The sequence below is a fragment of the Zingiber officinale genome, chromosome 11B, assembly GCF_018446385.1.
Source record: "Zingiber officinale cultivar Zhangliang chromosome 11B, Zo_v1.1, whole genome shotgun sequence".
Taxonomy (NCBI): domain Eukaryota; kingdom Viridiplantae; phylum Streptophyta; class Magnoliopsida; order Zingiberales; family Zingiberaceae; genus Zingiber; species Zingiber officinale.
In genome coordinates this window covers 63,679,542-63,751,630 of record NC_056007.1, presented here as the reverse complement: position 1 = coordinate 63,751,630, position 72,089 = coordinate 63,679,542, and the positions used below count along the sequence as shown (strand labels likewise).

The following is a 72,089-nucleotide window of genomic DNA, read 5'->3' as shown; positions in this document are numbered from 1 at the left end:
CCATCGGGTTGACGACTAACTCCACAGACCACCAGAAATCCTTTTCAGCGTGCTTTGTCCTCACTCGCACGCACCCTGGAAAACTTCCCAGGAGGTCACCCATCCTCAGATTTCTCCAAGCCAAGCACGCTTAACTTTGGAGTTCTTTGAGTTTGGGCTTCCGAAAAGGAAGGTGCACCTTGGTGATATGGATAGTACCATCTAACCTTTTAAGCCATACTTAACCAGAATCTCAGAACTGGGGTATTACAATCACCCCCACTTAAAGACACAACGTCCTCGTTGTGTAACCATGAATCACACCACAGACAAATCCCAGAATCTCCCTCGCTAGGTGGTGCCCTGGGTGCTCCTGCCACAGGCGCACTCACGGTTGCAAGGTCGCTTTGATACCATCTGTAACGCCCCGGCTCGGGCGGGCCCCACCCGAACCGAACCGGGAACGTTACCTAAATTGCCCATCGGGTTGACGACTAACTCCACAGACCACCAGAAATCCTTTTCAGCGTGCTTTGTCCTCACTCGCACGCACCCTGGAAAACTTCCCAGGAGGTCACCCATCCTCAGATTTCTCCAAGCCAAGCACGCTTAACTTTGGAGTTCTTTGAGTTTGGGCTTCCGAAAAGGAAGGTGCACCTTGGTGATATGGATAGTACCATCTAACCTTTTAAGCCATACTTAACCAGAATCTCAGAACTGGGGTATTACACTTTAAAGACACAACGTCCTCGTTGTGTAACCATGAATCACACCACAGACAAATCCCAGAATCTCCCTCGCTAGGTGGTGCCCTGGGTGCTCCTGCCACAGGCGCACTCACGGTTGCAAGGTCGCTTTGATACCATCTGTAACGCCCCGGCTCGGGCGGGCCCCACCCGAACCGAACCGGGAACGTTACCTAAATTGCCCATCGGGTTGACGACTAACTCCACAGACCACCAGAAATCCTTTTCAGCGTGCTTTGTCCTCACTCGCACGCACCCTGGAAAACTTCCCAGGAGGTCACCCATCCTCAGATTTCTCCAAGCCAAGCACGCTTAACTTTGGAGTTCTTTGAATTTGGGCTTCCGAAAAGGAAGGTGCACCTTTGTGATATGGATAGTACCATCTAACCTTTTAAGCCATACTTAACCAGAATCTCAGAACCGGGGTATTACAATCTCATTGTGCCGTATAGAATTTGAGGCCATTAACATAGTAACTAGATTACATTAGTATTTTATGGAGGGGTCTTGATATAAGATTCATTATCCTATTACCTTACACATTTAATATTCTACGGTTTTTCATCTATAAAAATAGTTATGATATAAATTAGGACCGGACTTAATACACATGAACTAAAAAATTTTAAAAAAAAATCTCTAACTTACATATATTTGAAACCATAATGCAAATTCAGTCTCTAACTTTTCAGCTACCTCACTTGCACTCATTGATAGATTTTGTAGATATAGTTGTTGTTAGTATAAGCCCGAAAAGAAGATAATTTTAAAATAATTGGGATATCAAGAAAACAAATTATCTGGGGGATAAATGTTTGATTAGATAAGTCAACTTACTTTATGTAGGATTTAACCTCATTATAGTTTAAGAGTATGCATGTTCTTGCAGCATGATATTCTTCTTGAGTTAATCATCTAGAAACATATGCACGTTGGTTAATCTTAGGAAAACGTATCGATTCCACTGTACAAAATTTTTTTGTACAAGTGTCGAACCTTTCCTTAAATAACCTATTGTGTTCTTTAGAAGTTAAATTAGGAATCGCAGACGGAACTTAACATCATTGATTCCAAATTTAACTTACCTGTTCTTAATGGTTTAGATTTGAATCACAAGCTGAACTTAACACTATTGATTCAAATCCACCTATGTTATTAATTCCATTAAATATTAATTTCCAAAATTGGCTTCCAGGACTGCATGGCGAGGCACATGACCTTCTTGGATATGGGAGCAACCACCACCGCCTAGACAAAGCCTTTTAAGGAAAGCTAATATTTAATTTCCTTAAATAACTCTAGGTTAACCAAAAGGAACAATCGAATCACAAATTCGAAAAAGAAGAAAACACAAACTCGAAAAACTAATTCGAAAAACTAGATCTAATTGCCTCTTGTATTTAGAACTCTTACAAAGAAAATAACTAGTATGATGCGAAAGAAAATTACTAGTTATACCTTCTCTTTGTAAGCTAATGACCTCGAGATCTTTTGTCGTATTCCTCGCCTCGCCTTGGACGTCGTGTGGGCGACGATCCTCTAAGATGAACACCACCCAAAAGCTTCTTCCTCTTCTTCTAAAATTCGGCCACCACCACCACCAAGGAGAAGAGAGCAAAAGGGAAAAGAGAAGGGAGAGGGCCGGCCACACCAAGAGAGTCTCCAAGCAAGAGAATAAGAGTTGTATCTCATGAAGCCCCCCACCCCTTCTTTTATATTAGTTGCCCAAGGCAAATAAGGGAAGAATTTTTACAAAAATTAAAATCTTCCTCTAGCTTTTCCTTTTCCCATTTAATTTTCCTTTTCTTTCCTCTTGATTGAATCAATCACCAAAATTAATTGATGATGATTTTATTTTTTTAAACATGGCCGGCCACCTTGCTTGGGCACCAAGCAAGGGTGGTCGACCCCTATAAGAGGAAAAGAATTTTTATTTTTTAATAAAATTTTATAAGAAAAATTCTTATAAACTTTTACAACCTCTCTTTCCTAAAGTAGGAGTTAAAAAAGGAAAGTTTTAAAAATTAAAACCATGTTTTAAAATTTAAAACTTCTGTTATAATTTTTTTTTTTTTTAACACGGTGATAGAAAATTTTAATTTTAAAACTTATTTTCCTTTTTTTTCTTAAACCATGAGGATGGTTAAAAAAGGAAAGTTTTAAAACTTTTAACACTCTCTATTAAAACATGTGGCCTAATTCAAATAAGAAAAATTTTAAAAATTAAAATATCTCTTTTAAAACTTATAGTTTTCTATAAAGAGAAGATTTTAAAAATTTAAAACAACTCTCCTATTTGAATTAATCTTGGCCGACCCCTACAAGCTTGGTCACCAAGCAATAGGGCCGACCCCCATAAAGAGGATGTGGCCGGCCCTTGCTTGGTCACAAAGCATTGGGTCGGCCCCCTTCTTGGACACCAAGATGGGTCTTTCTTTGGATGGACTTGAGGCTTTAATGAGGCTACGACAGGGACCTAGAGGAGAAATTGGTTTTGGCCTTCCGATGAGTTTGAGTATCCCGTGCTCACCCCGAACACACAACTCAAGTTCATCGATAATAACTCATTCCACTAGAGAGTTATTATCGCACTACCGCACCAATCCCAAATTACATTATGGGCTCCTTCTTATCATGAGTGTGTTAGTCTCCCTGTGTTTAAGATAACAAATGTCCACTAATTAAGTAAGTTACTGACAACTCACTTAATTAATATCTAGCTCCAAGAGTAGTACCACTCAACTTCATTGTCATGTCGGACTAAGTCTACCTGCAGGGTTTAACATGGCAATCCTTATGAGCTCCTCTTGGGGACATTTTAAACCTAGATAACTAGGACACAGATTCCTTCTATAATCAACAACACACACTATAAGTAATATCATTTCCCAACTTATCGGGTATATTGATTTATCGAGCTAAACCTCACCCTTTGATAAGTCAAAGAAATAAATATTAAATATATGTGCTTGTTATTATATTAGGATTAAGAGCACACACTTCCATAATAACTAAGGTTTAGTTCTTTTATTAAGTCAGTACAAAAAGAACTTACCTAAATGATCCTACTCAATACACTTTAGAGTGTATCAGTGTAATTTATTAATCAAGACAAACTAATACTTAATTACACTATGACTATTCCGATGGTTTGTTCCTTTCCATCTTAGTCGTGAATAACTGTTTACAATTTATAAAGAACTGCCAACATGATCTTCTGTGTGTGACACCACACACCATGTTGTCTACTATATAAATTAATTGAACAATTACATTTAACAAATAAATGTAGATATTGACCAATGTGATTCTTTTATTTCAAAAATATTTACAAAAGCTAGGCTATTAGTATACACTCCAACAATCTCCCACTTATACTAAAAGACTAAGCTGCTATATCTGTTGGCATACATCTAATTCTCATCCCCTCCACATGCCGATCAAAAGCTTTCACTGGAAGGGCCTTAGTGAAAGGATCTGCCAGGTTATCTGCTGATGCAATCTTGGCGACGACAACTTCTCCTCGCTTGACGATGTCTCGTATCAGGTGGTACTTGCGCTCTATATGTTTACTTGCCTTATGGGCTCGTGGTTCCTTCGAGTTTGCAACTGCACCGCTATTATCACAATAAATTGTGATGATCTTGGGTAAGCCAGGAATCACAACTAAGTCCATGAGAAAGTTCCTGAGCCATACAGCTTCTTTGGCTGCCTCAGAGGCTGCCACATACTCAACTTCCATGGTTGAGTCCGAGACGTATTTCTGCTTAACACTCCTCCATGCAATGGCTCCACCTCCTAGAGTAAACACATAGTCTGACGTAGACTTACTATTGTCCCTATCTGATTGAAAGTCCGAATCCGTATAACCCACAGGGAGCAAATCGTCTGCTTGGTAGACTAGCATATAATCTCTAGTCCTTCTCAGGTACTTCAATATATGCTTTACAGCAGTCCAATGTCCTTGTCCAGGGTTACTCTGATATCTGCTAACCATGCCCACGACAAAACAGATATCAGGTCTCGTACACAGCATTGCATGCATAAGGCTTCCTACAGCCAAAGCATAAGGAACTACCTTCATATCCTCCATCTCCTTTGATGTCTTCGGAGACATCTCTTTAGATAAGGCTGCTCCATGCCTAAAAGGTAAGAAACCTTTCTTGGAGTTTTGCATGCTAAAACGAGTAAGGATCGTATCTATATATGAAGCTTGAGATAGGCACAACATTCTTTTCTTGTGATCTCTTATGAGTTTGATCCCAAGAATGTGTGCACATTCTCCTAAGTCCTTCATATCAAATTGTTTGGACAATATACCCTTACGTCCGATAATACCTTGACATTGTTGTCAATTAACAAAATATCATCTACGTATAGTACAAGAAATACCACCACATTTCCGTTACACTTCTTGTATACACAAGACTCATCCGAACACTGAATAAATCCATATGACTAGATTACTTCATTAAACCGGATGTTCCAAGATCTTAAAGCTTGCTTCAGTCTATAAATGGACCGATTGAGCTTGCACACTAGATGCTCTTTGCCCTTTTCAATGAACCCTTTTGGTTACTTCATATGGATGTTTTCTTCAAGACTTCCATTAAGGAAAGCTGTCTTGACATCCATTTGCCAAATCTCATAATCCATATGAGCAGCAATGGATAAGAGTATCCGGATACACTTAAGCATGGCTACCGGCGAAAAAGTCTTTTCATAATCGATTCCCTCTTTCTGAGTGTACCCTTTCGCAACAAGTCTTGCTTTGAAGGTTTCTACCTTCCCATCTGTCCCTCTTTTCCTTTTGTAGATCCACTTGCATCCAACGGCTTTTACACCATCAGGTGGTTCTACAAGCTCTCGGACCTTATTAGAGTACATAAACTCTATTTTAGAATTCATTGTCTTTTGCCAAGATACTGCATCTATATCTTGGAGTGCTTCATCATATGTCCGGGGATCAGGTTCATGTTTACCCGAGATCAAGTCCGAAGACTCTCCCAAAAATATGAATCTCTCAGGTTACCTTACAACCCTCCCACTGCGACGAGGTACCGTCTGTGGTTGTGTATCATGTGTGACACGTGTTACAGTCTCTTGTGGTACTTCATCTTGTACTGTTGGTACTGAAGTAGATGTGTCATCTCTAAGTTCTTCTAGAACAATTTTGCTACTGAGCTTGTGATCCATTATATAGTCTTCTTCTAAAAATTGGGCATTGGTGCTAACAATGACCTTCTGGTCTTTAGGACTATAAAATAAATCACCTTTCGTTCCTCTGGGATAACCCACAAACACACGAACTTCTGTACGAGATTCTAACTTATCAGCATCTAGTTTCAGTACATGTGCTGGACTACCCCAAATCTGAATATGTCTTAGACTGGGCTTTCGCCCATTCCACAATTCTATGGGAGTAGAAGATACTGATTTAGAAGGTACTAAGTTCAGAATGTGCGCTGCCGTTTCCAGAGCATATTCCCAAAATGAATTTGGTAATTCTGAATAACTCATCATCGATCTAACCATCTCCATAAGAGTCCTATTCCTTCGTTCTGCCACACCATTCTGTTGGGATGTACCAGGTGTGGACAATTGGGATTGAATCCCGGCCTCTGATAAGTAATTCCTAAACTCTCCTAAGAGGTATTCGCCACCACAATTAGACCGTAGTGTCTTGATACTTTTACCTAAACGTTTCTCCACATCGGCCTTGTACTATTTGAACTTATCAAAACATTCAGACTTGCGGCGCATCAGATAAATGTATCCGTATCTTGAATAATCATTTATAAAAGAGACAAAATATTCAAAACCACCTCTAGCCTGGATAGACATAGGACCACACAAATCAGAATGAACCAATTCTAACGCTTCTTTGGCTCTATACCCCTTGCCTTAAAAGGCCTCTTGGTCATTTTACCTTCCAAGCAAGATTCACAAGTTGAAAAAATTTTCAACTCTAATGAACCCAAGAGTTCATCATCTATAAGACTTTGAATCCTACTTAAGTTAATATGACCAAGCCTTAGATGATAAAGATACGCTTGGTTCATCTCCGAAGGTTCTTTTCTCTTATTGGAATTAGAAGATGTGTTATTAATTTCCATTTGTTGCTTTGTGGGAGAAATTGGATTTAAAGTATATAAATTGCCAACCAATGCACCAGAACAGATAATAACCCTATTTCTCTTTATAACCACATTGTTATTAAAGGAAACAGAATATCCATCCAAATACAATTTAGAAACTGAAATTAAATTCTTTCTAAAACTGGGTACATAAAGATAATTTCTTAAAACTAATTTTATATTCCTATCAAAAGATAAGTAGATGTCTCCCACTGAAACAGCTGTCACCTTAGTAGCATTCCCCATGTAGACGGTAATCTCTCCTTCAAATAGTCGTCAGGTTTCCTGGAACCCCTGCAAAGAATTACAGACATGATCAGTGGCTCCCGTATCTATACACCAGGTGCTGGTAGATAACACCGCTAAACATGTTTCAACAACTAGAGCATGAGATATACCTTTATTGTTCTGATTCCTACGAGGACAGCCTGCCTTCTAATGCCCTGTCTGCTTACAGATGAAGCACTTGCCTTTCGACTTCTTCATTCCAGCTTTTTGTCCTGTACTCTGAGGTTTATTCACTTTCTTTGCTGAAAAGACATGTTTCTTCTTCTTTTTGCCTTTCGGCTTAGAAGTAGAACCATTTTCAGCATAGTGAATCTGAGAACTTTAACGAAATATACCTTCTGCTGCTTGTAGTTCTGTCAGAAGTTCCGCCAACATATACTCTCTTTTGTTCATGTTATAGTTCAGGCGGAACTGCTCAAAACTTCTGGATAGCGTTTGAAGAATTATATCGACCTGGGTTTCCCCATCGATTTCTCCTCCAAGAACTTGTATTTCGTTCAGATAGGCCATCATTTTGAGGATATGATCCCTTACGGGTGTCCCCTCATACATGGTGGATGTCATTAGCTTTCTCATTGCCTCTTGTCTATCAGTCCAACTTTGGTGCCCAAAGAGTTCTTTGAGATTGTTCATTATATCATAAGCTGTTGGTAAATCTTGATGCTGATCCTGCAATACATTTGACGTTGATGTCAAAATGTAACACCGCGTCATCTCATCAGCTTTTACCCATTTCTTGTGATACTTAATCTCCTATGGGGTAGAGTCACCGTCAGGTGCATCAGGACAAGCCTCAGTCAGTACAAACTTATAGCTTTCAGCAGTAAGGGCAATGTCCAGGTTTCTTTTCCAATCTATATAGTTGGGTCCAGTAAGTTTGTTCTCTTTCAGTATAATGGCCAGTGGGTTGAAAGTCATCCTAAGAATTACAAAAATAACTTTGGTCAGGACTCTAAATTTAGAATAATATTGATTCCTCAAACAATACTATTTTAAATTAACCAACACCTCAAAACACCGTGAATTTTGTATGCCAAGATAGTGTGGACGTATACAAATTCAACATTTGTAAAAGGAGAGTGTAACCCATTAATTTTATTATCTTGTCAACCTAACTTTTAACAAATAAAATTAATAGTTGGTTTCCTTCGGTCACACAAATAATAGCAGTGACTCCGATGGGGAGGATACTATTAAACGTGCCTAAGTGTATACCATTACTTGACACTAAGTCCATTAATAAGATTGCGCCCCTTCCGATGGGGAAGAACACACGCTCTTAATTAATTTCCTATAGTTATCCAAAATGGAAGTTTGATCTAGTGATCTGCAAACAAACTCATCCGATATGGAGGAAGGCACTCAGAGCCAACGCGCAAGTTTGTTTGCATCACTTACAAACCAGTAATGGAGACTGTGGAATTTATTAAAATAAATCCCTCTCCCACTTAGTTATTTAAAGTGAGGAATTTTAAACTATCCTAGCATATATCTCATGCATACACACACATCACAGTAAATAAAAGCAATAAATATGGAAATTATTTTTCCAACTATTATGGCCTTTTCCATCACTGTACTCCGTGTGCTCCAACCCTAGCTGCTGCCATCTTTAGCCACTGCCATCGGGTCGAGTCGTCGCATCCATCTTGCTTCTTATTTCGCTGCACCTCTGGTGCTCCATTAGTACCGCGCCTCGCAAGAATCCGATCCGCAACAAAAATAGAATTTTACATATATCGATCCTATATTCCATGAGGGAATGTACATGTAATCTAGATTGAAAATAAAATTATAAAATCCTAGGGCTAATACAGCTCCTGCTGTATTAGTTACATACAATCATGCACACACAAAATACTGCCCTTGACATGTCCAAGGGTCCAATCACACACAACATCAATAAGTCATAATAGTTGGAGCCTGCAACCAAAGAGTTAGCACATCCTACTATTATCCTTCCTAAATTATGTATGATATGTGCAAAACCTATTTGAATTCTAAACACACAGAGGCAAACCCTAGCTCTGATATCAATTGTTGGTTAATCATAGGAAAATGTACCGGTTCCACTGTACAAAATTTTTTTGTACAAGTGTCAAACCTTTCCTTAAATAACCTATTGTGTTCTTTAGAAGTTAAATTAGGAATCACAGACGGAATTAACATCATTAATTCCAAATTTAACTTATCTGTTCTTAATTGTTTAGATTTGAATCGCAAGCGGAACTTAACACTATTGATTCAAATCCACCTATGTTATTAATTCCATTAAATATTAATTTCCAAAATTGGCTTCCAGGACTGCATGGCGAGGCACGTGGCCTTCTTAGATATGGGAGCAACCACCACCGCCTAGACAAAGCCTTTTAAGGAAAGTTAATATTTAATTTCCTTAAATAACTCTAGGTTAACCAAAAGGAACAATCGAATCACAAATTCGAAAAAGAAGAAAACACAAACTCGAAAAACTAATTCGAAAAACTAGATCTAATTGCCTCTTGTATTTAGAACTCTTACAAAGAAAATAACTAGTATGATGCGAAAGAAAATTACTAGTTATACCTTCTCTTTGTAAGCTAATGACCTCGAGATCTTCTGCCGTATTCCTCGCCTCGCCTTGGACGTCGTGTGGGCGACGATCCTCCAAGATGAACACCACCCAAAAGCTTCTTCCTCTTCTTCTAAAATCCGGCCACCACCACCACCAAGGAGAAGAGAGCAAAAGGGAAAAGAGAAGGGAGAGGGCCGGCCACACCAAGAGAGTCTCCAAGCAAGAGAATAAGAGTTGTATCTCATGAAGCCCCCACCCCTTCTTTTATATTAGTTGCCCAAGGCAAATAAGGGAAGAATTTTTACAAAAATTAAAATCTTCCTCTAGCTTTTCCTTTTCCCTTTTAATTTTCCTTTTCTTTCCTCTTGATTGAATCAATCACCAAAATTAATTGATGATGATTTTATTTTTTTAAACATGACCGACCATCTTGCTTGGGCACCAAGCAAGGGTGGTCGGCCCCTATAAGAGGAAAAGAATTTTTATTTTTTAATAAAATTTTACAAGAAAATTTCTTATAAAATTTTATAAGCTCTCTTTCCTAAAGTAGGAGTTAAAAAAAGAAAGTTCTAAAAATTAAAACTATATTTTAAAATTTAAAACTTCTCTTATAAAATTTCCTTTTTTAACATGGTGATAGAAAATTTTAATTTTAAAACTTATCTTCCTTTTTTTCTTAAACCATGAGGATGGTTAAAAAAGGAAAGTTTTAAAACTTTTAAAACTTTCTATTAAAACATGTGGCCTAATTCAAATAAGGAAAATTTTAAAAATTAAAATATCTCTTTTAAAACTTATAGTTTTCTACAAAGAGAAGATTTTAAAAATTCAAAAAAACCCTCATATTTGAATTAATCTTGGTCGGCCCCTACAAGCTTGGTCACCAAGCAATAGGGTCGGCCCCTATAAATAGGATGTGGCTGCCCTTGCTTGGTCACAAAGCATTGGGTCGGCCCCCTTCTTGGACACCAAGATGGGCCTTTCTTTGGATGGACTTGAGGCTTTAATGAGGCTACGACAAGGACCTAGAGGAGAAATTTGTTTTGGCCTTCCGATGAGCTTGAGTATCTCGTGCTCGCCTCGAACACACAACTCAAGTTCATCGATAATAACTCATTCCACTAGAGAGTTTTTATCGCACTACCGCACCAATCCCAAATTACATTATGGGCTCCTTCTTATCATGAGTGTGTTAGGGGACGTTTGGTATGAGCATGGGAATGGAAATCAGAATGGGAATCATTATATTATGGAATGGGAATGGGTATGAGCATGGATATCACTCTTAAAAGTAATGTTTGGTTAGTTACATACTTTCTATCAGAATAAATCAATATTTCCTTTTTTACCCTTAAAGGAAAATAAGAGAAAAAAATTAGATGTAAAAGAAAGATGAATGTGAGAGAGAAATATGATGAAAGAGAATGATGAGAGAGAAAGTATGATAAAAGAGAAAGTGTGATGAAAAAGAATGAAGAAAGAGAAAGTATGATGAGAGAGAACGTGTGATGAAAAAGAATGAAGAAAGAGAAAGTGTGATGAGAGAAAATGAGAAAAGAGAGTGTAATAGAAGAGAGCATGATGAGAGAAGATGTGAGATAAAATATGATGTAAGAGAAATTATGATGAGAGAGGATGAAGAGAGAGAAAATGTAATGAGGAAAAATGAGGAGAGAGAGTCTGTGATGAGAGAGATTAAGGAGAGAGAAAGTATGATGAGAGAGAAAGTGTGATGAGAAAAAAAGAGAATAGTGAGTGTGATGGGAGATATTGAGAAGAGAGAAAATATGATGAGAGAGAAAGTGTGATGAGGAAAAAAAAAGGAGGGAGTGTGACAAGAGAGATTGAGGAGAGAGAAAGTGTGATGAGAGCGAAAGTGTGATGAGAAAAAAAAAAGAGAAAAGAGAGTGTGATGGGAGAGATTGAGGAGAGAGAAAGTATGATGAGAGAGAAAGTATGATAAGAGAGAAAGTATGATTAAAAAAAAGGAAGAGAGTGTGATGGAAGAGATTGAGGAGAGAGAGAGTATGATGAGAGAGAAAGTGTAATGATAAAAAAAGAGGAAAGAGAGTGTGATAGGAGAGAGAAAGTGTGTGATAAAATGATGAGAGAGAAAATATGATGAGAGAGAACAAGGAGAGAGAAGTGATATGCAAGAAAAAATAAATAAATAAATTTTGATATTTGATATTAAGGGAGAAAATTTTAGTTTTAGGTCAAGGGTATTTTTGGAATAAGGGAATGTTTTGATTGATGGAAATAGGGTAATGTCGCATTGAAGGGGAGGTACATGGGAATGAGTTATTACCCAATTTCAAGGATTCATTCCCTTATTTGTATTCCTATTCCTATAATCCAAACATTAACAATGGTAATCAATGATTCTTATTCCCATTCCCCACTCCTATTCCCCTAAACCAAACACCCCCTTAGTCTCCCTGTGTTTAAGATAACAAATATCCACTAATTAAGTAAGTTACTGACAACTCACTTAATTAATATCTAGCTCCAAGAGTAGTACCACTCACTTCATTGTCATGTCGGACTAAGTCCACCTGCAGGGTTTAATATGACAATCCTTATGAGCTCCTCTTGGGGACATTTTCAACCTAGATAACTAGGACACAGATTCCTTCTATAATCAACAACACACACTATAAGTAATATCATTTCCCAACTTATCGGGCATATTGATTTATCAAGCTAAATTCACCCTTTGATAAGTCAAAGAAATAAATATTAATATATGTGCTTGTTATTATATTAGGATTAAGAGCACACACTTCCATAATAACTAAGGTTTAGTTCTTTTATTAAGTCAGTACAAAAAGAACTTACCTAAATGGTCCTACTCAATACACTTTAGAGTGTATCAGTGTAATTTATTAATCAAGATAAACTAATACTTAATTACACTGCGACTATTCCGATGGTTTGTTCATTTCCATCTTAGTCGTGAGTAACTGTTTATAATTTATAAAGAACTGTCAACATGATCTTCTGTGTGTGACACCACACACCATGTTGTCTACTATATAAATTAATTGAATAATTACATTTAACAAATAAATGTAGATATTGACCAATGTGATTCTTTTATTTCAAAAATAAATATTTACAAAAGCTAGGCTTTTAGTATACACTCCAACAATGCACCAATTGACTGACCAAAAAATTTAAAAATAGAAAGCATTGATGGGTCTATTGGTTGAGCATCATCATAATTTTTAGAATACTTGCGATGTTTGGTTCTCACATTACTAGCAAAATAATAGAAACAGAAAGAAGATGCTTCTTTAACCAAATAAGCATTACATATTGACCCCTCAACTCTTACTTTGTCAAGAATATTATTATTTAATTTTCATAAAAATTGTTCGAATGGATACATCTATATATACTATACAGGACTAGCTATTTGTGCCTCGTATGATAGATGTACTGGTAGATGTTCCATTAAGTCAAAATACTATGTGGAAATATGCACTTCAACTTACATAGTATGAGAGAAATGTCTATTTCTAGCCAAAATATATCGACTATTATAATACACCTTGTATAAAATTTTTGAAAAATAAACTCAATTCCGTAAGTGCTTACCAAACATTTTTGGGAAGTAAAGCATGAAAAGCTATTAGAATAAGTCTTTGCATGAACACATGATAGTCATGACTCTTCATTCCAAACATCTTTAACTTGTTTATATTCATGTATTGAGCCATATTAATACCCATATGAAAATTTGTTTTCTTTCAGCCAACTACATAAAGCTTACTTATCATTTTTGTCCAATGTATAACAAGCCTTTGAAAATTTATTGGTTGTTGTATTTTGATACAACTCTGATATATTGACTAATTCTTTTAATTCCTCATGTGATTTTATAGTGTATTTAGTTCTTCCAGACATATTCATCACAGTGTTGAAGATATAATCAAAGAAATTTTTCTTAACATGCATTACATCTAAATTATGTTAAATGAGTAGATACTTCCAATATCGCAGCTTTCCAAAAATACTCCTTTTCTTCTAACCACACTTATACATTATAATAATGTATTTATTTATCTTATCAGAACTAGATTGAAATATTAGTAAAAATCCATAATTGTCTATTTATTCAATGATTTCTTTATTTGAAGCAAGGACTGTAGGGGGAAGTTTTCTGACTACATCATTCTTTAGGAAAATTTTTTAGTTCGCCTGAAATAGTAATCAATTGATAAAAATTTATGGTGATTATCAAACCAAGATACCTTCTCACTGCAAGGTAAAGAAAATGCATCAAACTCTATTATGCAGTGTGGGCATGCTAATTTACTAGTCATGTTCCATCCCGACAACATTGAGTAGGCTAGAAAATTACTGATCGTCCATAATAATACAACATGCAATCTAAAATTAGTTTTATTTATAACACCATAAGTCATCGACTTTACATTCCATAATCATACAACTTAGCAATCATAGGTTATAAGGAAATATCTATCTTATCTTTGGGATTGGTTAGACTAGGAATAAGTGTAGTAAGGAACATAAATTCATCTTTCATGCACATCCATTGTGGTAAATTGTACGGTGTTAATATAATTGGCCAAGATGAATATTGCTATCTTAACTGACCAAATGGCTTTCATCTACGGAAAATCTCAATCTCACATTACATGGTTCCATTGCATATGAGAAAAATACAGTATCAAGATGTTTCCATGTAGAGAAATCATAAGGATGACACATTATACCTCCTTCGTGCTTATGCTAATGATGTCACATCATGTGGCAAGCTATAGTGACAGATGCATACAAGTGTTGAAGTCTAGTAGTTAATGAAAAGCAATATATCACTTTCCAAGCAATATTCTTCTTCTTCTTCCCTGGTATGCAAGTATGATGCTTATAACGAGGGTGAGTATATATTTTGCATTCAATCAGTTCATTGTCTTCATTCCAAAACATCATACAGTTATTTACAACAATCAATCTTCTCTATAGGCAAACCTAAACCTCTAACCAATTTCTTTATATTGTAGAAGCCATCAATCATTATTGTTATCAGCAAGGAGCAACTTTGACATCAATTGACATATGTCAATGTAACATCTTTCTAAAAAAAATGATGTTTTAGTTTTATATTCAATAACCTTGTAGTAGCTGATAGTTGAGAATGACCATAAGGAATGTCTTCCCTCATTTCTCTTTCACTATCTTTTAACATTTCATATAGTTATTGATATTCAGGTGTTGGTATTTCATCTATATTGGAATAATCAACTACATTCATTGCATCGTTAACCATTGATTGCATTATAATATCATTAGTTGATGATTCCCTAATAATAGTTGTGTCAAATGATGAACTACCAGAAGGCCCAATTGGTTCATACAAATAAGGTTCTCCATGACAGTACCAGTTGTAATGATTATACAGACATCGTAACTCTGCATTTCTAGATTTGGAATGATTATACAGACACCATAACTCGGCATCATTCATACATTCTGGATGACTCTTAGCAAAGTTCACAAATCGTTCAACTTTAGCAATAAAATCATCTCTAATAAATCTATTTTCTAATCAATTATACATCTAAACTTTGTCCATGTATATTGTTACCTAATGAAAATATAGTTTCATACAATTTATTACAATATATATGAGTTGTTAAAACTATTAAATTGAGAATTAAAAATATATAATTTGTTTTTTTATATATTGAACTTGTAGTATGTATCAACCTAAATCATAAAATAACAAACTATATTATCTTTCATGTTTCAACCAAAGATAATGAGGGCTAAAATTATCTTAGATGTAAATATACCAATAATAAAATAGCAAAACGACTATATCATGTTATAGATCAAAATACTAATTTAACATACATCTAAATTCATTCATGTAAAATAGCATATATGTAAATTCTTCGGAAGACAGTATCAATGAAGAAGGAGCATCAAAGCACGAAGTAAGTGAGGTACGTGCTTTATCTTCTGAACGATCATACGAGTTTATTAAAATACTTTCTAAAAATCTATGCAAATTAGAAAAAGAAAATATAAAGTTAAAATTGACTTTAGCAAATGCATGTCGACTGGGAGATTTTGATAAATTAAAATTTAAAAATGATAGATTAAAAGAACAGATAAAATCTTTGAAAAATGACTATGCATGCCCAACTTCAAAAGATTTATGAAATTAAAAAAAAAAATTACGGATGACACAATTGGTATATCAAGAACCATAGGGATCAAATTAGAAATTTTTTTAGAAATTATGTTCTACCAAAATTTTGATTAATCCAATAGAAAATAATTTATATTGGATTCCAAATCATGCTTAGTATAATTTAAATTAATCTTATACATTCTTTAAAATTTAATATGTTTATCTTCCACATTGTTTAAACAAATTATTTAGATACCTACTATTCGTATTTCAATTTGAAAATTTTTACTATGCTATCTGATGATTTGATTTACAGACAACAAATTTTTGAATTTTTTATCATTAATTTAAAATATTTTGTAGACTTATTTTTGAAAAAAATAGTTTTTTATAATAAAACATGATGTTTTCTATCATAATACAAATTTTTGATATTTTGGAATTTTATTTGAATTATTACGAATTATTTCCTGAAAAGATAATTTTTAATACTAAAAATTTAAAAAAATAGAAATTTTGAAACTTTGATTTTTATAGCATTAACTATCTGTTTTATATATCCAAAAAAATTAACAGAATTTATAGAGTTTAAAATATATTTTTCAAATTTTATTTTCAATAATTAGGTTGTTCTGATGAGATAAATCAGTTCTGTTCAATAAATTAATTATTTTTACTATGAAAATTTTTCTACTAATATAGATTATTCTATTTAAGTTTGAAAAAAAAATTTAAGATTTTTTAAAACTGAAAAGTAATTTTTAAATTATGTTTGTCAAAGCATAGGATTAATTATTAAAAAAATATTTTAAAAAATTATTTCTGAAAAATATTAGCTTACTGGTAATTCTTGTGACATTCCCCTAGAAAATTATTTCAAATTTTTCTACCTATTTATTTTATTTTTTCTATTTTTTTATGTGATCAAAGGGAAAGAAATAGGTACAAGTTAAGGGGGAGTTAGGATATTTTTTAGAATTAAGAATTTTTATCCTTATACTTATTTTGCAAAATTCTTTAATTCATTGTATTGCAATTTTTTTAATTGCAATTTACTTATGTTATTGCATTTTATTTTTAACCTTAACTTTAACTTGAGTTAATATACATCAAAAAAGGAGAAGATTGTAAATATCCAGTGGTAGTTTTGATGTGATCAATCAAGTTAAGTTAGATTCTGTTATGTTTGAACCTTATGTCTAAGTATGCAGGAGCTTAGGAACGCAAGAAGTCGAGCGGAAGACGTACCTAGCAAGAAGGATGGCGCGGGAAAGGAGCTGATGTGCTCAGTCCATCTAAAGGATCAGGTGCTGCAGAAGAGTACACCGGTGAATGAGAATGACGTGTGTGACGTTTGAGGGATGAGAAGCTAGGAAGGAAGCTTGCTCAAGGAGAATGTCAAAGTTGGGTTCGAGTGAGCTCAACTCTGGTTAACCGGAGCATCACCCACACGAAGAAGACCAACTGGAGGTTGATCCGTCTTGTGGAAGGCAGCTTCCATGGCCTATGGAAGGTGCCTTCCATGAAGCAGAAGATAAAAATTTATCTTTGGTGGATAAACCTTAGCCTATTGAAGGTGCCTTAGACCCTCTTAAAGACGTCTTCGAGCTACGGATAGAGTTTTCTAAAGGCTATAAAAAGACCCCTAGAGCTAGAAAATTAACAACAACTCATGTATTCATTTCCTAGTTTATTTCTGGGCTTTCAAAGTGTATAAGAGGCTTCTCTGCCTTCAACGAAGGAGATTTTTCTAGTGTTTTCATCTGCCTTGGATTAACAACCACCTAAGTTGTAACTAAGTAAACCCTGGCCTTCTCACTTATTCCTTTTAAGTTGTTCAGTTTATTTCTGCTTTAATTTATTTTGTTCCTTCGCTAGTTTGTTTGACTTGTAATCCCAAAAAGAAACTCAATTCTTCAACGAGACTCATTTCAAACTCACTTTCCATGTGTTTGATAAAGTTATGAAGAAGTTCATTATTTGTTGAGCTAAAAATGATGTCATCAACATAGACTTGAGCAACAAAAATGTCCCCATCCTTAGACTTTAGAAATAATGTTGGGTCAATTGTTCCTCTTCTAAAGCCCTTGGAGATTAAAAAGGATGAAAGTCTCTCATACCAAGCCGGGGGTGCTTGTTTTAACCCATATAATGCTTTCTTAAGCTTATAAACATGATTTGGACAATCTATATTTTCAAATCTGGGTGGTTGCTCTACATAAACTTCTTCCTTAATGAACTCATTTAAGAAGGCCGATTTTACATCCATTTGGTGAAGTTTAAAACCCATGTAAGCGGCATATCCTAATATTATTCGGATGGACTCTAATCGAGCTATCGGGGTATAGGTTTCATCATAGTCAAGTCCTTCAACTTGATTGACGCCTCTAGCTACCAACCTAGCCTTATTTCTAGTGACTTTTCCTTGATCATCCAATTTGTTTCTAAACATCCATTTTGTTGTAACAATTGTACTATCATTAGGTCTTGGAACTAATTCCCATACATCACTTCTTTCAAATTGATTCAACTCTTCTTGCATTGCTAGAATCCAATCCGAATCAATTATAGCTTCATCAATTGATTTTGGTTCAAATTGTGATATTAGGGTAATTTGACTAGTATGATCTCTAAAGTAGAATCTAGTCCTTACCCATTGATCCACTTCTCCAACTATTTGATCAATAGGATGATCTTGATGGTGCCTTATGGTCCTCAAAGTTATGGGGTCATTGTCTTTGGAAGAATCATTATTTACAATGTTTCTTTTGTCATCCGAACCTTCTCTTCCTCCCCCCTGATCAATACCCCCTAACTGTAGATTTTGCATTTCTTGAGTAATGTTTTGATTATGTTCAATTATATCCTTGTCAATAGATGATTTTCTAGGGTAAGTACTAGTAGACTCATCAAACTCAACATTAGATGATTCTTCAACCGTTTGAGTCTTTTTGTTGTATACTCTATATCCTCTACTAGTGGATGAGTATCCAACTAAAATTCCTTCATTGGACTTGGCCTCAAATTTTCCTAAGTCATCTTTGGTATTAAGAATATAAATCTTACAACCAAAGACCTTAAAATAATGAATTGTAAGGATTGTGTCATTCCATAATTCAAATGGTGTTTTCCCTAAAAACTTATGAATTAAGACACGATTTTGGATATAACATGCGATATTAACCGCTTCGGCCCACAAATAGCTAGGTAAGGAATATGTATTAAGCATGGTCCTAGCCGCCTCTTGTAAGGCCCTATTTTTCCTTTCCACTACACCATTTTGTTGAGATGTTCTTGGACAAGAAAATTCATGTTTATATCCATTTTCTAAACAAAATTTAGAAAAGTTCAAATTTTCAAACTCTCCACCATGATCACTTCGAATTCTATCAATTTTTAGGCTCTTCTCGTTTTCTACCCTCTTGGTAAATCCTATGATTGTTTTCAAGGTCTCCCCTTTATGTTTCAAGAAATACACCCAAGTATATCTAGAGTAATCATCAACTATCACCAAACAATATTTGTTGTCTATCAAAGAAGGTGTTCTATGACAATCAAAAAGATCCAAATGCAATAACTCTAATGGTAATGAAGTACTAGTTAAAGTTTTACCTTTGTGTGATGACCTTGATTGCTTACCCTCTTGACATGCATCACACAACTTGTCCTTGATGTACTTGATCTTTGGTAGTCCCTTTACTAGCTCCATCTTGGCTACCTTGGCTATATTCCTCATGTTGATATGTCCAAGTCTTCTATGCCATAGTCATACTTCCTCTTCTTTTGATATCAAACACTTAATAGAAGGGTTAGAAGCATATGAAAAATCAACATAATAAAGATTTGCTTTTCTAAATCCTTTTAGCACAACATTTTTAAGATTTTTGTGCTTGACTAAACACTTATCGAGGTGAAATTCTACATTATACCTGGCATCACATAATTGACTAACACTAAGTAAATTAAACCCCATATTTTTAACCAATAAGACTTTATGAATGATAGTTGTGGGTGATACCTCAATTGTACATTTACCTATAATCTTGAGCTTCTCATTATTCCCAAATGATACCGTTCCCTTCTTTATATAATTTATTGTGGAGAACTTGCTCACATCACCGATCATGTGTCTTGAGCAACCGCTATCCACAATCAACATACTCGTATTATTCTTCTCTTCTACCTAAACAACATAAAACACACAACTCTTTGGTACTCATGCACTTGATTCGGAAATATCATTCAAATATTTCTTAGGCACCCAAGCTTGTCTTACCTTTCCTTTTGAATTCTTCTTAACATTGTTTCTAAGTGCATCATTTCTAGTACCATTGATTAAAGACATGTATGTAACTTCCTTTTCCTTAGGTCTATATCCTATTCCGACTTTGTTGTAAACGACTCTTTGGTCTCTAATGATCATATCTAAGTATTTGGATCCATTTGTGAACTTCTCTAGACATGCTCTTAACTCAATCACTTCAATCTTCAATTTTTCATTTTCTTCCTTGAGCATGCTTGACTCACTAGATGAACATGTATCATTTTTAATAGACTTAAGCTTTCCCTTCAAGGTCTTCACCTTAGATTGTGATTTAACAAAAGCATTTTTGAGATGAGCAATAGTTTTATAAAAAAATTCTACTTTAGGAGATTCTTTTACCTCATCATCACTTGATGATGATTCATCATTTGACTCCTCTTCATTTGATGAGTTCTCCTCACTTGACACTTCCTCTTGACTTGATTCTTCTTTATCATCATCAAATGCCATAAATGTCATATGTCAAGTAACATAGCATAATTCATCTTCATCCAATGAATCAACGTTTGGTGTATCCCAAGTAGCTTGAGCCACCATGGCTTCCTTCTTCTTTTTCTCCTTCTTCTTCTCCTTTTCCTCTTTCTTCCTCAATTTCGGACAATTTGGCTTGATGTGTCCTTTCTTGTTACATCCATAACAAATGGCATTAGTGTTAAAACTTGAACTTTGAATACTTTTACCTTTTGAGGGTTGAAACATTTTCTTCACATCCTTTCTTGTGAATTTCCTTGATCTTCCCATCATCTTCTTAACATAATGTGCCACTTCACTTGTCGACATTTCATCATCACTGTCCGATGATTCTTGCTCGGATTTGGATGATGAGGATTCCACCTTCTTCTTTTTCTTCTCCTACTTTTCTACAATAAGAGTCATATCTTTCTCTTTTGAGACCACATTAGCTTGTTCATGAAGTTCAAACTCGCAAAACAATTCATCGAGCTTAACTAAAGATAGATCTCTAGAAACCTTATACGCATCAACCATTGATGCCCACAAGGTGGTTCTAGGAAAGGATTGAAGAACATACCTTACTAGAACTCTATTGTCAATTTTCTCACATATTACATGGAGCACATTTACTATATCCTTGAATCTTCCATGCATTTGACTCACGGTCTCATTGGTCTTCATGGTGAAGGTTTGAAGTTGCCCCAACAAGAGATCTCTCTTGGCCCTCCTAGATTCGCTTGATCCCTCATTTAATTCAATAAGCTTTTCCCAAAGCTCTTTGGCGGAGTTGAATGGTCCTACTTTGCTTAATTGCTCCTTTGAGAGTCCACATTACAAAGTTGTTGTGGCTTTTGCATTTGCTTGGGCCTTCTGTGCCATCTCCTTTGTCCAATCCTTGGTTGGAAGAGGTGCTCCCAACCCATCTTTCGGCTTCTCAAATCCATCTATAACACTAAACCAATTTTCAATATCATTCATTAAATAATATTTCATCCTACCTTTCCAATATGCGAAATCGTTGCCATCAAAGAAAGGTGGTCGAGCGGTGCTATATCCCTCTTGAAGCTCCATCTTGATGCTTCGGTTGACGATTAGTTCTTCCGATGTGTTCCTTGCTCTGATACCAATTGATAGGACCTTTGCGATTGGCTAAGGGGGGGTGGGGGGGGGGGGGGGGAATAGCCTTTCTTTGATTTTTCACCTACAACTTGTTAGTGGAAGCAAATAGAAAGAAATGAAAAGAAAGAAAACAAGAAGGCAATGCTAACTCCTTGATTTACTTGATCTCCACCTCCTTGAGGTGACTAATCCAAGGCACACACACCCACACGATCAAGCTCCAATATGAACTTCTCCTTCTCGTTATCACAAACGAAGGTGGAGAAACCTTCACAAGAAATGTCTCTTCCTCTTACAAGATGAGATCTAGGTTTTGGAGGAAGAGACTCAAATCTTTTCTTTGAAATCACTTGGAGAACATTCTTTTTGTTTAGCACAATGAGTATGCAAGAAAGATTAGTTTTGCTACAGTGATCTCCCCTTTTTATTCGTCTTCAAAAGTAGTCGTTTCTCACATAACCGTCGCCGTCGATTGATTGAGAACATCTCTGATCGATTCAGATATAGCCGTTGAGCTTCATTGATCGATTGAATCAAAACCTGGATCGATTCAGCCGCATGTTGCATTGGTACAGAAGTGAATTGAATCGATTGGTCGATCGATCGGTTACCTCCGATCAATCTGTTGATCGATTCAAAATCGCACTGCTCGTTTGTGTGTGGAAACCGGTGAATCGATCGATCGATCGATCCAGATCCACACTATATTCATGCATAACCTATTTGAATCGATCGACCGATCGATTGGATTCCTCCAATCGATCGGTTGATCGATTCAACAGTGTTCTGTTCCATATTTGCGTGCCTCAATCCATTTACTAATCGATTGTTTGCTGGTTTCCTACCTCGTGCCAGATGAACACATTCCTGGACTTCCTTGCCAAGCCTCCGGTCCTCGACCTCCTTGGACTTTTCTTGCCTTACACCCAGTCTTCTGACCTGCAAGGACTTTTTCTTGCCAAAACTTGCAGCACACGTTAAATCCAAACGTATTAACCTAAACTTAAATAGTTGTCAACACATTGAAAACATCCGGGGCATGATTGCACCAATAGGGGCGCCCCGGACTAGGTCGGGGCGCCCCGGACTGAGTCGGGGTGCCCCGGAGCAAAAAGTCAACATTTTGTTGACATTCGATCCCGGTCTTCTGCTCAAATTTCACTCGCATTAGTCTAGTTCTTTCATTTCGGTTCCGCTCGCTTGGGTGTGTTGGATCAAGACGCGCTAGAGGGGGGTGAATAGCGCTCGTGGATTTCACTTTTCATATTCAAAAAACTTAACGAGTAGGTGCAGCGGAAATTAAAATAAACACAGAAAGACCCAAGTATTTTTACTTGGTTTGGAGCTTTGGGCGACTCCTACTCCAAAGCCCGCACTTGTTGAGCATTTACTTTGGGCAACAACTATAATCACGCAAAATTACAAGTATGAAATATAAATAAAGCAATAATTATATTATACCGATAACAGAAATAATAAATTTGAAGCTCTTGGTCGTCGGGGTGTTGCTACAGCTATTCTAGATCGTCTCTTTAGCAACACACGGAAGAAGGATCGCTTGGAATGTCTTATGCAAGCTGCTAGTCGAGACTGCCTTATAAAGGCTATTGAGGGCGCCTTCAAGCCCCTTGAGGGCGCCTCCAATCTCCGGGCCAGCCACGCGTGGATAAGGCCTGACTTCTTTACCGCTTATCCTCTTGAAGGCGCCTCCATACTCCTTGAGGATGCCTTCAAGGATGTCCGAGGCGCCTCAAGCCTTCATGAGGGTGCCTCCAGCTCCGCTGTGCAGACTCCTTCTGCCTTGCACCCGAGGTGCCTCCAAGCTCCATAGAGGGCGCCTCGGGTACTGTTTATCCGAGGTAAAACATGCTCCTTTGTCCTTGCAAGATATGTTAGTTCCAAAATACCCTGCAACACAAAGTTAGCACATAATAATTAATATAAAATGATGTTCGACAGTCACTGGACTGTCCGGTTCTGACTTCGGATTCTCGACCAGAAACCCTAGGTCAAACCGACGCCTACTATTCCCTCAGCGGGGAACGCGTCCTCACCTACTCCACTCAAGAGAGTATACATGTTTGCCAGTCCGGTCCTCCAAACCGGCTGGACTTTTGCTGAACACCCGAGTCTTCAAGTCTTTCCGTTGGGCGTCCGCTCCACGACCCTCCCAGACTTTTCATCTGGTTCGCGACACCAGGACTTTTCACCTAGGGTTACTACCCCCTAGGACTTTTGCCCGAAGCTTCGACCCACCAAGACTTTCCGCCTAAGGTTACCCCCCCTAGAGCCTAGGATTACCGTCCCCTAGGGTTTTCCACCTGCCTAACCGCAACTAAGACTTTGCCTAAGAAACCTTAGGGTTTTTCCTACAATCTCATTCAACCATATTAGATAACAAGACAGCGTAACTTTGAATCCTTTGCCATTATCAAAACTCAGATTCGATCGTCGGATGCTTCCCGCACCAACAGGCTGATCTCGATTATCTAGAATAGGGCTCACCCGAACCCAACTTCTGGCCTCTTAATCAACCTTTCGCTCTTGGCTTCTCGTCCCTCAGAATCGCCGTGTGCTTCATTCTCATCCACCAGCGTACTCTTCCGCAGCGCCTCATCCCGCGGACGCTCTGAGCTCGTCAACTCTCTCCCGTGCCGTCCTTTTCGCTGGCTGCGTCTTTTGCTCGTCTCCTTAGGCAACCTTCCGCTCCAGCTTCTCATCCCTCGAAAACACTGCACACTTCCTTCTCGTCCTCCCACATACTCTTTCGCAGCATCTTATCTCTCGGACACACTGAGCCCGTCGGCTCTCTCCCGTGTTGTTCTTCTCGCTAGCTGCGTCTTTTGCTTGACTTCCTGTGCTCCTAAATTCCTGCACACTTAGACATAGGGTTAAAAATAAACAGGACCTAACCTGACTTGGTTGATCACATCAAAATCACCTTGAGGTACCAACATATTGAAGCTATTTATAAGCATCTACATGTGTCTTTGACATAGTCTATATGATTCGATCAAATTATGGAATTGTATTACTCTTGTTGCAATTTATAAACTCCGCCCATGATGACCGGTCATGGCCGGTCCCAAGCCCGGATAAAGGAGGAGGATTGCGTTAGGTTGCCAGTCAGCGTCAAACTATGGCAAATATTCAATGAATGAATCCATTAAACCAGTATTACTCTTGTTGCAGTCCAAAATAATCCTAATGCAGATCTATCATGAGTATCTATAACCATATTACAAGACTGGTGATGACAACATAATCCATGGTAAGTAATAAGGAAAATTTTACTCATTACAAATAATATTGCACAATGTCTATCAGATATAATTGTCATATTTAATGGATCAGCTGTAAGAAATATCTTTAAATAATTTAAAAACCACGCCCATGTATAGCCACACTCAACCTTAGCAATTGTAAAGCTAATTGGAAGAGTATTTCCATTACCATCTACTGTTGTGGCCATCAATAAATAATACACCAAGATAGTTGCCCCTTAGGTGTGTGGCATCAATTACAATTATTTTTTGAAAATATATTCGAAAAACTCTTCACATGCAACAAAAGCCCAAAAATAATGTTAGAATTTATTACCATTTCTTTTCAATGAAATGTATGTATCTGGGTCTCCATATTTTAGATCACGAAATAGTCTAGGGACATCACTATATTTTTTATCCAAATCACCTACCACCTTATTTATAACTTTAACACATGCATAGTATGTCTTTTGATATGATATATTCATTCTAAATCATGATTTCAACTTATTCTAAATGTTTATGGTCAATAATATTCTAATGTCACAAAATAACTTTCAATTTGAGAAGCTATAAATGAAGATGTATATGAAGGATGATCAATTGTTATCATACTAAGACCGCACTAATGACACTCTAAGTATTTTGTAACCATAAACATAATATCTCTCATTGTAATTATTGTTCATGTGCAATTTTCTTCATCATAAATTATTTTAACGATATTCTTCCTAGTGTCCTTTATTTTGTATTAGAAACATCTATTCATAGTATATTTAGCAAACGCATCTTTAAAATATCTTTGTATTGCGTAAACCTTTAGTAAGAATTAATATATGTTTATGTTAGTACTATTGAAATTGACTTGAGTTAACATTATTAAAGTTTTAAAAAAAATGTGTTACCTAACCAACAAAAAATTCTTTAACAGAGTCATCTACTTCTTCCATTAGCAATAGAACAAGTCTTGTATTCATTTTATATGCATCTTCAGCTAATGGAAATTATTCTTCAAGGTCGTTATATTCGTTAGTGTTAATTGACTCATCTAATGAATAGTGCATATCATTTGCTAAGAATTCATCCTCAGAAATATCCATTTGAATTTCTACTTCCATTATATTCTTGTTTAGTCTACGTATCCTCAAAAAAAAATTCAATCCTTTACTCGTAAGTACTAGGTCATCCTCAAAACTTGGAGCTTGTTTATTCTAATTGAAAATGTAATTAATAGTTTCTCTAATATTGACCACAACACTAGAGGAAATTGAAGGTATCATATTGCAGTACTCATATTTATATTTGGAGTAATAGATTTGTTTAGATTCTCTATTTGTGAATCTATAGATTGCATCATAACTGTAAGTACCTCATTAAAAATTTGATCTTTCTTGCGTTGATATAATCATAAATTAACCATATTGCGAACAAAAATTCTATTAAGATTGTGAATATTTAAAAAACACAATAACCGAGTAGAGGAAGTCAATAGATCATTAAATGTATATCTTACTTAAATTGTACTATAAATCTTTTAGGATTTATCCTTTTAAAAACAATTATATTTTAGATAAAAACAAAATTAGGCTTTTGATTTAAAGAGTTAAATAAAGATATCTAAAAATTAAAAATGTTAATCTTCCTACAAATTGATAATACTAATTTATAAAAAGTGAAAAAGACAATGAAAATCCAATAGAAGAAAACATACATGTCTTGGTTGATCATAATGAAAAGTTTCATCCTCGATAGGATTTTAAATGTTTCTAGTGCTTTGGAGCTTTTCTTGAATGCTTACAATTGTCGAAATAATGTCGAGAGTTTTGGAGCTACCAAAACAATAATTTACACTAAATCAAAGCTCGAAACTTCAGTTTTAAGGATACTTCACCGTACAAGAAGATTTGAGCACTAACCCAAAAAAAGAACATACCTGAGTTTCACTCGACCATTGTAATTGGAGATGGCAAGAGGAAGATTATGTTTCGTCGGTTAGGACTTCGGTGGTCGGGAGGGGAGGGTCGTTTGTCTTTGTTGAATTGTTGCATCGTGTTGCAGACCGTCGAAAACATGTCGGTATTGGAAATACCTACTTCTAAGGAGGAAGACCTGATAATTCTTGTAAAAACCTAAGCTGCATGAATTCTAGACAATCAAAATAAGAATTTGAATAAGAAAAATAAGAACATATGAGCATGGGTTTTCGTTTTATCAAGAACATGACATAAGAAAGTAAATACTATAATTACAAAGAACCTGAATGTAGCGGAATTGTCATTATTCTTCGTATAGAGCTCGTCGATCTAACAATCCTACAGAAAAAGAAGAAGGAGAAGAAGGTTGGCCTTCCGGTGGAGTTAGGGTTGACGGCGTTGAATCCTCTTCGTCAATGGGAAACGAAGACACATCTCAAAGATTCCCTAATCCTCTGGGGACCAACTCATTATATAGTGCACATCTATTATCAGCCCATAGATAATCATAGATATGGGACTATAAGTCCATATATATACTAAATATCTATTATCAGCATATAGATGATAATAGATACGGGACTAAAGGTTCTACACATACATGGTCTACATCCAATAACCGAACCTAATAAGCATAAGTTAGATCACTTTAAAGGGTTCAGATCATATTCACATATGTAACTTACAAATAAACCCACCTAATAGAGATAATTATATCCAACAATCTCTCACTTGAGTTATATATGAGTTGTATGTGGAATACAAGTAAAACTTTAGTTGATATCAAACTTTATGGGTACAAGATACCCCTGTAAACAATCTGGTCCATTAACTTAATTAGTATAGGACTAAAGAGATCATAACTACTGTATATGATCATAACAAGCCCCAACAGCAATCATAATACCAATATCATTAATGACATAAATCAAGATGTAAATGTATAGAGTGAAAATTACATGAAATGTGATCAATATATGTCAATATTCAATTGGTTCTAAAATGACCTCAAAAGAAGCCAGATCATATTTGCAAAATACTTTATGCTAAACTGCAATAGCAAACCATGATCCACTTTATGATTCCAAAAGGAATTTGTATTTATTTACCAACACTAAATGCTAAACAACAGTAGTAAATGATGATATCATAGTCAGAATATCAAACAAACGTATAAATTTCCATTAATATTTTGAACTTTAAGTACGTACAGTAATCAAAACAAAATGTTTATCTTTATTATCAAATATAGAGCGATAAGATAAATACGGACTCCACTAGATGAGTTCTTCTTCCATAAGAAGGACTCCCTTATCCACAACATGCGCATGATACACCTTAGGTACCATGCCTTTGGTGAGTGGATCGGCCAACATAGAATCTATGCTGATGTGCTCTACCATAATCTGAGAACTTTGAACTCTTTCTTTAATCGCTAGAAACTTGATGTTGATGTTCTTGGACTTCGATGAACTACGATTGTTCTTAGCATAAAGTTCAGCAACTTTATTATCACAATAGATCCTCAGTGGCCTGTCAATGCCATCAATGATCTGTAATGTTGTGATAAAGTTCCGCAGCCAAATCCTGTGATTGGATACGCATGCTACCAACTCTGCCTCCATAGTAGAAGTGGCTACTAGCGTCTGCTTGATGCTCTTCCAAGATATATCCCCTCTAGTAAGCATGAAAATATAGCCTGAAGTAGATCTTCTGCTATCCAAGCATCGGGCAAAATCAGAATTTGAATATTCAATCACCTCCAGATGATCTGATACCTAATACATGAGCATATGTGCTTTAGTTATTTGCAAATACCGCATCACTCTTTTTATCGCTTTCCAGTGTGACAGTCCTGAGTTACTAACATATCTTCCTAACATCCCTACTATAAATGTTATATCTGGTCGAGTACAAACTTGTACATACATGAGACTTCCTAATGCTGACGCATATGGGAATTGCTCCATCTCCATTATTTTAAGTTCAAGCCCTGGACACTACTGTAAGATAAACTTGTCACCTCTTTACACAGGTGTATCACCAGGTGTATAATTCTGCATACCATATCTTATAAGCACATTTTCAATATAGGCATGTTGCAAAAGTCCAAGAATGCCTCTTAAACGATCACGATAGATCTGTATGTCTAAAACAAATGATGCTTCACCAAGATCTTTCATTTTAAAATTATCAGATAGAAATGAATTGGTTTGATGCAGCATACCCTTATTATTGCTCACAAGCAATATATCGTCCACAAACAAAACAAGTATAACAAACTTGCTCCCACTGAACTTGACATATATGCACTGATCAACGAAGTTCTCTTTAAATCCAAATGAGGTAACCACTTGATCAAATTTTTGATACCACTAACGGGATGTCTGTTTTAAACCATAAATGGACTTCTTTAATCTACATACTAGGTGCTTTGAGTTTTTAGACTCAAAGTTCTCTTGTTGCACCATATATATAGAATTCTCTATGTCTCTATTGAGGAAAGCGGTCTTTACATCCATTTGATGTAGCTCCAAATCATAATGAGCTACAAGTGTCATGATTACCCTGAGGGAATCTTTCGTCGACACAGATGCGAAAGTCTCCTTGTAATCAATGTCTTCTTTCTGAGTGAATCCCTTGTCAACAAGATGAGCCTTATACTTTTTGACATTTCCCCTTGAACCCCTCTTGGTTTTAAATATCCATTTACAGCCAATAGACTTCTTTCCTTTAGGCAATTCGACAAGTTCCCAAATGTCATTGTCCACCATAATCTTCAACTTTTCTTGCATGGTGTTAATCCACCTTTCAGGGTTAGAAGATTATTTGACTTCTTGGAAAGATGTAGGATCACTCTCCAACCCTATGTCAAAATCATACTCTTGGCGATAAACACAATCACGAGAATTCGTGGTTCTCCATTCCCTTATGGATCGCCTTAAAGACACTTGTGTTTCAGGTGGTTGAGGTACTTGCTCATCAATATAAGATAATACTTCAATTTCAGTGGTAGGTTCCTCCAATTGTATTAGAGATGTCATAGGAATATCTTGGTTCACTGTGCTCACTGGATGTGTGATACCCATAATGTACGGTATAGTAACCATAACACTACTAATCGTACTAGTAGTAACCACAGGAGGATCGCCAATACTTTCCTCAAAAGATACTTTCTTGATTTTATTACTCCCACTATCCTCAATGAACTTAGCATTTCCCATTTCGAAGAAAGATCTATTAGAGGGATCATAAAATTTATACCCTCTTGTCTTCTCAGAGTATCCTACAAAATTAGAGCTAATCGTTCTTGAGTCCAGTTTCCTTTCATTAGACTTGTAAGGTCTAGCTTCAACTGGACAACCTCAAATGTGTAAGTGCCTAATGCTAGGCTTCTTGCCCGTCCACATATCGAATGGGGGTTTAGTTACTGCCTTACTAGATACTTTATTGAGTAGGTAAACTACAGTCTTGAGTACTTCATCCCACAAGGACTCTGGTAGAGAAGTGAAAGTTATTATACTTCTTACCCTGTCTTTTAAGGTTCGATTGCGACGCTCAGCTACACCATTCTGACTGAGTGTACCAGGCATGATATATTGAGGCACAATTCCACACTTAGCAAGGTAATTCGTAAAAGGTCCTGGACGTTGTTCACCTGATTTATCATATCGACCGTAATATTCACCTCCACGGTCGAATCGGACAGCTTTAATTTTCTTACCTAGTTGAAGTTCAACTTCGGCTTTAAAAATTTTGAACATGTCCAAAGATTGTGATTTCTCATGAATAAGGTACAGATAGCCAAATCTGGAATAGTTATCTATAAAGCTAATAAAATATGTGTGTCCATTCTAAGATGCTTTAGGGAATGGTACATAAATATCCGTATGTATTAACTCCAAAACATCACAACAATGACTAGCCCCTTTATTCCTTTTGTTAGTAATCTTCCCCTTGATACACTCTATGCAAACATCAAATTCTGACATGTCAAGGGAATAAAGAATTCCATATGGCATTAACCTTTCTAGGTATTATTTGGATATATATTCTAAACGCCTATGCCACAACATAGAAGAATTCTTATCGGTCAATTTATGTTTCGTACCTATACTATGCATTATTACGTTATCAACCATAGGAGTAAAAGTGTTCAATTTATAAAGCTTATCAACCAATGAACCATTGCTAACCAACACTGAATTAAAGAAAATATTGAAAATTTCATTTCTAAATGAAAAAAAATAACCTGATTTATCCAAACAAGAAATTGAAATTAAATTCCATCGAAAAGACGGTACAATAAATGTATTTTCTAAATCCATAAAAACATTGGTTCCTAAACAAAACCTAAAAACACCAATCAACTCGACTTTAGTCTTCTTTTCATTTCTTGTATAGATGTATCTTTCACCATCAAGCAGAAGTCAGCTCCTGAGACAACCTTGCATAGTGACACTTATGTGAGTAGTAGCACCAGTATCTATCCACCAAGTGTCAGTGGGTTCTATAGCTAAATTAACTTCCGAACTAACAAAATTTTAAAAACTGCCAGAATCTGCAGTCTGCTTTCCTTTTCCTTTATTGATCCTCTTTCTCTTCTTGCTTGAACCTTGAGATCTAGATGTTAGGTGAGCACTTTCAGGTGTCTCAAGCCTCAGTCTCTCCCTTATGTTTCCTTTTTCAGTATACCACATGGTTACCAACTTCGTAAGAAGTGTGGTAGTCTCGACCTTTTCATTTGAGGTGAATCGATCTGCCAATTGGTCCAAGAAACTCCTAGCATCTTCTCCCTGGGTTATTGAGTTATTTATTGGTGCCGGTATGAAAAGCTTCATGATATTCAGACACATGCGATTTAATTTCTCCCACAGCTGAAATTCAGCTCTCTGCTCTATAGTGCTAGCACTGGTCAGAGGTGCGGGATGATCATTCCTTAATGCATAGTCTAAGTTCATGCAGCCTAAGACTACGGTCACGTATTCTTTCCATTCAGCAAAATTTGAACCAATTAGTCTTGGGATGTTATTAATGTTGGCAGTTACAAATTGCACTGAAATTAAAGAAAAAAAAATATTTAAGCTTATGATTTAACTAAAGCCAAGAACATATAAGTAATATAAAATTATGCAAATAAAATAAAATTTTAAATGCATATAAATTGGTTCTTTATGAGATACCAAGTACAACATAATGTGTCTTCCTTTGGGCCGACATATTATTTGTTAATGATACTCTCTAATATAACTCAAACTTTAATTAGCCACACAATGTGTCTTCCTTTGGGCCGACTCATTGTGCGCATAATATGATACTTTATATGAGTTATATTTTGGTCCAGAGCTCACAACAACCTTAATCGGTCACATAATATGTCGTCCTTTGGGCAGACATATTTTGTACATTATTTGAATAAAATAATATTTTGTTCCATAGTTGTAAACTATCTTATGCATATATCTGGCATAAAAGGAACTTTCCTTTGGGTTGATTACTTTTAGCATAAATATACGTCTACCAATATAAAATGTACTAAACTTACCTAAGGTGTCTTCCTTTGGGCCGACACAATAGTTCAACTTAGTAGCACGTTATGTAGATAAACCCAAGAAAATACTAGGAACTTAGTTCGAACAGAAATTACTTAATCAGTCTTAACAATATTAGGGGGCGTTTGGTTCTTTGTTAGGAATAGGAATCAAAATGAGAATCATTGTATAGTGGAATGGGAATGAGTATGAGTATGTATATCACTCTTAAAAGCAATGTTTGGTTAGTTGCATATTTTCTATCGGAATAAATCAAAATTTCTTTTTTTACCCTTAAAGAAAAATAAGAGAAAAAATTAGATGTGAGAGAAAGATAAATGTGAGAGAAAAATATGATGAAAGAGAATGATGAGAGAGAAATGATGATGAGAGAGAAAGTGTGATGAGAAAGAATGAAGAGAGAGAAAGTGTGATGAGAAAAAATGAAGAGAGAGAAAGTATGATGTGAAAGAATGAAGAGAGAGAAAGTGATAGGAGAGAGTATGATGAGAGAAGATGAGAGAGAAAATATGATGTGAGAGGATGAAGAGAGAAAATGTAATGAGAAAAAAATGAGGAGAGAGGGTGTGATGAGAGAGATTGAGGAGAGAGAAAGTATGGTGAGAGATAAAGTATGATAGAGAGAAAGTGTGATGAAAAAAAGATAACATTGAGTGTGATGGGAGAGATTGAGGAGAGAGAAAGTATGATGAGGGAGAAAGTATGATGAGAGAGAAAGTGTGTTGAGGAAAAAAAAGAGGGAGTGTGACAAGAGAGATTGAGGAGAGAGAAAGTGTGATGAGAGAATGTGATGGGAGAGATTGAGGAGAGAGAAAGTATGATGAGAAAAAAAAAAAGGAAGAGAGTACGATGAAGAGATTGAGGAGAGAGAAAATATGATGAGAAAGAAAGTGTAATGAGAAAAAAAAAAGAAAGAGAGTGTGATAGGAGAGAGAAAATGTGTGATAAAATGACGAGAGAGAAAATATGATGAGAGAGAACGAGAGAGAAGTGATATGAAAGAAAAAATAAATAAATATATTTTGATATTTGATATTAAGGGAGAAAATTTTAGTTTTAGCTCAAAGGTATTTTTGGAATAAGGGAATATTTTGATTGATGAAAATAGGGTAATGACTCATTGAAGGGGAGATACATGGGAATGAGTTATTACCCAATTTCAAGGATTCATTCCCTTATTTACATTCCTATTCCTATAATCCAAACATTAACAATAACAATCAATGATTCTCATTCCCATTCCCCACTCTTATTCCCCTAAACCAAACGCCTCCTAAAATTAGACTTATTAATCGATTATCCCAATCGATCTGAAAGTCTACTATATGCGACTACAGGATTATATAACTCAAGTTTTCTTTAAGTTTCATAATTAAAACGGATTATTTAATATTAATTAATTAATTAATTTTACTGTTTATATTGGAGCATTCAAGTTGAAACAAGTGTTTCAAAAAAAACATATATATTCTTTACGCATGAAATATTTAATTTTTTTTTGGCACTGTTTCAAATTTTTTTGAAATAGTATTATTTTGAAATCGTGTTTTATTTTTTTATTGAAACATTGTTTCGTTGAAACGGTGTTTTTTTTAATCGATTAACAGTAAACTTAATCGAATCGATTAAAAAAAATTAATTGAAACAGTAGATAATCAATCGATTAAAATTAAATAATTTTAATTGATTGATAATTAACATAGTTACGAGTTTAAAGCTGTTAATCGATTGAGTTTCAATCGTTTCTATTCAAAATTTTAGACTCGGCAATCAATTGTTTAACCAAAACAATTGATTGAACCATTGTAATTTTACTTAAAATTAGGTTAAATTGTGACAATTTTTATCATTTTTCGTATTCTTTGTAGAAACACGAAAAACTCGAAAAACAAGTATATCATAGTTTTCTCTTAAATGATTTTCGATGATTAAAAATGTGTATTAACTAAGAAAAATTGATCTAGCATACACACAATAAATCGACGAAAATTTAAACTTTATTGTCAATGAAAACAATGAAATAGAAACTTGTCTCTGATATCAATTGATGGTTCTAGTAAAAAACCTAAGCCGCATGAATTCTAGAGAATCAAAATAAGAATTCGAATAAGAAAAACAAGAACATATGAGCATGGATCTTCATTTCATCAAGAATATAGCATAAGAAAGTAAATACTGTAATTACAAAGAACCTGAATGCAGCGGAATTGTCATTATTCTTCATGTAGAACTCGTCGATCTAATAATCCTCCTGCGGAAGAAGAAGAAGGTTGGCCTTCCGGAGGAGTTAGGGTTGACGGCGCCGAATCCTCTAGGGAAAGAAGAGACGTCTCAAAGATTCTCTAATCCTCTGGAAACCAACCCATTATATAATACACATCTATTATCATCCGATAGATAATTATAAATGTGGGACTATAAGTCCATATATATACTGAATATCTATTATCATCGTATAGATGATAATAGATACAGATTAAAAGTTCTACACATACATGATCTACATCTAATAACTGAATCCAATAAGCATGAGTTAAATCACTTTAAAAGATTCAAATCATATTCATATATACAACTTACAAATAAATCCATCTAATAGGGATAATTATATCTAACAAGACCTATTTCCATGACTCCCATAACGGTGAAAAGGATTGAGGAGGAAAACCTACTTCCACTAGGGACCATGTGCCACTGTGCATTCGATGTATGATCAAATAATAAGAAAATATATTTGGATTGATAACTTAATTAAAATTATATTATAGATCAAATATATATATTTATATTTTATAAAAAAAATACTAATCAAATATATATTTGGCCAGTAATTTTTTTAAAAATTTACCAATAATTTGTTTTAAAAAATTACTAGTCAAATATATATTTGGCTATTATTTTTTAAAATAATTATCAACAATTTATTTGGTCAATTTTTAAAAAAGAATTATTGGCCAAGATAATAGCCGTGGAATATATATATAGTCCAATGATTATTTTATCCAAGCCCTGATGGAATTTTTTTTTTTTTTTTTTTTTTTGGCCAGTAACACATATTATCGACCAAAATAATAAGATTTCGGATCATTTTAGGTCGCAGATGAACTTTTTTTTTCTCCTAGTGATTTTTCATATTTATTTAGTAACAGAGAGTGAATTATTTTCATTTCTTCTACCGTAGATACATTTATGAATATATCCGTGAAATAATTTTTTATTATTTGGTAGTCCGCTCAAATGAGATAATTTTTTTCTCTCTCCAACTATATCTAATTTCTCCCGATTCATTTAGTTACGATCGAGACTCATACAACTATAGACCAAGGGGCGGCCCCACGTGAGTGCTATCGATTGGCATGACGTCACCTTGTGTGTCGACTTCCGCACATGAAGATTGATCCGCTATTTTAATAGCCCTCTAGTGCTGACCCCACAGGTATAGAGAGAGATAAATATAGGTACACATGCGTTAATCGTATAGTAAGATAAATCTTATATAATCAGTTTATGAGAATCAACCCTTGATATTACGTTAGAGATGTCATGTGTCCACCGTCTACGTTACGTCCTGAGGACGATAACTTTCCCACACAAGGTCACCCTCGTGTGGTGACCTCGCACAACTGCAATTGTATTTTTCATTTTTTTTTAACTTTTCTCTTTATTTTGTCTCAATTTTTTTTTTAAAATTTAAATTTGTTTCCTTTCTACTCCCATCTTTAAATAGTATTTTACTTAGGCTTTAGACAATAATTTATTAATTTTAATGAACACCTCTTATATTTTAGTAAACCCATCAATTGGATAAATATTATTTTTTTTCTTTTAATTTCAGTATAGATGGATATATCAAAATTTTATTATATAAAAATTTCTAATATAAACTGTTTCGAATACTATACTAGATTTTGATTACGATATCCATCTAAATTGTTTTTATGCCCACGTCAGATCAGGCCGGTGAAGAAAGAAGAAATATGTATGCAGTAAGATTTTGCTCCTCAGATACAAACGGCTACAAATTGAAAAGTCAGTAAACTTAAACGACGAAATAATATTCCCAAAAACAAAAACACAAAAAGGTACACAAACTGTACCACCAAATCGACACGCGGCTACCCACTTCGATGAGAATCCAACTCCAGAATTCAGATGCAGTAGGAGTTAGTGTGCAGCCACCAATGCCCTAATCTTATTCTCCTCGTCCTCTTTCTTTCTTTCTAGCAATTCCCGGCTGAGTGACAAGTCGGTCCCCGGTTTTAAATGCGACCGTCCTCTTTCTTTCTCTTAATTTCTGGCTCTGTGATGCGCCGGTCCCCGATTTTAAATGCGCCGGTCCAAACCGCCTGTAACAACTCGGTCAAAAAACATTGGACCGAGTAGCAGTTGCAGATTACAACCTGCTCCCTATCGCCCACGATCCCATTCCCCATATAAGAACTCGCTCTCCTTCTCCTCCTCCTCCTATTCCGTTTTCAATCTCCACTCCCGCAGCCATGGGCAGGTCTCCTTGTTGCGAGCAAGCTCACACCAACAGAGGAGCTTGGACCAAGGAAGAGGACGAGAGACTGATTGCCTACATAAACACTCATGGCGAAGGATGCTGGAGATCACTGCCTAAGGCTGCAGGTAATTCATTCGATTCTTGGAGAATGGTGGATTTGTCGTGAACTGAGACTCGAATTCTTTATATAGGCCTTTTGCGCTGCGGAAAGAGCTGCAGGCTCCGGTGGATGAACTACCTCCGGCCGGACCTCAAGCGCGGTAACTTTACCGAGGAAGAGGACGAACTCATCATCAATCTCCACGCTCTGATAGGAAACAAGTACGTTTTTTCATTTTAGGGGGGTTTTGGGAGACGAATTGGTTGGATGATTCTGTTTCGGCAGATGGTCGGTGATCGCCGGGCGGTTGCCGGGGAGGACGGACAACGAGATTAAGAACTACTGGAACTCACACATCAAGCGCAAGCTCATCTCCCGGGGCATCGACCCGCAGACTCACCGCCCGCTCGCCAGCGGCGCCTCGTCCAACGACGTCGACACCGCCGCGGAGGAGGAGCAGAGCAGCAGCGTGGACGACGGCGGCGACCTCGACCTCACCATAAGCCTCCGCCTCCCTTCGCGGCCGTTCGCGACTTCGGCGGAGGTCGCGGCGAGTTCTCCGGCGGCGTCTTCGACCATTTGTTTCTGCTACCAGCTCGGGTTTCGCGGCGGCGAGGCGTGCAGCTGCTACCGCGCGAGCTCAAGCGGCCGTGGCGATGGCTACTACGGATCGATGAGATAAAAGAACAAAAAACAAAACAAATTTTGGGTGGATGTGCGATCTTAGCGGGATTGCTAACCATGATTTGTCTCAGTTTCTGGAGGTTTGGTAGGAAAATTAACTAGTTAATGCAGTGGTTGTCGAGTGTTTTGGTAGAGATTCTGCCATGGTCGGAGGTTTGTCCTCTAGTGAGAGAAGCTGAGCTCTGTATTTGCTTCCTTCATCAACTACTAATCATTTAGGATGAAGCTTACTAATTCTCCAACTTTTTCATCTTTGCCCCTAAAAATTTTCACTTCACTCCGTAGTTTAAAGAATGTCATTTTATCACCCCTCCTCTTCTTCCTCCTCCTCTGTTTTTCATGATAAATATTAATTTAGAAAAATAAATGACAATAGCTATTTAAATGTGTCATAATCAGTCTTAACAACTTCTCAAAAGTCAAGAGACTTGGGGCACCTAAAGCGTTGACTTCGTTGACCTGAAGATCATGATAACCTTTTTGTTTTTTTAATTGTAAAAGGAGATAGACAATGTATGGTACGAGATATCTCACATGAATTGTGGCCTAAAATAATTGAGAATTTTCTCGCAGCAGTTGTGTTCTTCTGTTGAGAAACTCTTAAAATTCCACAATAGTTCACCTTAGAATTCCATACACTCCATAACGTAAAGATCACAGTGACATCTCTATCATCGCCGATCAAGTGATGCATGCGAACCGACGAGAAAAGAAAATTGAAGAAAAAAATCCATCGAAAATAAAACATAAATAAATCTGCCGTGTTCTAGATTTTTCAGTTAAATATGAGATTATATAGGTAAACTTTAATTCATAAATATATGAGATATTAAAAATATCTGAAATATTATAAAAATAATAATTACTAAAAACAAAGAAATTTAGATCTTCTGAGATGTTCTAAATGATATTTTTTGAATTTGAAATTTAACGATTACGAATCCTCATAATAAATATAGATCTTTAAATTTTACATACGAATAAATATAGATCTTTAAATTTTACATGCGTAATCAAATATCGAGTCAAAAGATACGATACATTGAAAGTTACTATGTTGGTCATGCATCATCAAGCTACCAAAGGATGCATCAAGGATGGGAGATGAGTGCCCCTTCGGATGGGTCTAGTGGCTAGCAGATGAGATGTTGCCATCATGAGATCTGGGATTCAAATCTCGACAAAGCCGAGATAAATACCTCCCTTATGTGCTAGTCGTTATTTCAAAGGCTATCTGCTCGTGATTTATCTCCTCCGTGTTGGCCCTGAGACAGATTGGCGAGGGCACTGGGGACATTTGGAGTGAGTATAATTACTTTTTATTATAAAAAGATGTCTCTCCATCATGCTTTCTTGATTTACTTGATGGACGGAATGAACTAGATCATCTACCCAGAATTAATGAAGTTGTATAAGGTCTGTCAAATTAATTTCTAGTATAAAAAAAAATTATATTGATAGGGCCTAATCTAATGTAGCAAAAGCTAATTTGTTCACACTTAGTATCTCTGTCAATTCATATTTAAGTCAACATAGAAAAGATAAATTACGGATAACTATTAACCATTAGTGCAATGACTAAGATAGAAAAGAAGACATGCTTAAACACTAGAATTTAATGTGCCAACATTCTATCATCCTACCGTCCCAGAGGGACTGATAGGGCCTAATCTAGCTCAAACAATAACTATTTAATTCTAATTGAATTATTCGCAGGTGAAGAATGATGTTGTAGTTAGAAGTTGGTAAAAGTTGGTAGGCGGATGGTACCAAATCATGCTGCGTCAATTCTTCAGAATTATCGTACGTCAGGCAGTTGCTACCTATACATTTCTTCTCAGTTTTTTTTAAAAAAAATGAAATGAAAAGATTAAATGATTTGCATATGTTTGGTTAAAAGAGTTGTTAAAGAATTCCAACTCTCACTGTGCATAGCTGCCCGATACGTACCAAAGGACGTTATTTGATAAGTTGCTAAATAAAAGAAAAGAAAAAAAAAACAAGAATGGAATATAATTTTGGGTGTTTTCGATCAATTATTGTCGACAGTTTCCACCTGCTTCCTTCGTCTCCTTTCACCATTTCCTCGTGTTTCCATCATCATGAGAAAGTCTGAATTAAATCAGGTGATTTCGAATGATGGTCCTGTGCATCCATCGATCTGCAACAATATTGGGTTGTTAGCTATGCGATTCGTGTAATGCTCATGCATTTGTTTCGACTCGGAGGGAGTTCAAAATTGGAATAGGCAAACGCTACCTGCAGTCGTGCCGTACCGTGCCGTGCGTGCCCATGTTCATGTCATCTCGATGGGTCAGTTATACTTGGACGACGTCAAATGCATGTGTTGGCTCGGGTTTGTCTTCGACGACTGGACCGGCACGGATGATGTAGTAATTTTAAGCATCTTTCCAATCGAAGTCAGGTTATGATTTTACTAATTGACTTATTAGGTCATTCGCCCCCACCTTGTCTATTTTCGAATGATTGCTCAGATCGACTAGATTATTTGAAATTATCGGATGCCTCCTCAATCGACTCAAATTGGTTGGACTGGCTTGATCGCCTCGACGATTTATTCGAATCACCAATTTGACATGTTTAGCATGATTAACCTTATTAGTTTACTTGATTGACTCGCCTATACGGCAATACATCTCGTTAGGTGGGCTAGTCCTCTAATAGACCGAATGCATTAGCTTTTATTTATCCTGCCCAATCGATTCAACTTATTTCACAATTTGACTCCATCGACCTAATTGAGCGAATTAAATGAGTTATGATGAAGTAAATGGAAATATTTTTATAAAATATAATTATTATAACTTTAGAGTAATTTAGATATATTTTTTAGAATAATTAGGATTTTAACGCGTGCAGTGTACTGTCTTTGTCGTTTCGCGACTTCCATTCCACGTGCCTTAGATTAGTGCTCATGTTGTTAGTGCTCTCACAGTTTATTACATTAAATATAAGTAAAACATACAGTTAATAAACAAACTGGCGCCCGTGGCCTAATGGATAAGGCGTCTGACTTCTAATCAGGCGATTGTGGGTTCGAGTCCCACCGGGCGTGGAAATTTTTTATAATCCAAACCAGAAAAGGGCAGCTATATTTTACCAAGTAACTTTCATAAATTACTTATTGTTTTAATTGATCCAAGATATAAAACATATAGTTGATAATCAATCTGGCGCCCGTGGCCTAATGGATAAGGCGTCTGACTTCTAATCAGGCGATTGTGGGTTCGAATCCCACCGGGCGTGCAATTTTTTATAATCCAAACCAGTAGGGCAACTATATTTTACCAATTAACTTTCATAAATTACTTATTGTTTTAATAGAGTAAAGATATAAAACATACTATCGATAAACAACATAGCGCCCGTGGCCTAATGGATAAGGCGTCTGACTTCTAATCAGGCGATTGTGGGTTCGAGTCCCACCGGGCGTGGATTTTTTTATAATCCAAACCATAAGAGAAGGGCCAACTATATTTTATCAACTAACTTTCATAAATTACTTATTGTTCTAATAGATTCAAGATTTTACAAAAAAAAAATAAATCAAAGAATAGTCAAAACTGATGTCTCCCTATACAATATAATTACAGAAAAACACGATCGAAAGCTAAATCTATTATAAAAAAAATCTAAAATTCAATTGAACCGATTAGATCAATTCGGTTAATACCAGTTAACGTCAACTTGACTGATATGTCATAATTAATCGACTATTATCTAAATCGATATTAAAAAAAAAAACTCATAAAATCATCCACTCTCATGACCAGGTCCAGACTTTTTGTATAATTCGCGAGCTAAGTGTCTCGAGATCACAAATTTGAAGGGGGGAGGGCATTTTTTGGTTTAAAAAATAACTATACATTTTAAATTTTTTATACTAAATGTTATCACTTCTCCTCTCCACATACCACAACGGCAGTTCCTTCTCTAGTTCTCCTCAGTACCAGAAGGATTACGAGCCGGCTCAGTTGTTTCATCATCAGTTCTGTCTCTACGTCACAACACCTCATGTCTATCCACTCTCACTCTCAGAGTCCTCTTCTGCACTTCTTGCTCTCACTTCCATCGGTGTCTGCTAACTCATTTTCTTCCGCTCACCTCAACCTCACCCCCTATTGTTGTAGTCTGCCCTCGATTGAAGATTCCAGTGGCGACGGGCGATCTAAGATGTAGTTACTTAATCACTCGCACGGTTATTGATCATCTCCTCTCCAATTTCTGAGATTGTTAAGTTGCATATGTTGGTATCATGCGACCGGCAAAAGGAGGATGAATTGTCTGTAAAATAAAAATAATCACTTTCTCGATTTTTCAACTTAGTTAGATAACACAATTAAATTAAACAAAAATGAAGTGCATAAAAAAAGGAACAACTAAAGAAAAAAAGTAAGAAGACTGGATTTACTTGGTTACAACCTAAGTGATCGTTAATCTAAGACGTCGAAAAAGCTCTATTAGAAATACTTCTTCGTTGAAGGCGGAGTAACATCTTACAGACGTTGACAGCTCAAGAAAAAAACTAGGAAATATTACAATAATTGTTGAAGTTGTGTTCTATTTTCTGTCTCCATGGGTCTTTTTATAGCCCTTGGAAAACTCTATCCAAAACTAGAAGGTGCCTTCAAGCCTTCAATCAGAGAAGTTTTATCATCGAAGATAAAACTTTATTTTCGGCTAATGGTCATCTGAAGGCGCCTTCAATATGCTGGAAGACACCTTCGAGCCATTGAAGGTGCTTTTCCTAAGGTAAATCAACTCCTTTACTAATATCTTTACATGGGTGATGCTCCAATTAATAGAAGTTGAGGTCACCCAAACCCAACTCCGACCTTCTGCTCGAGCAAGCTTCCTTCCCGGCTTCTCGTCCCTCCAACGTCGCGTATGTTCTTTTCGTCCACCGATGTACTTTTCCGCAGCACCTCGTCCCTCGGATGCACTGAGCCCTTTGGCTCCTTTCCCATACCATCCTTCTTGCTAGCTACATCTTCCACTCAACTTCTTATGCTCCTAAGTTCCTGTACACTTAGACACAAGGTATCAAAGACAAACAAGACCTAACTTAACTTGGTTGACCACATCAAAACTACCACGGGGTACTTACAGCAGCATCCTTGTTGAATCCCATGCTTTGCCTTGAAGTGAATTTCTCGGAGCCCAAAAAATTTTCATTTTGTTCATTTCGTGCACAGAGGTACTGCATTAATATACTTTGATCAATTAAGGCTCTTTCCATGATTATTCATCCAACAATGCGATCTTGAACGTGTATTTCCATGATTATCTGAACCATGTTGACTCGTGTGTGGGTATGACATGCGCGCGCCGAATTTCGGACTGGTCGGAGCAAAATTTGCCCAAGTGGAACAACCAACATTTTGCCATGTAAACATTTTACTGTTGTGTAATGGATGTATTAAATTCAAGATTAATGCAGAATCAAAATGATCGAGTGATAATGAGTGAAACGGTGGGCGTTTCACTACTCAACAAATAATGGTCATTAATCGACCATTAACATTGTCGTTGATCTGAGCTCCTATATAAAGAGGCTGCGATCACAGGCAGAGGACACACAAACACAAGCAAAAGCGCTCTCCACCTTCATTTCCCTCCTCCTCTGTTGTGCAACTCCTGCTTAGCAGAGTGCCCGTGATAGTAATCGGGTGTCACTCAGTTCGCCGTGACCACCAGTGCTTGGTGGGAATCACGGTCAACCGTTGTATCATGAGAAATAAACGACCCTATTAAGCCTCAAAGCACAGCCGGAGGTGAGTGAATCTGTTTCAAGGAAACTGTGTCAATCGTAGGCCTCAATCCGCAGCTCAAAGCCAGACCGACCACATGCCTAGTCAGACTCTCCGCTCGTCATCTTTGCCCGACCTGCACTATACGCTCGACCGACACCATCTCGACCTGCCTTTTTGTTTGCCCAACCAGCCTCACTCGGTCTACTCCTAAACCTGCAGCTCTATCACTCTGCAACACAGACCCGCAGCTCTATCGCTTTGCAACATAGACCTGCAACTCTATCGCTCTGCAACACAGACCTACTGCTATGTCGCTTTGCAACACAGACCTACTGCTCTGTCTCTCTACAACACAGACCTGCTTCTTTGTCGCTCTGCAACACAAACCTATAGCTCTATCACTCTGCAACACATACCTACTACTCTATCGCTCTACAACACAGACCTGCTTCTCTATCGCTCTGCAACACAGACCTGCTGCTCTGTCGCTCTGCAACACAGATCTACTACTCTATTGCTCTGTAACACATACCTACAGCTTTGTCGCTCTGCAACATAGACCTGCAGCTCTGTCGCTCTACAACACAGACCTGCAGCTCAGCTGATCTGCCCGCTCGACAACATAGACCGGCTGCTCGGATGATCAGCCCACTCGGCAACTCAGTCTGCTCTTCAACACATAGCAGAAACTAGCCCCTGTTGGTAGCTTGAGATTATCCGCTCAGGTCATTTCAACTATAAGTTGAATTTAATTCAGTGTACTTTAAATTCAACTAATACCTCGTAAATCTCCGGCAACAGATTGTTTCTTCCAACAATCTTGAAACAGATTCGGTTCTGTTGAGATAGGCACAGAACAAAATGTTGAGGTGCAATAGACTCAACACTTGAAGGCTCCCTCCACCCCGATTGGAACTATGTCAATCAATCATGGGGAAAAGCTAGAGAAGTTTAGTGGACTGAACTTCAAGAGGTGGTAGCAGAAGATGCTCTTCTACTTGACCACACTCAACCTGGCTCGGTTCTTGACCGAGGACCCTCCCAAGCGTGCTGAGGATGCTGATGCATAAAGCATCAGTGCAGTCGAGGCATGGACTTATTCTGAGTTCCTTTGTCGAAACTACCTCCTCAACTGCCTTGTCGACTCGTTGTATGTTGTGTATATCATGAAGAAAACGGCTAAGGAGCTGTGAGAGTCCCTGGACAAGAAGTACAGATGGAGGATGCAGGGGACAAGAAGTTCATAGTGGGTCGATTCCTGAACTACAAGATGGTTGACTCCAAGACGGTGATTAGCCAAGTCCAGGAGCTTCAGGTGATTTTGCATGAGATCCACTCAAAAGGGATGGTTCTGAGTGAAATCTTCTAGGCGACTGTTATTATTGAGAAGCTCCCCCCCGATGTTGTAAGGACTTCAAGAACTACATGAAGCATAAGCGGAAGGAGATGAATGTAGAGGAACTCATTGTTTGACTTCGCATTGAAGAAGACAATAAGAGTTCAGAGAGAAAGTTATTCTCTCAGGCTACTGTGAAAGCCAACGTGGTCGAGCATGGTTAAAGCTCGAAACGGAAGAACCCTAAGTCTTCCAAGATGGGACCCAGAGGAGGCATCAACAAAAAGTTCTCTAGGAAGTGCTTCAACTGTGACAAAGTAGGTCACAAATCTTCGGAGTACAGGAAGCTGAAGAAGAAGCAGGAGGCCAACCTGAACGAGGGACCAGAAATAGACAACCTCTACGCAGTGGTCTCAGAACTGAACCTGACCGATTCAAACCCGCGACAATGGTTGATCAATACTGGAGCCACCAGACATGTGCGTTGCAACAAGGAGCTGCTCCACAACTTCGAAGAAGTCATTGGAGACAAACTGTTCATAGGGAACTCAGCAACCTCGGACATCATGAGCCAAGGAAAGGTGGTGCTGAAGATAACCTCGGGCAAGGACTTACTCTGAGTAATATACTTTATGTTCTAGAGATTCGGAAGAATCTAGTGTCCGGATCACTGTTAAGCAAGCATGGCTTTCACATTATTTTTGAGTCGTATTGTCCAAGAATAGAATGTTTGTAGAAAAGGGCTATGTATCTGATGGGTTATTCAAGCTCAATATAATGACCATTAGGCCCAAGATAAATAAAAATGAAAGTTATTCCACTTATATGCTTGAGTCTTCGTGGTTGTAGAATGATAGATTAGGACATGTTAACTATGATGTATTGCGTAGATTAATAAATATGCAAAGCATACCTACATTCCACCTTGACTCAAAATATAAGTGTGAGATTTGTGTTGAAGCGAAAATGATAAGGTCATCCAATCAACATATTGAAAGAAGTAATGAACTGTAACGACCCACCTTCTACTGGCTAAGCTGTGAGTCCGATCGTTACATTAATCTGTGCTAAGCTATTCCCTGACCATCATTAAACCTAGTTGGGGAACTGTACTATTTAAAATTTTGCTAAACTATTATCATTTCTTTATTCTATATGTGCTAGAGGGTGTAATCTAAGCTGTTGTTAATATATTTACATCCCTCATGGTCAAGGAGCTGAACTAAAGGTTTCCCGGCTGATTTCAGGCCTCCCAATCGATCCACAGATCGATTGGAATGGTTGAATCGATCCAGTGATCGATTCAGCCGGATACTGTATGTGGGACTTGGGTTGGATCGATCCAGTGATCGATCCAGCACGCTACTGTGCTCGGGGCGATATTCTGGATCGATCGGCTGATCGATCCAGTCTGGCCAATCGATCCAGTGATCGATCCCAGAGCCTTCTGTTCGCTATAGAAATTGCTGGATCGATCGGCTGATCGATCCAGAGGCCTACTGTTCGCGGTACGAACTCCCCAATCGATCGACTGATCGATTGAGAATCCTCCAATCGATCGACTGATCGATTGAGAAACCTCCAATCGATCGACCGATCGATTGGGGTTTCTGATTTCATACCAGAACTCTGATTTCAGCACTGTTTCGTGCCAAATACATACACGTGAGTTCTAACATGGCTATAAACATACTAACAACATGTAACTGACATTCTAAGCATGATTACTAACAATCTAAACAGGTCTTTCATGATTCATGCGTCAAAATAACTAAAAATACGGAAATAACGTTATATAAAACTAAAGTCTTAGTTTGCTAATTTCTCCAAGATCTCTACTCCAGGTTCCTTCCACACACATCTTCATCATTGCATTGACCTCCAGCCTCCGCTAGTCCACCTTTCCTTTACCTTTATCTGCAGTATAAGGAAAAAGTATCTGTAAGCTCGAGAGCTTAGTAAGAAACCATCTACCTCACTAAAACATGCATACGATGAGTTCATGCTTTTTAAAGATGCTGATTGAAAACATGATGGAGAATGCTAGGCATGACATACTATCATACGAAACATAGAAACCAAGAGCTAATCATGGCAATAACTGAAGTATCAACAAGAAAGGACTAAACTGAAACATAACTGAGTTAAACTAGAGCCGAACTAGAACTGATTTTAAAATATAATCACATGACTGATTGTGAGTTTGGAAAGTTATTATCATAATAGATTAAAATACATAATCATGCTGCTAATGGGCCCGACAACTGTACCTGCTGTGCGCGCATCCATAACTAGATCCGGGGTTACAAATCTCGAATTTAGTAAGGTTTACTAGGTTATCTAAACCTAGGGACCGACTATGGGAGCCCAGCCCAAGGACATCTAGTCTCGTACAGTGCCTCTACTGAAAGTAAAATACTGGATCATAGCTAACTAATTTATCTTGCTTTTACTAGGTTATCTGAACCTAGAGGCGATTGTGGGTGCCCACCCATTGGACCGCAGTCCCATATATGCTGTAGCAAGACTAACTAAGCTATTTTAAATGCTTCTATTGCATTTACTGAGCTATTAAAATTGCCTACTGTAGCATTTTACTGAGCTAAGCATTTTATCGAACACTTAGTGTGCTCCAACTCTCCCCTCTACTAGGGAGACCACCTCTAGGCACCCGACGATGTCTAGAATCTCCAACTGAAAGGAGTAAATGTGTCTGGCCCATCTAGAGGTGCTCAACTAAATCTCTAAATCTGCGAGGAGGGTTAAATACACCCTATGCGTCGAAAAATCTACATATAGCTAATTTAAAAGCATTCTATCTTACGAAAAGCTACTTATACTGCAGGTGAGGGGTTTCTTACCTCCTGTTCGGATTTTCTTACGATTCTAATCGTTAGATTTCCGGAGGAGACGATCCTTTCGACGATCTTCTCGCGTCTAAGCGTTCCTCTCGCGGAGGGGAGCGTCCACGTGTCGAAGTCGTCGCCGGAATTTGCCCTGGGAACCCTTGGGACAGAACCCTTGCTTGTTCTTGTGGTTGGCGCCGAGAGAAGGAGAGGAGAAGGGAGGGTTGCGGCGTGGCTAGGGTGAGGAAAAGAGAAGTTGCCGATTAAAATCCTATCTCCACACTTATTTATTCCTATTTATATTAAGTGGGTAATTTCGCCCAACTCTAATATAAATTTAATTGATTCCCTTTCCTTTCAGCACGGCCCTGCTGGGTTCACCTGGTTACCATGGTTCACCATAAGTCATAGGACCCAATAGGTCTCGGGTTTAATTCCTGCGTAGGCTATTTTACGGTCCTATTTATTTTTGCTACTTCAGCTACTCTAAAAATTCCATAAAAATACTCTAAAATTCCAGAAAATTATAGAATATTTCTAAAATAAGTTTGAGAATTTTCGGGCATTACAATCCCCCATACCTTATAAAAAGTTCGTCCTCGAACTTAGAATAACTCTGGGTACTTCTGTCTCATACTGGCTTCTGTCTCCCAAGTTGCCTCTTCTGCTGTGTGACTGTGCCAAATAACTTTGACTAATGGTACTTCCTTGTTCCGCAATTCCTTAACTGCTCGGTCTATTATCTGCTTCATGGATTTGTACCGACTGGGGCTTAATCACCTGGGTGACATCTGGGATATGCTTTTTCAGCATAGAGACATGAAATACGTTGTGGACAGCTGACATTTCCTGGGGTAGCTCTAACTCATATGCTACCTTGCCCACTCTTCTGCTGATAAGGTATGGTCCCACATATCTGGGACTTAGTTTGCCCTTCTTACCAAAACGCATTACTCCCTTCATGGGAGCTACTCTGAGGAATATTGAATCCCCAACTGAGAACTCTAAAGGTCTGCGCCGTGTATCAGCATAGCTTTTCTGGCGGCTCTGAGCTGTCTCTATTCTCTTGCGGATCTGCTGTATAGCTGCTGTCTGGAGTTCTAGTTCTTTCTGTTCACCACTCTCATACCAGCAGATTGGAGATCTACACCTCCGCCCGTAGAGAGCCTCGTAAGGTGTCATGCCGATGGTGGCCTGATAGCTGTTGTTGTATGCAAATTCTGCTAAACTCAGGTATTTGCACCAACTTCCTTTGAAATCTAGGGTACATGCTCGGAGCATATCTTCAAGTACCTGATTTACCCGCTCCATCTGTCCATCTGTCTGAGGATGGAAAGCTGTGCTGAACTTTAACTTCGTGCCCAAAGCTGACTGTGCACACTCCCAGAAGTGTGATGTGAACCTACTGTCTCTGTCTGAAATAATGGTTCGTGAGACTCCATGTAGTCTAACGATCTCCTTGAGATACAACTGTGCTAGCTGTTCCATGGAGTAGGATATCCTGATAGCTAAGAAGTGGGCTGATTTAGTCAACCTGTCGACTATTACCTAGATGGTATCAAAACCATTCGCGGTTCTGGGTAGTCCCACTCTGAAATCCATAGAAATGTCTTCCCACTTCCATTCGGGTATCTGAATGGGCTGCAAGACTCCTCCTGGTCTCTGATGTTCTGCCTTAACCCTCTGACAGGTTAGGCAGATGCTGACATATCGAGCGATGTCTCTCTTCATCCCAGGCCACCAAAATCGTTTCTTCAAGTCCTGGTACATTTTGGTGGAGCCAGGATGCATCGCATAAGGAGTCTTGTGAGCCTCATCTAAAATCTTCCTGCATAGTTCCTCCTGATCTGGAACACATAATCTGTCACCAAAGTATAATACCCCGCTATCTGATATTCTGAACTCTCCACATTCTGATTCTGCTATCTCTTGCTTGATTTTCTGAATTTCAGGATCCTATTCCTGAGCTGTCTGAATGTCACCAAGCAAGGTAGACTCTAATGTCATAGTAGAGAGCTGTCCAACTATGAGTTCGAGACCGAAATCTGCAATCTCTTTCTGTAGGGGCGGTGACATGGCTGCTAGTGATAATAAGGTAGCACTGGACTTTCTGCTAAGTGCATCTGCTACCCTATTTGCCTTTCCTGGGTGGTAGAGGATGTCTATATCGTAGTCCTTGACCAGTTCTAGCCATCTGCGCTGTCACATATTCAGATCCTTCTGAGTGAAGAAGTACTTCAGACTCTGATGATCTGTATATACTCTGTACTGAGCTCCATACAAGTAATGTCTCCAAATTTTGAGGGCAAACACCACTGCTGCAAGCTCAAGGTCATGAGTGGGGTAATTCCTCTCATAATCCTTGAGTTGTCTGGAGGCGTAGGCGATTACCTTACCATCTTGCATCAGCACTGCTCCTAGTTCCAACTTAGAGGCATCACTATATATATCAAAGCTATCTGCGTTCTCTGGTAGCGTGCTGAATGTCAGTCTAGTGGGGGCAAAATTTGCCAAGTGGAACAACCAACATTTTACCATGTAAACCTTTTGTTGTTATGTAATGGATGCATTAAATTTGATATTAATGCATAATCAAAATGGTCGAGTGATAATGAGTGAAACGGTGAGTGTTTCACTACTCGACGAGTAATGGTCATTAATCGACCATTAACGCTGCCGTTGATCTGAGCTCCTATATAAGGAGGTTGCGATCACAAGCAGAGGACACACAACAACACAAGTAGAAGCTCTCTCTATTGGATCGAGAATTCGCTAGAGGGGGGGGGGTGAATATCGATTTAAAAATTTAAGCGAGCGTGCGCAGCAGAATAAACACGAAAACAACAAACGCTAACACAAAAGCAATTTACTTGATTTGGAGCCTTGGTCGACTCCCACTTCAAGACCCGCACTCGTTGAGTGCTTTCGTTGAATAATCCACTAGCAATTCGAAATATTATAGATGGAAGTACAATTGCTTAAAAAAAAATTACTGACAACAATAAGGAATAAAAAAAGAAATATGCGCATTGTCGGAGGAGCTTCGTAGCGTCGCAGGAGCGTAGCATGATAGAGCAATCATTGGAAGATCTTGTTGTTCATTGTTCTTTGCTCCAAGCCTCACCCTCCTTATATAAGAGGCTCGGGGCACCCTGATCCCTTCCGGGCACCTGGAGTATGACGTAGCCCAGCCAATCATGAAACTCCACGTGTCGACGTGCATTTGAGGATAAAATTTGCCTCCGGGCACCCAGACCCTTGTTTTCCAGCAATCTCATTCCTGTAAGAAAACGTTAGTCAGGAGGTAAATTGTAAATTATATATCCTGCAAAATAGAGTGTTACCACAGTTTATAATTAAATAGAATAGTAATTAGATTCCGTCTCACGGAGATCGGAATCTAGTCAAGATCTCAACTTAGAGTTCCAAAATAGTTCTAAGTTGGATCAGCGCCTAAGTTCCCTTCCCGGGAACGCGTCCTCACAGTCACTCCCCTCCAGTGACTTACCTCAACTTACCTGCCAGACGTCCGGTCAGCCATTCGACCCGTCTAAACTTCATACCAGCTATCCGGTCGACCCTTTGACCTAACTAGACTTTGTGTCAAACGTCTGGTCAGCCCGTCAACCCGTCTGGACTTCATGCCAGCTATCCGGTCGGCCCATCGACCTAGCTGGACTTCGTGCCAGACGTCAGGTCAGCTCGTCGACTCGTCTGGGCTTCTCCTGGACACCTCATAGAATGTTAGATCAATATGAAACTAACTTAACCTACTTTATCATTCATCAAAATTGAGTTAGACCGTTATTGCTAACCACACCAACACTCTCCGCCTTCATTCCCCTCCTCCTCTGTCGTGCAACTCCTGCTTGACAGAGTGCTCGTGATAGCAATCATATGCCACTCAGTTCACCGTAACCACCAGTGCTTGGTGGGAATCACGGTCAACCATTGTATTCTGGGAAATAGAACGACCCTAGTAAGCCTCAAAGCACAACCAGAGGTGGACAAATATATTTCAAGGAAACTGTGTCAATCACAGGCCTCGATCCGCAGCTCAAAGCCAAACCGACCACTTGCCTAGCCAGCCTATCCACTCGGTATCTTTGCCCAGCCTACATTGTACGTCCAACCGACACCATCTCGACCTGCCTGTTAGTTTGCCCGACCGGCCTCACTTAATCTGCTCCTAAACCTGCAACTCTATCGCTTTGCAACACAGACCTGCCTGTCGCTTTGCAACATAAACCTACTGCTCTGTTGCTCTGCAACATAGACCTGCTGCTCTATCGCTTTGCAACACAGACCTACTGCTCTATCGCTCTACAACACAGACCTACTGCTCTGTCGCTCTACAACACAAACCTGCTGCTCTGTTGCTCTGTAACACAGACTTACAGCTCTGTCGCTCTATAACACAGACCTACAGCTCGGTCGATCTACCCGCTTGGCAACATAGACCTGCTGCTCGGCTGATCTACCCACTCGGCAACTCAGTCGCTCTTCAGCACGTAGCAGAAACCAGTCCCTGATGACAGCCTGAGATTATCCGCTCAGGTCATTTCAATTATAAGTTGAATTTAATTCAATGTATTTTAAATTCAACTAATACCCCGTAAATCTCTGACAACAGATTGTTTCTTCCAACAACCTGTAACCTGATCTTGTTCTCTTATTACTTCTTGCAACTGTCTTCATTGTTGAATCAAGCTTAAGGTGTCAAAGGGAGTCGTCTCTATTGTCCATTGAGTTGAGGGTGGATGTTGCATAGGATGTCGATTCTTTCTTGAGTTGAGGGTGGATGTTGCATAGGATGTCAATTCTTTCTGCATTGTAAGGGTCTTCCCTATTAGGAGCCTACTCAAGTCAGAAGTCAATTGTTTCTCTTTCGCCTATTGGTCATTGTTGATAGCAAGTCTCCAACTGGGCCCTCTTGGCCACCCTTGAGTTTATCTTTTTAGAGAATCCTACTCCCATGTTGTAGGACTTATAGCTTAGTAGCCTACCCATTAGGTTTCTGTATCCTTCCAGTTTCTATTAGGCTATCAATCCTTGCTATACCACAGTGTTATTGAGAGTAATTGATTTTAAGAGGAGGCACATAGCATCACTAATCCTAGTTGCATTATGGTTTTGTTGTTCTTGTCATATCATAGTAAGAATCAAATATTTGGATCCATGGAGTTCTTGGTTCCATGTTGAGAAAATAAAACTCTTGTCACAATGCATAATTTGCAAGTAGTGGATTAAGGACAAGGTTTTCTAGTAGGGTAGCAGGGAAGGTTGTTCTCAATATACTCGCTTTTAGAAAGCTAATAGGGAGTAGGTTCGAACAAATGATTTAGATCTCTCTCTCTTTTGTTGCTTCTTTATTGACATGAGTAATAATCTTCTCTTCAAATTTGATCTCAAACATTCTAATGTCTACACTTGGAGTATTTGCTAGTTTACGTTTCCAAGCCATCTTCAGATGACTTAGCATCCTCTAATATAATCACCATGAACCGCATAAATTCCAACTATTAGGATCGCACACATTATTTTTTTTCGGGGCTATATTCTCATTTCTCTCAATTAAACTAGGTATTTTGATGTGCTTTACACTCATGAAATGGTTAGAATTACTATTTTGTTAGACAACATTCTTGTGTAGTTCGTTTTCTTGAGATGATGCTTTACTTCTCTGAATCTACTATCACTTCTTTGCTTTTTTCTTCTTTACTGGTTAAATTGGGGTGCTCCAAGAATATGATTAGCCCACCATAGTTTTTAAGATTAGATAAAAATATGATTATGATTTAGCATGATGGTATTTACATATATTATAATTTGGTGACTTTTTCTTACATTTAGATGTTGGAACTATTTTGATCTATAAACTATCGATGCAGATTAATATTTAGGCTTTTAGCAAACATGCCTCCTATAAGAAAACAATTGTCTGGAGCAGGAAAAAGGAATAAAAAATAAAAGGAAAAAACTTTAATTCAAAGCTAAGCGGGAAGTCTTAATAAGTATTTCACTAACAACCAAAATAGCATAGCAAATAGAAGTAGTAGAACAAGTGAATTAGGATGATACTGATAATAAGTTGAATGATCAGGAACATAGTGAGTTGAATGAACTTCACAATGAAGACCGAAAATAATTTGAAATTGATAAAGGAGAAATCAATATGCTTGAAAATGACAATGATGAAGATATAATTCAAGAGATCTTATTTCCTTTAAAGTTGATGATCTAAGAAATTGGGACAAAATTCAAAATATTAGGGACTTTCTAATTGAAAGAGGTCTTAGAAAAGATGATGGTATTTTATTTCCTCTTGATAACACCAGAAGACACTTTAATTCATCACATTATAAGAGATAATTGCCAAATGGTGAGAAAAGTGACAGAAGATGGCTAGTGTATTCTATTTCTATGGACAAGATCTTCTATTTCTATTGCAGGTTATTTAAGACTCAAAGAACCATAATGAAATTTGGTCATCTGGTTAACGAAGGATGCAAAGATTGGAAGAATATCAGTAGATGTCTCAATCTTCATGAAACTAGTAAAGATCATATTGATTGTATGACTTGTTGGATTCAATTAGAAAGAAGACTTCAAAAGAAAAAAATAATTAATGAAAATATACAAGTAGCAATTAATAAAGAGAGAGAATATTGAGAACATGTATTGAAGAGAATAATTGTAGTTGTGCAAAGAATTGCGAAAAACAACTTGGCACTTTGGGGAGATAATGAGAAGCTTTATGTTGGTAATAATGGAGTATTTTGTAGCTAATTGAAATGATTGATGAATTTGATCCAATAATGGAGGAGCACCTTCAGCGTGTTCAAGAAAGACAAATTCATTATGTGAACAAAGCAAATAATGCAAATAGAGTGCAAAAGGCAACACAAAGAGAAAGAGAGAAAGAGGTAGCCGCAAAATGAGGCTAGCAAATTGTATTACAAAAAGCTTAGGTTTACAAAGGAAAAGGAAATATAAATAGATAATAAAGTAATAACAAAAGACCAATCTACCCATATATAATAATAATTTATTATATACTAACATCCCGTCAAACTCACGATGCACTAACAGAAAGCATTGAGAGTTTGTTAACCATAAATTGAAACTGTGCAGTGGAATGCGCCTTGGTGAGCAAATTAAATCTGTAATTTTCATAGAAGATGAGATAGTGATGGCGAGTGAAATGTCAATCAATCTTGATATGCTTGGTGCGTTCATGAAAGATAGAATTGCGAGTAATTTGAATAACTCTGGAGTTGTCACAATGCATAAGGGTAGGGTTCGAGAGAAAAACACTCATATCAGTAAGTAGCTAACGTAACCAAACAATTTAGTAGTAGTAGAGGTCATAGTACGATATTCTGCTTCGGTAGAAGAACGAGAGGCTGTTGAACCCCGTGGTTGTTTTAATATGATCAACCAAGTTAGGTTAGGTTCTATTTTGGTTTGATTCCTGTGTCTAAGTGTGCAGGAGCTTAGGAGCACAGGAAATTGAGCGGAAGATGCGGCTACCGAGAAGGATGACACGGGAAGAGAGCTGACAGGCTCGGTGCATCCGAGGGATGAACTACTGCCAAAGAGTACACCGGCGGATGAGAAAAACGTACGCGGCGTTTAAGAGACGAGAAGCCGGAGCGGAAGCTTGCTCAAGGAGAAGGTCAGAAATTGGGTTCGGGTGAGCCTTATTTTGGTAGGCCGCAATCACCCAGGCGATCAGGGCAGCTCAAGACCATATGGAGGCTGGAGAAGCTGCTGAAGGCGCCTTCTAAGGAATAGAAGGCGCCTCTGAGGCGCCCCATGCACCTCCGAGGCGCCCCATGCACCTCCGCTTCCTTCAAGCGGAGGGTGCCTTCCATGGGCATGGAAGGCACCCTCCATAAGCAAGGGAGGTGCCTTCCATGCCTATGGAAGGCGCCCTCGACCTAGCCAAAGTAGCTGTTGGCAGCAGATAAACCTTTATTCACTGCTGCCTCGCTGGAGGCGCCATCCATTCCCCTTGGAGGCGCCCTCAAGCTACGGATAGGATTTTCAGGAGTTATAAAAAGGCCCATGGAGCTAGGAAATAGTATATCAACTCTTGTATTAACTTCCTAGCAACTGTTTGAGCTTTCATTGTGTGTAAAAGGCTTCTCCTCCTTTAGAGAAGAAGATTCTTAGTAAGCTTTGCAACTGCCTTGGATTAACAGCCACCTAGGTTGTAACCAAGTAAATCCTGAGTCCCTTCCTTATTTTTATGTCAATTTTATTTTAATATTATTGTTGCATTTTAAATAGAGTTAAAAGAATGAGAAGGGTATTTTAGTATTTCAAGCGATTCAACCCTCTCTTGTCGGCCTCGTTGCACTAACAGAGACAACATCTTACTTTTTACTCTTTTAAGAGATAAGAGAATCTCTTAAGAAAATATAAAATCCTATGGTAAACTTATGATCTATAAAATCACCACTCCAAACTATATCTAAATAGGCACGCAACTCTAAGGTAGAAGTGAAAGAATAAATAAGGCTATGAAACTAGATATCTTAAAGATATCGAAGGATGCGAAGCACAGCTTCCCAATATACTTAAGTGGGAGAAGTAACAAACTAATTAACAAAATGTACAGCATAAGCAATGTCAGGTCTGGTGATAGTGAGATATACTAGACTGCTAACTAGAGTGTGATATAAAGATGGATCTGGCAAGGGAACACCATCAGTAGAAGAGTGCTGCACATTAACCTCAAGTGGAGTATCAGCAGTGTGAGTGTTAGATAGATGAGCTTGCTCCAGAATGTCACCAATATATTTGGATTGTGAGAGAAGATAGCCACAAGGAGAATAAGCTACTTCAAGTCCTAAGAAATAATGCAGAGGGCCCAAATCTTTTATATCAAACTCACGAGCCAAATGTAATTTCTACTCTTCTATTCCACTTGAATCATCCCCTGTAATAATCATGTCATCAACATAAAGATAGAGTAATGTGCGACTTGATGAAGTACAACGAACAGAAAGAGCAGAATCATGCTAGCTAGGAAGAAAGCCAAGAGATCCAATCACAATGGAGAACTTGTCAAACCAAGCTCGAGAAGCTTATTTAAGGCCATAAAGAGCCTTCTTTAGTCTGCAAATTTTACCAAGGTTGTGAGTGACACCTGGTGGAGGCACTATGTAGACTTTTTCTTGAAGATTTCTATTTAAAAAAATATTTTTAACATCCATATAGAAAATAGACCATTGACAAACTGATGCAACTGCAATGAGAGTATGAATAATAACAAGCTTGGAAACTAGAGCAAAAGTTTTCTCATAATTCATACCATACTATTGGGAAAATCTTTTAGCAACCAAATGAGCTTTATACCGCTCAGCTGGCCCATCAAATTTAGTTTTGATCTTATATACCCATCGCGAACCAATCACACGCTTCCCTAAAGAAAGAGGAACAAGATCCCAAGTATATGTTTGATACAAAGTAGAAAGTTTTTCCGCTGTAGCATGTTGCCAAAGAGGATCAAGAGAAGCTTCTCTATAAGAGAAGGGCTCAGACAATTAGTGCATAGAAGCTAAAAAAGAAGAAAAAGAATCAGAATAAATAGAATACAAAAAATCAAATAATTGAGTAAACTTACGAGATTGTTGAAGGTAACAAAAAGGAGGATCCACTATCACAGGGGCATAATGGGAAGCAGTAGGAGCAAAGGGATCATCTGGAAGCTGATGACTAGAATCTGTGTAAGTGGCAATCCTACAAGTAGCATCATTAGAAGAAGAGGTCCTAGGGTGGTCCAATTGTAGGGAAACATAAGATGACATATCATCGGAGTTAGTGCAAAAAATTGGATCAACTAGTGAGATCAGATTTTTGAAGATTAGGAGTGTTAGAGGGAATGGAATAGGATGGGATGTGATCAAGAAAAATAACATGATCTGAGACATAGAGTTTTTGACTAACTAGATCATAACATCTATATCCCTTTTGACCTTCACCATAGCCATGAAAATCACTAAGAGCGGATCGAGAACTAAGCTTAATAAGTTCGACATAAGGACGGTGGACAAGACATATGGATCCAAAAACTCTTAAGATAGAATAATAAGGAACATAACTATATAGTTTGCAAAAGGAAACAAATCAGATGTAATAGAAGATAAAATTCTATTGAGAGAATGGACTGTAATAAGAATATCTTTGCCCCAGAACTCACTAGGAACATATGCAGATGATAGGAGAGAACATGTAGTTTTAACAATATATCTATGTTTCTTTCAGCAACACCATTTTGTTCAGGAGTGTCAATACCAGAACTTTGACGAAGTGTACCATCTAAGGCAAGTAGTTCAGAAAAAAGATTGGATATATATTCATCACCCAAATCACATCGAAAGTATTCAATAACAGCATTATGTTGAGTTTTTACCATGGCACAAAGCATTTGATAGATACCAATGAAATCAAACGATGTTTCATAAGATAAACCCAAGTGTAATGAGTACAATTATCGATAAAGGAAACATAGTAATGGGATCAACCAGGTGTACGAATAGGAGATGGACATCAGAATGAACTAACTCAAATGTTGCATGAGAAACAAAGATACTTTTACAGAAAGGTAAAGCAAAGAATTTTGCCAATTTATAACCACAACAATCTGAAATATCATGAGTTTATAATTTTACTAAATTTCCTTTATAAACTAAGTATTTCAAATGAGAAGAAGAAATATGTTCAAGATGAGAATGCCACAAATAAAAATCAGAAGAAGTAGAGCTTAATCGAAAGGATGACAAATCAACACTAGAAGCTACAACATCTAAAACTTTCAAATCTTCTAATACATATAGTCTCCCCTACCTACTATCTATCCCAATCAACTTCTAGGATTGTGAATCTTGCACAAAATAAAAAGATGAAGTAAAAGAAACTGAGAAATCAGAATCACATAATTGACCGATCGAGATAAGATGCAAAGTAAGATTAGGAATATAATATACATTAGACAAAGATAAATTAAACGTACAAATAGAGCCAACACTAGCTAATGATATGAGAGAACCATTAGCGGTCATGACTGACATAGAAAGAGATGAATTTATAGATATAAAAGAATCGATATTAGGCGATATATGATGTGAAGCTCCAGAATCAAGGATCCAGATAGAGAAATGTATACCTGAGGTACCACTAGAGGGCAAAATTATGTGAGAAGAGGCTGATGTGGCATGTGGCTGAGATGAAAGAAACTTATGAAATTATTTAATAAGAGCATCGATTATGGCATTGGATGATTGAGTCACTCTAGAGTCTATAAGAGGAACTACTACAACCATGTTGGGTGATCCAGGTTTAACGAATCGTTGTTGTGGTTGACTAACGGATTTCCATGGACATGGAAGAATCAATAGTCACATTTTTCGATCGTCAGGTCAACTTAAATAACTCAAAATCCGATCTTTGCGGTTTAAAATGTATCCTTAAATGCGAAGAATGTTTCTCAAAGTTTCAAGATGATCCAACGGTTGAAACTCAAGAAAATACAATTCTTCTACATCTGCCTCAAATAATTCCAAAAATAAAATTATTTCACAGTTCACTAAGAGAGGAGATGCAGAGATAAATTGGCTCTGATACCATGTGAACAAAGCAAATAATGCAAATAGAGTGCAAAAGGCAACACAAAGAGAAGGAGAGAAAGAGGTAACCGCAAAAGGAGGCTAGCAAATTGTATTAAAAAAACTTAGGTTTACAAAGGAAAATAAATATAAATAGATAATAAAGTAATAAAAAAAAAGACTAATCTACCCTTATATAATAATAATTTATCATATACTAACACATTGCACTTATCTTGGGCCCAAAATAACAAATGAATTGATACAAATATTGGCGGTTGAAGTAAGAAGTTCAATTGTTGTAAAAATTAAACATGCAAAGTATTTCACTATCATACTTGATTGCACTCCAGATGCAAGTCACGAGGAACAAATGTCCCTTGTAATTAGATGTGTGAATGATTCAAAAAATGCAATAGTGGTTGAGGAATTTTGGATTGGATTTTTGAAAGTTAATGAAACTTCAGGGCTTGGGCATTTTATAGAACTTAAAAATATTTTGAGCAATCTCAAACTTGACATTGATAATATAAGAGGTCAAGGATATGACAATGACTCTAATGTGAAAGGAAAGCACAAGGGTATATAGAGTAGATTACTTAAAATTAATCCTAGAGCTTTCTGCACTCCATATGGATGCCACAGTCTTAATCTCACATTATGTGATATGGTGAATGTTGTTCTAAAGCAATGCCCTTTTTTGGAGTTATACAACGCATATTTTCATTATTCTCTTCTTCTACCAAGCAGTGGCAAATCTTTAAAGATTATGTGCAAGGTCTTACAGTCAAGCTATTATCACAAACACTATGGGAAAGCCATGTTGAAAGTGTGAAGCCCATAAAAGATTAAACTTTGAAAATATGTGATACTTTTATGATTTGGCAAACATTTCTGATGACTCAAAAATAAAGAGTGAAACTAAGAGTTTAACATCATTGAACTTGAGAATTTTGAGTTCGTGTCTGGAATGATAATTTGATACAAGTTGTTATATGATATTAACATTGTTAGTAAATTTCTCCAAGCAAAAAATATGGATATTAATGTTGCTATTAGATAATTAAAAGGACTTATTTCTTCTCTCCAAGTTAGAGAATTTGGATTTGAACAAACATTGATTGAAGCTAAGCATATTGCAAATGAAATGGGAATTGAACCTGTTTTTTGAGAAAAATGCATCAGTCGAAGAAAGAGACAATTTGATGAGATGAACAGTGAAGAGGTAACCCAGTCTCCTAAAGAATCTTTTCGAGTTAATTACTTCCTATTTATAATTGATCAAGCTCTTTCTTCACTTCAAACTCGGTTTAAACAATTTTAAAAATATGAAGAAATGTTTAGGTTTTTATTTAGTTTGGAGAGATTGAAGTCTATTGATGGTAATGATCTTTTGCACTCATGTGTCAATCTTTAAGATTCTTTAACACATGATGGATACTCTGATGTTGATGGATCAAATTTATATCTAGAACTAAAGTTGTTAAGACACTCGTTACTAAGAGAATCAAAAAGAGCGATTGATGTGCTAGATTATTTGAAGAAAATAGATGGTTGTTATCTAAATATCACTTATCAAATTTTGCATACTATACCAGTTACAGTTGCATTTACTGAAAGGAATTTTTCTAAGTTGAAATTGATCAAAATTTATCTCTGATCAACTATGTCGCAAGAAAAACTAAATGGTTTGGCTATGTTATCCATTGAGAAAAAAGTGATTGAGATAATTGATTATGCAAACTTAATTAATACTTTAGCTTCTAAAACTACAAGGCTAGAAATATTCAAGTGACTATATATATTGGTTCAGAATAAATTTTATATTTTATTTGGATTGTCTTGGTTTTATTAATATTTATTTATGACATATTATTTTGAATGTTATATTTTATCTATCTTTTATTTCTAGAATTCATGTTACAAATATTTTTATATTTATATTAATTGAAAAATATATAAATATAAGACACCATAGTTGGTGTTCATCTCAAACCCTAAAATAATAAGTCAGTTGATTAATTGACTATTAAAAATATTTGATTAATTTGGTCGGTTCGACCGAATTAATAAATTTTAAAATTTTTATTGATTCTATTTGTTCCCTTTCCATGACAAAATTTGATTCATTCGATTTATTTAAAAATAAAAAAAATAGTTTGTTCGATTTAATCAATTCTATCTATTTAATTTTTAATTTATTGCTTTCTCGTATTCAAAACAATGTTATTAACGTTGTTATCACCTATATAAGACAAATTATAACAATGCTATAATTAAAATTTCCATGAAATTGATCATGTTGTTTTAATGTAATTTGTTAATAAAAAGCAGAGTGTTGGAGCATTGTTCCGATCTAAAACTAACTCGTAATGGTAGCATAAAACCTTGTTCAATCGCCATGTTCCCATAGGAGTTTGTAAGTAACTCGAAGAGGATCATAATGTCATTCCACAAAGTTAGTCATGTAATAGAGTATGAGGATTGTATATGGGTTTAGGGTTTAGGGTTTAGTCATGTAATAGAGTATGAGGATTGTATATGGCAGCACATATAGGGGATATAGGGGATGAGAGTGATGTATAGGTAAATAAATCCATCTAAAAATGATCCATCTAGTTCGTAGCAAATAACTAGCGGTAAAAACACGTCAAATCCATTTAAGGCTGGGGCTTTGCCAAAAAGACCAAGAAGATCCACCAAAAAAGCCTATCTAATCCACAACAAATGACTCTCGGTAAGGAAAACATCAAATCCATTTATGACTGAAGTTTTACCAAAAAGCCCATGAGGATGCATAGGTCCACCACAAAGGCCTACCTAACCCACAGCAAACGGTTCACGGTAAAGACACATCAAATATGTTGATAGATGGTCACTTACTCAAAATGAATTCATGTGGCTTGGAAGTGGCAGTGGTGACCTGAGGCCCATGGGCTGGGAGAGACCGATAGAGATCACTTGGAGCTATTGATGGCTCCTAAGCACAGGACAGTGGCACATGATATGGAGGGTGCAAGGCATCCACTAACGGAGGACACATGCCAGAGTATGGATAGTGAGGATGAGACATGAGGAGTATGGACATAGATAAGGATGACAAGGCATGAGCAACATGGACACATATCATGGACGATGTTAGTTGGTACCTCAACTCAATAGGTGGTAAGGAGGATGAGCACGCAGCCAGCTTCTCATGCCTTGTACACGAGTGAACACATGTACATAATCATGAGTCATCTTCCAGATCTGACAGTTCGTCAAACATGACATAAGGGGCTCCAGGATTATTTTGTGGATTGTGCATTTTGATGATATATATTTACCTTTTCATAAAAAAAAATAATGGTTAGAAGTTCCAAACTGAACCTGTTTGTATATTCAATTATGTTAAACTTGTAGCCTTGAGGTAATGGTAGAGTGACAGAATGCTTTCTCAGTTTTTCAAACATCTAAGGATCAAGTCATAGCTTCGTTAAGTTAATGGATGAACTTTCATTAATGGACGGTTGACCTGATTTATCCTGGTGGCCTGTGGAAAATTTTCATGGGACCGAGTTGGTCACTCTAGGATTAATCAGCATAAGTTGAATATTTGGTACCAATTAAAAAATATTATATTTGTAATAAATAATTATAATTTTATAAATATTATTATATTAAACAGTTGGAGGGCCAAGTATTAAATCTAGCACTGCGGTTTTTTTTATTGGAGTTAATGATGTTGATATAATTTAAGCATGAGCAGAATGATGTATAACATCAATAATAACCAAGTCTTATCTTATGATGTGGGGTGGGGTCGGCTATATGAATTTTTTACGTCATTAATCTATATCCCTATTATATCATCATCTATACTTAAATAAATTTTATCTTCTTTTATTATTGCTAACCAAGTCTTTTTTGTCTTCCTCTTCCTAGTTTGATGCACGTGTTTGTCATAGTTTCACATCGCCTAACTGTAGTATTTATTGGTCATCTAAGTACATGTTCATATCATCATAAACGTGTCTCTCGAAATTTTTCCTCAATAGATGCAACTCTGACCTTCTCTTTAATGCTGTCATTTCTTATTCTATCCATCCTTGTATGTCCACACATCTACCTTAACATCCTCATCTTTGTAATTCTCATTTTTGGTCATGTACTCAAGTTATAGTCCAACATTCAGCTCCATATAACATAATAAGTGTAACTGAGATTTTATAGAATTTTCTTTTAAGTTTTAAAGGTACTTTACGATGATATAAAACATTCGACGTTCTCCTCCATTTCAACCATCCTGCTTGTATTCTATATAAGACATCTCTTTCAATTTCCCCATCATTTAAGAAAAAAGCTAAATATTTAAAGCTCTAAGTTTTAGACAATTTGTTATCTCCTATCTTAATAAATATCTCAGTATGTCTAATATTGGTTAACTTAAATTCCTTATATTATGTCATTATTCTACTAAGTCTAAAATCTTTCCCTTCTAATATTTCCCGCTAAGATTCTAGTTTAGCATTTACTCATTCACATGATTATCTATGAAAATAATATCATTTACAAACAACATCACCATGATAGTGTGTCTTGAATGTGTGTAGTGAGTTCGTTGATAATTAGTGTAAAAAGATAAGGACTTAGAGCTGATCCTTGAAATAACCCTATCTTTATTAAAAATGTTCCAATTACTCCACCTAAAATCTTCACTTTGGTCCATACATCCTATCCATACGAATCCTTAATTCGTCCCATATATGTTACACTAACACCTTTTTTTTTCTAGAATTCTCCATATAATTTTTCTCGGGATTCTATCATAAGGTTTTTCTAAGTCAATGAATATTATATGCAGATCTTATTTTTACTCCTGATATTTTTTAATTAATTGTCTAAGAATATGTATAGTTTCTATTGTCGACCTTCTATATATGAGCCCAAATTAATTTTCGATCATCATAGTCTCCTTTTTAAATCTTTTTTCTATTACTCTTTTCCAAAGTTTTATAGTATGATTCATTAGTTTAATACCCCTATAATTTACATAACTTTATACGTCTCCCTTGTTCTTATATAAAAGATGTCACGCCCCAGGAGAGTCCCTGTCCGAAGAAATTTCGGCAGCACCTCCCCTGTACGCCTGACAATCTGAATCATTTCTACATGCACAATATACATCAGCCACAGGCGGCTGGAATATACACACCACTACGCAGTTATACGATACAGCCTACCCGGCTGACACAATAAAAACACAACCACGCAGTTAATATGTAAAGCAGCCCACTCGGCTATACCAAAACCTAAACACAACGAAAAATGACAGAAACTAAATACAAACCAAACACAAAACTGGTAGCCGGCTAGGCTTACACAACCAACAATAATACAAAATACCACATAACAACTTCAAAACTCCAGAAACAAAATCGGAGCACAAACTAAACACACTGACACATAAAACAAACAAAACATAAATGAAACCGATAGATCTTCTGAGGTGACGTAGGGACCAGCAGACAGGATACTCCAAGCGACATCATAACCAACCTGGTACTTGAAAAAAATAGTGTCCACGGGGGTGAATTCAACAACTCAGCGAATACCAATTGACATGCCTAGTAAGAAATATCTAACAACAATAAACATGGAATACAAATTCCTAATCATATATAGGAAATATGCAAAACTGAAAGGTAACTGAGGAAGTTGTACTCACCAGGAATTCATATCCAGAACAAAAGGGTCGTTAAACCAGATACACAATATGCCTCCTGTATGCATGTCAAACAAATGCATCCACCAAAATGCAGCAAACACAAGCAAATAAATGCAATAAATGCATATGATGTCAATGACATGGTCACCCCTGACGCCAGTCAGTCATCTCACACACAATGGTGAGACTGAGTGGGTAGGGCTGTGACAATCGTGCACTCTGACGTCACTACTCCTGATGAGTGATCGAATGGACGGGATGCTGTCGGAGTACACACATACTCCTACCCTAAATCATAAATGGGGGAGCGCAATGCTCTCATCTCCCGGTACACCATGACAGGGAGGGGTCTCTGACGTGCTACCACGCTGCATCACACTACCCATGAGCGGACCAACGGAGCACCGAACAGTGATGAAACTGGCGATATGCTCTACAATAATGGAGCAGCCTATTACGCAGCATGCAATCATGCGAATGATGCATGAAACTAAGCATGACAATATCCTGAACCAAATCCACATATATATATATATATATATATATATATATATATATATATATATATATATAAATGTGTACCCTAGTACAAGTAAGTCAAATCCACAGATCTAGGGTATATAAGTCGTCTATGGTATAACAACCTAGGTCTTGAACATATCCACCTCCATAAAATTTGTACCAACAATGTACATGGATCAAAGCAAAAGGTCTAGGTACACAGATCAGGTATGATATAAAAATATAGATACACATGTCAGATAATAAAAATCCAGAATCTAATCCTAAACTCGGTAAAGCATGGTATGTCACTTACTCTAGGAACTAAGGTACTCATGGCAATAATCACAAGGTATAAACATGGATACATAACAAGCGACAAAACAGTACATGCTATGGGTATCAAACCGTTACATACCAAAGATAAACATGATCATTGCTTGTAGCTATAAAATACTATGCATATCCAATTGACAATATCATAAAAGATAAGTCAAGAGGTACCCGCCTCCAATAGAAATGTCCAATCCAAAATAGATCCCTCGTCGAGACACCGTCTCGAATCAAAGTCTTGCAGATAACGTGATATACAATTTAGCTAATTTTATAAAAAACAACTAGCTAAATCCAACCCAACTTAATTATGAAAAACCCTAATCGATCCATCATTAACTAATCCTAATTAATGATTAACTTGAATTAATCTCCTTAATCAATAATCCTCAATCAACACAATCATTTCCTTTCGCTGATCAACTTACGATTAGCAATATGATCATCTCTAATAAATCCAAGGATTAAATCTAATCCAACATAAATCAACTGTACTTAATTCATCACAACTACAATAGATTTAGCCTTCCATAATCACATTAGGTTAAGTTAAACATGAATCCATCACAACTTACCTAAATCCACAACTAACCAAGCAACTGCAGGTTACAACATCTCCAACATAATCCAATACAAATGCATATCCTCCAAGTACTCATAGAAATACAACCAAAACTCCACACATAGCTTACCTTAATCAACGGCTGTGATTGTTGATCCATAGCAGGGAGTGTTGATACTGACAACAAGATGGCTACAGATGGAATAGCTGCCGGAACCAAGACCCTCCGCCTAGCCCAACCTCCTTGCTGGATACTTCACTGTTAGGATAAGATGAAATCAAGATTGATACTCAATCAAGCAACAATCCTAATCAACAACCGAAGCTTACCTCAACACTGACCGCCGAAAATCCCTAATCAACAATGGCGATATGTGATCGGCAGAGGACCTCAACTTCTAGCTCCTGTCCAAAACCCAAAGTGAGCTGCTGGATCAAAAGAAATCCACAGTGCATAAAATTCCAAATCCACAGGACACGATACCTATACCTCACAGCCGTGTTTGTTGCTCCATAGCCCTCAACTAGTTGCTCTTCCTCTCCACTGGTCGGAGGTGATAAGGATCCGGCGACCGCGCTAGGGCACGGTGAGGTTGGATGCACTTGGCAGATGCGAGGAGAGTGACTGCCAGTGCTAGGGCTGAGGAACGACACGTTCTTGATCTCCCTGTTTTAGGGCTCGGCTGCCAGCTCTCGGGAGAGGAGAATAGGAAGATGGCCGACGTCACTGGAGAGTAGAGGGACCAAGAGTAAGGCCGACGATCGGCGTCGCGTGTAAGAAGGAAGGTGACACTACTGCTTCGGGCTCACGTGGGCATCACCGGCCGAGATGAATTGCTCCGGCGCCGAAGAAGAAATGGGTGGAACGGCTCGCCGAGAAAGTGAGAGGAAACGAGGCATCGCGTGCGTCGGGTTGGGAGAAGACGAAGCGGAGAAGTAGAGAAATGGAGAAGAAGAAATCGGCAGAGAGGGGAGGAAACCGTCTTGGAGTGGTTAGGGCAAAGCACGGGTTCGCGGGGGAAGAAGTAGAACCGTTCGGCGAAAACAAAGAAGAAAGAAAAGAAAAAAAGAAAATGAATAAATCCAACTTTTCCTCGCTTAAATGGGGTAGCCTAAATAGGCCTTTTCGGGTCCCACTTTTATCCCCGTAAACTCGTCCATACGCGCTCCGAAAAATTTCTAAAAATTCTGGAAAATTCCCTTATCATTATTTCTCATTTTTCCATTATTTTCCATTCTCCCCCACTAATAAAAATTTGGTCCCCAAATTTCGTCATCTACCATCAACAAGTACTAATAACAGGTAAAGAGTATAAATGCTGAACGATAATAACCCACTTACCTCAAGTGAAAAGATGGGGGTATCAAGCTCGGATAGTATCCTTGAGCTCTCAAGTAGCCTCCTCGTCCGAACGATGCTACCATCCGACTTTAACCAGCTGGATTGTCTTGTTCCGCAATTGACGCTCTTTCCGGTCCAAAATTCGTACCGGAATCTCCTCATAAGTGACGTCAGGCTGAACTGGAACTGAGATATCTGTCAGCACATGTGTCGGGTCAGGTACGTATCTCCTCAGCATAGATACGTGGGATACGTCGTGAACTCCTGCCAGGGACGGTGGTGATGTCAACCGGTAAACTACCGCTCCAATCCTTTCCGAGATCTGGAAAGGTCCAATGTATCACGGGCTAGCTTACCTCTAAGGCCAATCTCTTCACCCCTTTCGTGGGTGAAACTCGCAGAAATACATGGTCGCAAATGGAGAACTCTAAGAGTCTCCATCTTCGGTCAGCATAACTCTTCTGGCAGTCTTATGCCTCTGACATCCTCCGTCTGATAGTATGGACCAACTCTGCCTCACGCTGAGCTCTATGAGGTCCCAACAACTGGGCCTCTCGGATTCTCGTCCTGATCGACGACTGAGCATCTTTGGTAACAAGAATACCCTGCTCTGTATGTCCCTGTTCCTCAAGGTCTAACTCGAAGAAACCCTAAATCAGGTCTGTAACTGAAACTCGGTGGCAAGCCAAAGTCCCTCTGGATTTCCTGCTGAGTGCCTCGACAACCACATTAGCTTTCCCCGGGTGGTAGCTAATGGTACAATCAAAATCCTTCAGGAACTCCATCCATCTCCTCTGTCGGAGATTAAACTCCCTTCTAAGTGAACAGATATTTGAGACTCTTATGGTCAGTGAGAATCTCAAATGTAATGCCGTACAGCTAATGCCGCCAAATCTTCAAGGCAAAAATAATGGAGGTCAACGACAAGTCATGTATTGGGTAGTTCTCCTCATGCTCCTTCAACTGCCGAGAAGTAGGAGACTACCCTGCCGTGCTGCAGCAAAACAACGCACAAACCCTGTAGAGATGTGTCGGTATAGAGCAAGAATCCGTCCTCTCCAGAAGGTAAAACCAAAATCTGAGCCGACACTAGTCTCCGCTTCAGCTCCTGGAAGCTGGTCTCGTAGTCCTCGAACCATGTGAACTTCACGCCTTTCCTGGTCAGGCGTGTCATTGGCATAGCAACGCATGGAAACCCCCCAACGAGCCTCCGGTAATAACTAGCTCGGCAAAGGGAGTTGCGAGTCTCATGTATAGGCTATGACAACTCCCAACTGGTAACCACCTCTATCTCTTGTGGATCCACGGTATACCCCTACTGGTGACCGTGCGTCTCAAACATCTCACAGAAGACAACCAAAATACGCACTACTGATCTTCACATATAGACGTTTCCTTCAAAACATCTCTAGAACTATGCGAAGATGGTGTACGTGAATCACCTCAGATCTGAAATAGATCACAACATCGTCAATAAGACAATGGAACTCAATCCAAACATCCTAGGGATACCCAAATCATCGAGTCCATGATAACATCTAGGGCACCGCAAGCCCTAATGGTAAAAACCAAGACACATAATGTCCGTATCACAGACATTCCTAACCATAAGATCCTCGACAATAAACAGATCTGATCACCAACAATATAAATCACCAAAGAATAGATCCTCTAGTGTGAGAGCAATGCTCCATCACACGAAATACCACATATGTGGGAGCAACGCTCTACCACAAGAAATCCTCCATATGTGGGAGCAACGCTCCACCACAAATAATCCGAAATATGTATCTACAATAAATATGGGAGCAATGCTCCACTACAAGCAATCCACAATATGTGGGAGCAACACTCCACCACAAACAATACATAAGTGCCCAAGGCACCTAACTATCTAGCTAGAGACTGTACGAGATCTCTCTACCACAGATCATTGTGGGTAGCCTAGGGTATAACAACCTAGTAAGCAAATCAAATCCATAGTCAACTCTATCATCATCCTAGTGAGTCGGTCACCCACTAATAGGAGAATTAATTGACAAGGTAATAACATCAATAACATAATGTAGACACTCAACATTCTACATTCAACATAGGTAGAATCATCATGATGCTACCAACCATACACCTGGCGCACGTGCTCACACAACATATGTATGATCGACATAATCCTCCAGTTTGTACACACCACACATACTCACAACATAGGTATAATTCATCGTGATACATCCAACGATGCATACCGAACCCGTGTGCATATATCAACATAGGTATAATCAACAATACACCTCAAAAAACACTCACATGACATATATACACCTATGCCAAGAGTATAATCAACGTAATACTTCCAACAAATCATAATCAACACGAGTATACACTCAGAACAATCATATAATAAACAAGATACCTCAAATATTTACACCGAACACATTCGCACATATCCCAACTCAGATTAAGTTGATAAGATACCTCCAATAAACCAATCAGACCACTCGGTATAATCTACTAGAAACCCACAATAATCATCATCTGGACAAATATACACTCACTACATGCAATTTTGACCGTCTATCATAGAACTCCTACAACACATAATAATCAAGTGTATAAACTACACAGGTATGTATAATCAGCATATTTAATCCAATCTACCACACAAACCCTATGCTACCTACTCTCATGGTTTAGGGGTATAACTAAATAAAATCAAATATAAAGATCATACAGGAAAACACAATCATAAACAATCCAACTAGGTACATACAGTCTAAAATTAAAGTCCACATGGAATATGATACATCGATCCTCAATAGACCGACCAAGCCGACAATGGTATACGACTAATTCAGTCTTTTCCACGTCAGTACGAGTCATGTACTCAAATGTACTCTAGTTACCTAACTAAACACAAATAATAAAAAGATTCGAACCTCTAAAAATAGAGTATGACTGTTCTCTACTGATCAAACCAACAAAACTAAATCAGTCATCTACTAACTAATCAAGAATACCTTAATCCTCCACAAGCAACTAAGGTATATCAATATACGACTACCCAAATCAACAAGTGTAAATCAGACTCCTACTGACCGATCTAACAAGAGTAAACCAATATTTACTGATGAAATTAACTAAGATAACATGGTATACTACTGGCTAGGTCAACATAAATAGGTAGATATTATCTACTACACAGCTAATAATAGCAGAGGCAGGTATGTGCCTCCATCTCCTACTAGTAGTACTAGAAGCTAAAAACTACTGGTGTATGATATGAAAAATCACCAGAAACTGTAACCCTTAATCTCTGTTACAGTCGATCATCATCAGTGGCTAACCCATCACATGTAATATGGCTATAACATCAGACAAATACCAGATACAAAGTGCTATTACATGTCATAACTATCACAGTCAACAATGCATACACTAACAAAATAGTAGGATAACAGTATACCAACATATCTCATATAGCTTGGAGATGTCCTGCTGCTGCCAGGTCCCAAAACCCGAAAAGTCACATCGAGAAGATCAAAACATGAAATCTGAAACACGGTATATAAAACTCGTACCATGCTCTGATACCAAATAAATTGGTATCAGATAAATCTCGAAAATCTAAAACACATAGAAAGTATCGTATACCGCCTGATACTAAATTGTCCGCATAGAGTCCTCGTCCAAGAAATTTCAGAAGACCTCCCTATACTGGCTAACAATCAATCATTTCTACATGATATACATCACCACGGTCGGAATATACACACCACCACGATATCTACCTACTGGATACAATAAAAACACAACCACGCAGTTATATGTAAAGCAGCCCACTCGGCTGTACCAAAACATAAACACAACGAAAAATGACAGAAACTAAATACAAACCAAACACAAAACTGCTAGCCGGCTAGGCTTACACAACCAACAATAATACAAAATACCACATAACAACTTCAAAACTCCAGAAACAAAATCGGAGCACAAACTAAACACACTGACACATAAAACAAACAAAACATAAATGAAACCGATAGATCTTCTGAGGTGACGTGGGGACCAGCAGACAGGATACTTCAAGCGACATCATAACCAACCTGGTACTTGAAAAAAGATAGTGTCCACGGGGGTGAGTTCAACAACTCAACGAATACCAATAGACATGCCTAGTAAGAAATATCTAACAACAATAAACATGGAATACAACTTCCTAATCATATATAGG

At 37.4% G+C, this 72,089-nt stretch overlaps 1 protein-coding gene and 3 non-coding genes across 4 annotated transcripts; all 4 read left to right on the top strand.

The window, feature by feature from the left end:
• The first annotated feature begins 36,960 nt into the window (after positions 1–36,960).
• LOC122034499 (myb-related protein 308-like) lies at positions 36,961–38,065 on the top strand. Its single transcript, XM_042593778.1, has 3 exons — positions 36,961–37,186; positions 37,253–37,382; positions 37,447–38,065. Exons 1-3 carry the CDS (start codon positions 37,054–37,056, stop codon positions 37,841–37,843), a joined length of 660 nt encoding a protein of 219 aa, XP_042449712.1. The 5' UTR covers positions 36,961–37,053; the 3' UTR covers positions 37,844–38,065.
• Positions 38,066–40,848: 2,783 nt separating this feature from the next.
• Positions 40,849–40,921, top strand: TRNAR-UCU. The gene has a single exon. It is a non-coding gene; the product is annotated as a tRNA-Arg (tRNA).
• Positions 40,922–41,039: 118 nt separating this feature from the next.
• On the top strand, positions 41,040–41,112 carry TRNAR-UCU. The gene has a single exon. It is a non-coding gene; the product is annotated as a tRNA-Arg (tRNA).
• A 115-nt stretch (positions 41,113–41,227) lies between these two features.
• TRNAR-UCU lies at positions 41,228–41,300 on the top strand. The gene has a single exon. It is a non-coding gene; the product is annotated as a tRNA-Arg (tRNA).
• The last annotated feature ends 30,789 nt before the right edge of the window (positions 41,301–72,089 follow it).

Bases quoted from the DNA above. Each gene is read 5' to 3' on its own strand.
- LOC122034499 (XM_042593778.1), top strand. From the start codon at position 37,054: ATGGGCAGGTCTCCTTGTTGCGAGCAAGCTCACACCAACAGAGGAGCT. The intron at 37,187-37,252 runs GTAATTCATTCG...TTCTTTATATAG, and splicing joins ATCACTGCCTAAGGCTGCAG to GCCTTTTGCGCTGCGGAAAG. The intron at 37,383-37,446 runs GTACGTTTTTTC...CTGTTTCGGCAG, and splicing joins CACGCTCTGATAGGAAACAA to ATGGTCGGTGATCGCCGGGC.